General features: G+C 36.9%; 1 protein-coding gene and 1 long non-coding RNA gene across 2 annotated transcripts; both read left to right on the top strand.

The window, feature by feature from the left end:
• Positions 1-1,113: 1,113 nt before the first annotated feature.
• Positions 1,114-5,144, top strand: LOC136205811 (uncharacterized). The gene is made up of 3 exons (XR_010676090.1): positions 1,114-1,358; positions 2,490-3,986; positions 4,109-5,144. It is a non-coding gene; the product is annotated as an uncharacterized lncRNA (long non-coding RNA).
• Positions 5,145-41,266: 36,122 nt separating this feature from the next.
• Positions 41,267-45,254, top strand: LOC136205808 (protein TRM32). Its single transcript, XM_065996601.1, has 5 exons — positions 41,267-41,500; positions 42,122-42,341; positions 42,753-42,841; positions 42,990-44,418; positions 44,507-45,254. The coding sequence occupies exons 2-5, from the start codon at positions 42,194-42,196 to the stop codon at positions 45,196-45,198; spliced, it is 2,358 nt and encodes a 785-aa protein (XP_065852673.1). The 5' UTR covers positions 41,267-41,500; positions 42,122-42,193; the 3' UTR covers positions 45,199-45,254.
• Positions 45,255-72,089: the final 26,835 nt, after the last annotated feature.

Genomic DNA, 72,089 nt, shown 5'->3' on the forward strand with positions numbered 1-72,089 from the left:
TGTATATTAACCTGCTAAACTTAATATTATTGTTCTTCTAAGTGCACTTAAAGGCTAATGAAATATTTTAAACAAATTCAAAAGTTATTACAACATCTTGAAAGTTGAGTGAACTAATAGAATAATTTGAACAATTACAATGACTTTTGATGTTAAGCCCAATAAATTATTTATCAAGTTTCAATTCACTCTAATACTTGTCTAGAGTTAGGTTATACTTACTTTGTCTATAAAATATAATCCATCTTATTTTATTGTATTTTATTTTATTTCAATACTTTAAAGTAAAATTATGAAATTGATTTGAATTAAAAACTAAGATAAGGAAAAGGTAAATAATTTTTGTTCAATATGCTTTAATAAATTATGCTAGTTAATTCGTGCATATTTTAAAGTTTTTAAGTTTTATCTTAATTTACGGTTCAACCACTCCATTTGTTTTTGCATGCGAAAGTACAAAATTACAATTAGTTATATAACTAAAAAATTTATATTCTGTAGTTTTCAAATTTAACCAACACAATATTTCTATACTTGTATATATATCAATATACAAAAAAAAAAAAAAAAATCCATCATTTAATCTCTTAAATTTTTATTCTCATTTCTTTTTTGGGTAATATAAGATTGGGCCTGAAGTTTCGGTAGTGGACTTATTGTAAACAGATTGGTAACAATATTGTTTTGGCTAATGGTTTTATTTGTATAAATAATATAATATTTTTAAATTAATATTAAATATTATTTTAAATTTTCACAATTTTACAAAAAAAAATACTCTTTTCATTTTATCCATAAAGCTTATTAGAGATAAAAAAAAACAAAATTCACATTTACAATTTTATATACTTTACTTCTAAATTTTTAATTTAAAAATATTTTTCATTTATTCTTTTAATAAAATAATTCTACATCACTAAATTAAGGTTTTATAATTATATACAAATAAATCAATTACTATATATTAGAGGGATTAGAATTAAATAGAAGAAAAGCATAAAATAAAAAATAAAGATTGTATTATTATCATTTACCTTATAATTATGGCGACTCTTTTAATAAAGTAATTCTACATCACTAAATTATGTATTATTATTATTTTTCTCACCCATCCACACACACTCTCTCTCTCAAAAGAAATCTAGAGATGGAGAAGAAAATAACAGTAAAAAGGAAGAGATGGAGGCCAAAGAAGTATGATCATTTTATCGAACAAACAACTCTGTTGGCTTCTCCGCCATCAGGTTTTTCGTGTCCCTTATCGGTCACTTGCGAGAAGCTCCCTAGAGGGCGTCCCTGTGGTTCCAGCGGGCTGCATCTCCTGGCTTCCCTTGGCAAGTTATGATAAATTACTAATGGTATTATTCTTATTTGTGGTATTGTATATATTTTTCACATGCACATATTTAAATTATTTCGAGTTTTTTCCCATTACAGTTTAGAAAATCTTAATCCCTTGTTCTCAACCATTTATTTTGAAATGAAGAACGAACATCATATACCATTGACCCGTGCTTTAAAGTGTATGGATCTTGTGTCATCATAGACTCAATGTGTTTATTATATAGATTTTATGCTTACTTTAAGAAATTGAACTACTAAGAGTTGGAAATTGATTAATTGTATGAAATTCTTGTAAATAAATAATGAATTAGTAGAATTTAAATTAAATCAAATCCTTAAGCAAAATTAAAATATTGAAATAAAAGGTGAAAATTTATCTAAGATGGCTTGCCATGAAGCCAAAGCTTAATTTAATATGTTTATGGCTTAAGGGGAAATCAAAGCCAAAGCCAAAGATTCTCATTATCATTGTTTGGTTGCATATATTTTATAGTGAAATAGGAATTTCATTCCCATTAACAGTGGAATCACCCATTCCCCTCTAATCCGACTTCAATCATTTTTCATTTCCCTATAATCAAGCAAAACAACATTGTTTTCTTTTTCTTTTTAATTCAACATTAAAAAATCAATTTTCATTAAGTATTTTTTATGATTTTTATATAAAATTACTTGATTTTACTGTTGTGATATAGTTATTATTTATTATTATTAACAATAAATTCTCCATTATATTTCTATCAAATAGATATTAAAATATATAATACATAAATTAATAAATGAAAAGTAAGTAAATAAATAAATATAATGAATTAGTATTTAAAAATGGTATTATTAATATTATATTTTATATTGATTTTTACTTCGATTATTAGAGAACTAAACAACTTCAAAAAAATTCTGATTCCAGATTGAACCAAACAAAATAAATAAATAGTCATTCCAATTATGATTCCATCACCTTTCGATTCCGAAATTTGAACCAAACACCCCTTTAATTTTTATATTACCTAATAATGAACCTCAATTTATCTTAAAAAGAAATAACTTCAATTTATCTTTTAATTATGTGTTTATTCTTGATAGGAATGAGGCAAGAATTAATCTTGTTTTAATTCTCATTAATTTTCACAATGAAATTACAGACTTATATAGACTAAGAAGATGACGTTCATACAAAAACAATACTGCTAAGGAAAAGAAAGAAAACGGAAAGGACAATTCTGTTGTAACCGAAAGTGTGCTGCTTGCCTTCGTGGAGGTGTGATCATCGTTGATTGAGTACGGTGCAAATGGATGTTGTATGATGAGTAAGGGGATGATTAGGTGAAACACAGGGCACGTGGACGGTTTCTAGAAGGAAAGTTACCGTTTGGATTTAAAAAGGAAAGACAATAGGTAAATGGGGGCAAAAGAAGAATCGGAGATTTTGACTGGAAATTTGCATCGCTGATCAGGAGAGAGTTGGGCTGAATTCAACACCCTTCCTCAAACTTGACTTGGTAAAGGTTAATCAAGCCAAGTTTGGATAAGAGGAAACGCAGTTGTGGAGAATGTTGGGCTTTAGTGAAGAGGTCTGCAAGTTGCAAGGCAGATGAGATCAGCATCAAACGGATCAAACCGGATTGTACTCTTTCCCTAATGATATGGCAGTCGATGTGCTTGGTTCTTTCATGGAAGACGAGGTTCTGAGCTATATGCATGGCTGAGGTATTGTCGTAGAAAAGCAGCGAGGAGACATCAGTTGGTATAGTGAGATCATGTAGAAGGTTTGTAAGCCAGTGCAATTCACATGATGTGGAAGCCATAGCTCGATATTCCACTTTGGACGAGGATCGTGAGACAGTATTTTGCTTTTTGGACTGCCAAGAGATCACTGCTGACCCCGGAAAGACTACATATCCAGTTAGTGACTTTCTTGTATTTGGGCATGTTCCCCAATCTGAGTCTGAAAAGGCCTAGAGCTGAAGGTTGTTGTGTGCATGAAAGAATAAACTGAGACCAATTGTGCCTTTGAGATACCTAAGTACTCGATGGGTGCGTTGTTGATCATCTGAAGTGGGCTTGTTTAGGTGTTGGGAGAGTTGGTTTACAATATAAGACAAGTCTGGTTTTGTATGTGTGAGGTAAAACAACTTTCATATCAATTGTCGATAGGAGGTGATATCCACCAAAGTATCAGCTTGGGGGTCTAGCTTGTGATTTGGTAAAGCTGGTGATGAAACTGGTTTGCAAGCAATGAATTGGGTTTCCTGTAGCAGCTCTAGAATGTATTTCCTCTGTGACATGTGAAGACCTTTTTCATTGCGAGTGAACTCAAAACCTAGAAAGTAGTGGAGTGCCCCCAGGTCCTTTATGCTGAACTGGACATCTAGTTGTTTCTTGGCTGCTTTGATTGCCTCTTCATCATTCCCAGCCAAGATTACATCGTCTACGTAGACCAGCATTGTAGTGATGGATTTTTCCCTTTTCTTAATGAAGAGAGAAGGATCATCAGTGGTTTGGATATATCCCATGCCTTTTATTGCTAGTGTGAGCTTTACGTTCCACTGTCTGCCTACTTGTCTAAGCCCGTATAGTGACTTCCTCAATCTACACACCTATTTTGATGATGTTGCCTGTATCCCTGGTGGCAATGTCATGTATACCTCTTCTTCAAGTTCACCATAGAGATACGCATTATTAATATCAAGCTGTTGAATGTTCCAATTCTTAGCTGTTGATATTGTGAGTAATGTTCTGATTGTGGTGAATTTTGCTATAGGGGCAAAGGTTGCAGTGAAGTCCACTCCTTCTTGCTGGGTATATCCTTTGGCGACCAGTCTTGCTTTGAATCTGGCTATGCTTCCATCTACCTTGTGTTTGAGCTTGAAGATCCATCCGCATCCGATTGGCCTCTTCTCTTCAGGTAGCGTTGTTAACTCCCATGTATTGTTTGATTCAAGTGCCAATAGTTCTTCGTTCATTGCCTACTGCCAATTAGGATCTAGTTGAGCTTGTCTGTATGATGTTGGTTCGGAGTGGCATGTAACATTGATTGCAAAGGCTTGTTTCTTGTGAGACAATTGCTTGTATGATAGGTATTTTGCCAATGAGTGTGGTGAATTTGGTGTTGTAGGTATTGTGGTGCCATGTATTAATGCCATATGGTAATCCTTTAGATATGTGGGTGCATTCCTTGTTCTAGCTGATCTTCCTGGCATTTGTGTTGATTGTTCAATGGTTGTGTCACGTTCTTCTTCTTCTTCATTCATCTCTGCATGTGTTAGATCAATATCTGTATTTTGCATAACAGTTGGCGATGATGAGTCCAGTTCAGTAGAGTCTTGTGTCTCATTCTCATTATCTTTTATTGCATCATGGAATGTGTCCAATTCATCTTCGCTGTAAGGATTAATGTCTATTGATGAACTAGCATTGGAGAATGGAAATTGTTCTTCATAGAATTTCACGTTCCTGGAAAAGAAAAACATGTTAGTGTTCAAATTTAGTAATAATGTAAGTAATAATCTATTTTTTTAATTAATATGATATTTTGAGTAAGATATTGGCTTTCACGCAAAAAGATTATAAAGCAGTTTGCATTCTTTCTGCTACTGGTGTTGTCTCAAGTGTTACTATTTGTCAACCTGGTTCTTCTGGTTACATTTTATGATATGAGGTACATATTTTACATCATTAGGATAAATATAGAATTCGACTAATAGTGTTAGTATTTTATTAATGTGTCGTAATAATGTATTAACTTATTGACTTATCATGTTGACTTTACTAATTTGACACATTTTGAATTGTTGATTTGTCCATTGTCACATCAACAACGTCAAATAATATTAGTTGTTTTTTTTTTGCTAGTGGTGTGAAACACATAATTTCTTTTGCAATAAAAAAATAAACTTAATATGCTAAGAGCTCCATGAGCTTACACAGTATCTTATTGACCCATTAAACTTTCTTAAATTGAGAAAGCCTGCAAAATCTTCGATAGATGCTTATTGTTAAATGGTATTAATTATTATGAAAATGTGAGAATTTCTAGTCAAATTGGATCCGAAGAAAACTGCACCACACCAACTTTTTTTTTTTGCAGTAAATCAAGATCTAAAATTTGATGTTCAGAACAACACAACTTTGGGATTTCTGATGAAATCAATATCATCTCTATCTTCTAGATTAGACGATTTTTAAAATCTTGACCAACCAACTCTTATTGAAGGGATCTACTTTTTAAGTGATTAAACAAAATATAAATTTCCTTTCTAAAAACAAAATATAAATTAACTCCATCATTAATTGTTTAAATCTAATCAATAATATTAATAAAATATTTAATAATATATAAAATCAATCTAATCTTTCCATAAATACTTATTTTATGAATTTCTTGTATAATTTACTTATTAGTTAACAATTTTAATTTTATACAAGTCCATTGTCTAATTAAAAAAAATAAAATCACCTACATATAATTAATATAATATTTGGTGAGAGTCTTGTTAGTATAAATAAAATTCATTAAAGAAAAAAACAAAAGAAGCAAAAAAAAAAAAATGGTTGTGTGACATGTATGGTAACTTAATTTTAATGTTGCCATATGTCATAATTAAGACATATTATATTTACCATAAGTGGAGGAGCTAAGAACTTATTTAGACTTGAGCAATTGGGGGTAATTTTGCAAAGTCCAAGCCATTAGGACTACACAAACTTTTTTTAGCCTTCAAAACATTAAAACATCATCGTTTTGGTGTGTTCATTAAAATATTAAAAGTGTCCAATTTAAAAAATGTAAGTTATTTAAGTCTCAAAAAAAAGAAATTGATTTTTTCTAATGGAAAAACAATATTATGGAGAAGGCAATCGTGCAGCTGACGGATTGGCGAACTTTGCAAGTCTAGAGTATCCTCTTCGATGATGAAAGAGGCTTAGTTTTAAGCTGAGTTATTTATTCTTAGGTCTCTCTTTGTTGTCTTTTTTTCTCAGTTTTGCTTTTTCTTTTTCTCGGGCCTTCAGCCTTGTTAAAAAAACGAGGAGGATAAATTTACGAACAAAATTGAAACTTAATTCAAACAAAAGAAAAAGACACGAATTTCTTTTTTTTAGGATGGAAAGATAGGAATTTCTAGTTTGGTATATATTAACGAGTTGTATGCATGGTGGAGATTGAGTATAAAATAGGAAAAATTACAAAATTGGATCAAATGGAAGGTCCATTTATATATTTAGACCAATTACCCAATCCATTACATATCTAGACTATTTATTTATATTTTCCAAAATACCCTTCATATATATATAACACTTAGATATTTCTTACTCTTTCTTCTTTCTCTCTTCCGTTTGACTTTGCATTTTTCGCAATTTGCGAAGCCTACGAAGATAATACTACTTAAGAACATGAAATTTACTTCACATTTTAAATCTAATCACTAATATTAATAAAACATTTTATAATATATAAAATCAATATAATATTTTCATGCGTACTTATTTTATGAATTTCTTGTATAATTTACTTATTAGTTAACAATTTTAATTTTATACAAGTCCATTGTCTAGTTTAAAAAAAAAATCACCTACATATTATTGGGATCTCCTGCGTACACTGGTAGGGGAATCTACGCTTCCATGGGTCATTTTAGGAGATTTCAATTGTGTTCTTCGGGGGGAGGAAAATGAGGGGGGGAGCAGCGGTACTAGACTATTTAATGCAGGATTTTCAGAGAGCAGTTGGAGATTGTGGGTTACATGAACTGAGCCAGAGGGGTTCCAATATGTTTACTAATTTCACCCTGTCTTCTCTTTTGTCTGGATACTCTGATCATTTACCGCTTTTATTAACACTGGGTGACCTAGTGCATAGTAAAAGGAGGAGGAGGTTCTACTTTGAGGGAAGCTGGTTAAAGGAGGAGGAATTCCCTATTTTGGTGAGGAATTGGTGGGGCCAACATGGCCCAGGCCCACTTGAGGCTAGGTTGAGAAGTTGTGTACAAGCTATAGAAGACTGGGGCAGACACTACAATACCCAGTTTAAGAGCAAAATTGTGAAATGGAGGGGTCAGATGGACATATTACAGGATAAAAAAGACAGAGCATCCATTACTCAATTGTTTCTTGCTAAACGAAAATTGAATAATGTACTGAAGGCTGAGGAGAGTTTCTGGAGACAAAGAGCAAACGCACACTGGTTAAAGGAGGGTTACAGAAACACTTAATTCTTTCATGCTAGTGTTAAGGCAATGAGACAACAAAATCTGATTAGGCCCCTAACTGATGAGGCGAGGTTGGAAGTCAACACTCAAGATGGATTACTCAACCTAGCACATAAATATTTCAGCTCAGTTTTCTCTGCAGCTGGCACCAGAGCGACAGATACAATGTCAGTGATTTTTCTTTTGATCGATGATAATACTAATTCACTCCTCATACCTCCAATTGACGGCACTGAGGTTAAGGATGCAGTATTTTCTATGGGTGCGGATAATTCGCCTAGACCGGACGGATTGAACCCGAGTTTCTATCAAGCTTTCTAGGAAACAATTGGCGTGGATGTAGGGTCGGCTTGTCAGGATTGGCTGGATCAGGGATTATTCCCGCAGGAACTGAATGACACCACTGTGGTACTTATCCTAAAATGTGAAAACCCGAGATCATTAAAGGATTTGCACCCTATTTCATTATGTAATGTCCTGTATAAAATTTTTGCAAAGGTTTTGGCTAATCGTTTCAAAAAGGCCCTTCCAATTATAATTGGAGAGACCCAATTTGATTTTTTCCCTAGGAGATCTATAATTGATAGTGTGCAAGTAGCATTTGAAACCATACGTCATATGAAAAGGCAGACCAAAGGCAGTTCAGGGCAGGTGGCCCTGTAAAGTGACATTAGCAAGGCCTATGATAGGGTGGATTGGACTTTCTTGAGACATGTCATGACAAATATGGGTTTCAATGAGAAATGGGTACAATGGATTATGTTATACGTCACTTCTGTGAGGTATCGGGTGGCAGTAAATGGAGACAGGATGGATCAGATTGTACCTGGCCGAGGACTCAAACAATGTGAGCCACTATCACCTTATATTTTTATCATGTGTGCCGAGGAGCTATCTAAGCTAATCATGACAGCAGAAAACTAGAATCGTATATCAGGTTGCAGAGTTTCTAAGCAGGCACCTTCAGTAACGCATCTGTTCTTTGCTGATGACAGTTTTCTCTTCTTTGTGGCCAAGGTCACTGAGGCACGGGAGATCATTAAGATTCTGACTGAATATGAAATTGCATCGGGACAAGCGGTCAACTTAAATAAATCCTGAGTGTTCTTCAGCTCCAATGTTGGTTTAGAGACGAAAGATGAGATTAAAAGGATCCTAAATGTGTATTCACCACTTGATATGGGCCGGTACCTTGGGTTGCGTCATTGATTGGCTGGTCTAAAAGACGCATATTCCTCTTCTTAGTGGACAAGTTGCGTAGGAAGTTCAGCTGGAGTCTGCATTTTCTATCTCAAGCCGGGAAGGAAATCTTGCTGAATTCAGTGGCTCAGGTGTTTCCTACTTTTTACATGAGTATGTTTCTTATCCCAAGGTTTGCTTGTGATGAGTTGCAAAAACTAATGAATTTATTTTGGTGGGGTTCGAAACTTGAGGGGAAAAAAGGGATACACTGGTTTGATTGGGCTAAATTATGTAGAGATAAAGATGTAGGTGGGATGGGGTTTAAAGACTTGCATGTATTTAACTTAGCCTTATTAGGGAAGCCGAGATGGAAATTGATTCATAACCCAAATACTTTAGTAGGTATAATGTTCAAAGCTAAATATTACCCAAAGGCAGACCTATTGGTCTCCAAATTAGGCAATAATCCTAGTATGATTTGGAGAAGTATTTGGGAGGGAGTGAATGTCCTGAAGTTGGGAGTTAGATGGAAAGTGGGTGATGGTCAGCCAATTAGAGTGTGGGAAGACCATTGGGTGCCCAATCTAAATAATTTTTGTATAAATTCATATCAAGTTCCTGGACTGGAAGACCTAAGGGTAGCTGATTTATTGATTGAGAATGGGAGGAGATGCGATATGGACAAGTTGCAGGGTTATTTTAGCGAGTCTAAAGTTGGGGCCATTTGTGATATTATTTTACCTTTTAGGACTGGTGAGGATGTTTGTGTGTGGCACTATACAAAGGATGGGATATATAGCGTTAAATCAGGTTACTATAAAGGGATGGAGAGTGGAGAAGGCGAGTCGCTTTATGGGGGTTGGAAGCGATTGTGGAAATTAGATGTGCCACCAAAATTGAAATTATTTGTTTGGCGTGTGGTTGCGGGTTGTTTACCTACTAGATAAACACTCATCCAAAAAAGGGTACCAGTGACCCTTGAATGTCCAGTGTGCGTGGAAGAGGATGAAACAAATTTACACCTATTTACTAGCTGTTGTTTTGCAGGTGAATTATGGCGGGAGGTGGATGTAGCGGGTCTCTGATACTGGCAGACTGCAGTTGGCGGAGTGGCTGATCTGAAAACTGGAATGAGTTAGTCAGGACACCTCTGTGAGGGTCTGTTACGGGTTGCAAGCCATTTGGGAACATAGAAATCGGGTTCTATAGTAGAGCGAATGATGGCCGGTAACACAAACTTGGCGTAAGGTATTCGACGGCTTTAAAGAATGGCGGGCGTTCAGATTTACTCTGCCAAATCTTCCACGCATGACAGCAGTAGCACCACCTGGATGGATCCCACCGACGGCTGGATTTCTTAAATGCAACACAGATATTGCGATATTTACGAACGATGGCAACAGTGGGCTCGGGGCAGTGGTAAGGGATGCCACAGGGTCAAGGTTTTTTATAGCAGCAGCCTGTTGCACGGGATCAAGGAACCAACGGTACTGGAGCATTATCTCTTCGTACTTGCATGCTTTGTCTTGCACACCACAACTACAGGTCTGTGCAGTTCGAATCCGACGCCAAACTGGTAATTGACGCCATCCACTCCTCTCGGAGTGACCTTTCTGAATTTGGGTCAATTGTTCAATACTGTAAGCATATTTTGTCAGTTTATTCTAATTTTAAAGTCTCATTTATTCCTCGCCTAGCGAATGGTGCTGTCCATTCGGTAGCAAGGTAAGCCCGTTCCAATGCTAGCGACTTTGTCTCGACTGTAACGTCACATTGGCTGGCGAACATTATTTTTGAGGATATACATCCTACTGTTTAATAATACTTTCGATTGGAAGTCAAAAAAAATAAAACCACCTACATATAATTAATATAATATATGGTGAGAGTCTTGTTAGTATAAATGATATTCATAAAATTCATTAAAGAAAAAACAAAAGAAGCAAAAAAAAAAAAAAAGGATAGTTGTGTGACATATATGGTAACTTAATTTTAATGTTGCCCTATGTTATAGATAAGACATATTATATTTACCATAAGTGGCGGAGCTAAGAATTTATTTAGACTTGAGCAATTGGGGGGTAATTTTGCAAAGTCCAAGCCGTTAAGGCTGCACAAATTTTTTTTAGCCTTCAGAACGTTAAAACATCATCGTTTTGGTTTGTTCGTTAAAATATTAAAGTTTCCAATGTAAAAAATGTAAGTTATTTAAGTTTCAAAAATAAGAAATTGATTTTTTTAATGGAAAAAACAATATGTATAGAGAAGTGATACAGATCGGTTTCGGGACACGTTAGTTTTAATCGTAAACTAACAAAGATATTTTTTCTCAAGCTAAACTTGAAGGAGTTAATCCCGGTTTTATGGACTAAATCCATAGGAATAGTGAAATCCCCATTGTTGAAGGTGAACAATCTTAACAAAGCTTCTTGACGAAGATGATAAATTTGATTGATAAAAAGTTAAGCAACAATTACAAGAAAGAGATGTATTTATACCATCTCAAAATCCTAAAACAAAATTACATAAAGGCTAGCTTACATAATTAACTAAAGAGTAAGGTGATGCGGATTCCGTGAAGAACCCGATCTGAGGGATAAGTGTACCCTGTCGTTATCAAGTAATAAATTTCTGGGTTTAAGTCCAGGTTATCGTCCACAGGATTTATTTCTGCAAGTACCGAATTACTAAGTCTCGGATGTTATCTAGGCTTAAGGGGTTTGAGTTGGTTTTGTTTAATTAATCTACTCCTAGGTTGGTTTGCACTAATCCTAACTAGATTATCTAATTCTGACTAAGTTATTCTAACCCTAACTAAATTACTCTACCCCTAATTAAGTTAAACTACTCCTAAGTGATCTTTTGTCAATGCAATCATCTAAAGGATCATGGAGGGATACGATGATAATGGAAATAGATTGTTTAAACAATTGAATTAAAATCTAAGTCACTTGTGTTCGAGGCGATTAACCCGACCTATCCTCCTAAAGTTCCTAGTTCGTGATTCCCTTGTAAGGCCGAAACTAGCTCTAAGGCTCAGTAATTTGGGCTTAATCTTCTATAGGGTCGTCAATCCTATAGGCACTAACTAGGTCAGATTCAGCTCGCAATATGTGCCAACTTGATTTTGGGATTATCGAATGAGTTAAACCAATCAAACAAAGCGTAAGACAAAGATTCAAAGCATTAAAACAATTGAAGAAACAAAACTATTATATTAATCAAAGATGGAGAACATTGTCACGAAGTTACAATAAGCCTAAGATTCATAGCATGTATCATAGGATAAACAAGATATAAAAGAAGAAAAATCCCTTTCAGGGAACTTGTCAACCAATGCATGCGTCTTCCTAGGACTTAAGGATGGAGCTCGAGCAATCCTCGGTGAATGGAGCTTTGGAGGCGTCTTCAATGGAGGTTTGAAGGTTTTTGGAGGAGGTGGAGAGGATTTCTCGAGGTGGAAGATAAGAAAATTACAAAAACAAAAGATATTTAATTTACAATTGGAAATTCCTATTTATAGCCGCGTCTCGGGCCTCGTTTTGACCTAATTTCGTGTCCTTGTTGGTGTAGGAAGACGTGGGGCCGAACGTGGCTTTGTGGGGGCGGAATTGGTCTTTTTGACCAATTCCCGCAGGTCTGCTCGCCGAGCAGGAAAGGCTGCTCGCCGAGCAGGATTGCGACGAGCAGCCCCTGCTCGCCGAGCAGGCGCCTGGTGGCCTGCTCGGCGAGCAGGCACTTCCTGCTCAGCGAGCAGGCACACTGCCGGGGCAGTGCCTGGGCGCTGCCTGGGCTGCTGCCCGGGCTGCGTGCCGATGCTCAATTCGCCGAGCGGCTGCCGGGGGGTCCTGCTCGCCGAGCGTTTTCGCCCGAAATGCGCTCGATCCGTGCCGAATGACTTCTATACCCTTTTTCGTCCGAACTTACACCTGCACACGCATAAAAACTCCAGGAAACATTAGTCTAAAAGCCAAATTGATCCGTCAATCGCTTATTTTGAGCAAACGCTTCGTTTGGTGCGACTTTTAACGGACCAATTAGCTTCAAAAGATAACGGAATTCTAATATGCATGTTATTTCGGCCGTATTTGCCTAAATTGATCACAAAACGAGCCTAAACAACGAAAAGTAAATAGAACGTTTCCAATTTCTAACTAACTCACACAAAAGCATTTAAATGCGAGAATTGCTCGCTTATTAACCAAATTACTCTAAAAACCGTCCTAAAACCGTACCCAAAGATAGGGGTTTTTGACCCCTATCATAAGGTTATGGGCAAAATAGGGTAATACTAAGGAGGTGGCATAGGTGTAAATATAGGAGTGGTAGAGTTATAATTAGGGAGTGGCAAAGGAGTAATTAAGGGGTGGTCTCCCCCTTATCCATAGTATGAAGAACTTGGGGAGGAAGTATTCTTCGGATTGGGCACGCTCGGCGTATCTTCTTTCACGCTCCGCGTGAGTGCATCTCTGGACTTGAAGACTCTCGTTGGTGGCCTTCATGCTCTGCGCCCTTGAGAGTACGCCCCGCGTATATGACCTTCTGGAACTGGTTCTCTCTGAAGGCTCGATCCATGCTCCGCGCCTTGGACAACACGCTCCACGTGGAATGCTCTAGTGACCTCCCTTCCATGTGGTTTTCTTCCTTCCTTCTTAGCTTCGGATTTACACTTCGCGTGTTCTATCTCACGCTCCGCGTACGAGCGCAAGATGCCCTCATCATACTCCTCTTCTTCAAAAGAGTTGGTCCCCAACTCAGTTATAGAACAAGGATGGTGCTTGGCAGGTGTTATCCACTCCATATATTGCCGGCTTTTCCTTCTCTTCATGAACTCTACCCACATATCAACTTGTGTCTCGCTCTTGGTGCTTATCCCCATGATACTCGCTTTAATCTCCGACCGACATCAACCGGAATATCTCATCAAAGTTGGTCAAACCAATCCTCCACAATGTCTTGGAGGCTCCTCCACACTCCCACGACATGTTGAACCGACCAACCTCAAACCCCCTTGATCTCCACTTCACAAACATGGACATTGGTCACAACTTCCTTTCGTTCATTGTCAATATCAGTGGAAAATCCCGGCGACACTTGTCAACCCACTCCATAGTGATCCCAAGGACACTTGTATCAACTCCTTCTTTGCCTTGGGTTAACAATCTCCCGACTTCTAGAGTTTCCACTTCACTAACTTGGCCCCACTCAACACTCTCCGATTCATCATCATCTTGGAGCCAACCTTCTTTACTATCATAAGTTTCTTCATTTCGGCTCCACTCAATATTCCCAAACTCACCTTCATGACGGAACCTACTCCCATCATACTCATATTTATCCTCATTATGGTCTCGTTCAATGTCCTCCAATTCATCATCACAATGGAATCTACCTTCCTCATCTTCATAAGGAGCCTCATGTTGATCCCACTCAACGTGTCGAAGCTCACCCTCATCATAGTAAACTCCACCTTCCTCTTCTTCATAAGCGGCCCCATACCGGTTCCACTCAATTTTCGACGGTCATCCTCCTCAATTCCCTTCTCTATCTCATCTTCTTTAGGATCATATGCAATTTCACTCTCCTCTTCGTCCTCAATCTGTTCTCTCCCATGACCTATCGTGTAACCCCCTTACTAGGATCATATGATATCTCACACATCATTAGTTATAGACATGCTTTCAAGTCTCAATCATATAAACTTCAATCTCATATAAACTTTACATATTATACATAAGAGAAAGCATTTACAATTTACAATACACGTTTAAGTCATTATCCTACATAGAGGATTTACAAAACAAAAGTACATCACAATACTCCAAAATGCCTAGATGAGAATGGACTGACATTACCGGTGTGACCTTAAACAAGAAGAACTCCACCTAACCTGTAAAAACTGTTGGCAAGGAGTGAGCTGCCTACTCAATAAACATATTACACATATATGTATATACAAAAGTAATGTAAAGAACACAGTTCAAAATATATCCTCAGTACCAAGTTAGAATTTTCAATAGAAAGATATTCACTTGTTTCACTTAGTATAGTAATACTTATTTTAGAAAGGCCTTGCTGTACTTAGACAATATATATAAAATGGTCCTTGGGCCCAATCTGTATCCCGGCTCACTAAATTCGGAATACAATCATCTGTGCTATGGAGGAGTTAAACTCAACTCACGTACTCATATATCTCAACACATGTGCTTCCGGCTCACAATATTCGGATAGCACTCTCAACTTGGACCATTTCACGTATCCATCTAAGCAAGCTCATATTCATTTATAATCCAACCATTATCCAGTTCTAGTATGTGCACAAGGCTCAACATGCCGTATTTACTCATAACATTGCAACATACTCAATCATATCACTTTCGTATCAATCATAATGTATCACAAACACTCAAACATTATTCACATCATTCACATCAGATTCAACCACATCTCACACTCAACAAGTTACAAGGCACAATACATTCATACATATATAAGCAATATGCTTACCGTCGCACTCAGTTCGATCTATTCTACACGATCGGGTGTGCGTTCAATTACACCTTGTCCTCCTAATGTCACATAACATTTATACAATTAGTCATAACATAAACTTAATGAAAATATAAACTAATGAATGTTATATGATTTACAAGACACTAACTCCACAAAGTTCATGCAATCTAATCATTTTGTCTTAGATTATCACATGACCTACTTGTTGAAACACCTTTCCACAAGATTTTGATTTGACAAAATCATCCATGATTAAGAGGCAATTAAATTTAGATGCTTTGATTTAATTGTACTAATATGTTTGTTAAATATTGAGTGCAAATATATATAAAGTAAAGACAGGACAAAAGTTAGCACGAACGAAGCTGAGTAGAACGCAACTCAGCATAACAGAATAGAAGCTGAGTGGAGTTAAAATTCAGAAGCAAAACGAAGCTGACTAAAGTTGAAGAATTCTTCAGGAGCGGTTAAACAGAACGGAGCTGACCTTGAAGGAACTCAGCATGAACGTTGAACATTCGAAAAGAACAAACGGAGCTGAGTAACAGTCAGGACAGCATGAAGGATTCGTTCACTAAAAGACAAAGTCTGCCAATCTTCAGCACCAATAATTTGAACCTCGAAGACACCTAAAAGACTAATTCCAAGAGTCATGGGACGATGGATTATTGGAAACAGACAACTGGCACAAACAGACAAACCAGACGCTAGAAGACAAACCTGACGCCTGAAGAAAACAGAGAAAAGGAATGGCGGTGCAGTCTTAAGCTATCCAGAAATTGTTCCCCAAAAGAGTCGTTTTGACATTAACGGTCAAGACATTTCAAACGATCAAATCTACAGACTTCCTTCTATAAAAGGACAATCGAAAAACTGGAAATATATGCAAGCATCAAAAGAAAAATACAAAGAGAGAAAGTTTAAAAGCACTCAAATACAAAAAGGATCTTACACCAACTTTTCTATTCTTTGTGTAAATGCTAGATTGAGTTGTAATCATCTAAAGTGTTCTTTAGTTCAAAAAGAACAAGTCTGTGATCAATAGGAATATTGAGAGTGTAAAGCTGAGTGCTTGGTTGTAAGCATTTCAGTGGTAGAGAAATCTAGGTGCTGGGTTGTAGCACTTAGTAGGAGTTGAGTAGACGAATAGAGGAAGGTACTCTTGCATATTCAACTGCCTTGTAATTGGTTTGTGCTCTACCTTTAAAGAGCTCAGTATTGGATTCAAAAAGCCCGGAGGACTCTGGGGACTGGACGTGGGCAGAGAGGCCGAACCAGGATAAGTGATACTGAGTAATCTCTAAACTCTCTCTTATAATTGCATGTGTTGTTTGCTTTATTTACTCAGCATATAAATTGCCTAAGCTGATCCTGAGTAAGTAAGTTCTGCTGAGTTAGAAGCTGACCTCCAAGAGTGTCAATTCCTAACTCTCAAGGAAACAACTTTGGTCAACATCTGACTAAAGCTGTCCAGTGATATATCTCACCAAGCTGACCAAAGGCTGAGTTAATAAACTCTCAAAATAACATCCAGTCAGCTCAATTAAAACACGAAAAAGTTATATTAGTTCCTAACCCCCCCCCCCCCCCTTGGAACTAATTACCAGGGACCAACAAGTGGTATCAGAGCCTAAGCTCACTACTCAAAGATTTAACAATCTTAAGCTGATCCCTAAAAATGGGTGAGAATAGCACTCGTTTCCTTCCTGGAAACCAAACAACGCAGATACTCCCTTAGGGATTATCAATCACTAGACCTCCCCTATTCTTTGGATCTAACTATACTTTCTGGAAGAATAGGATGAAGAACTTTATACAAGCCACAAACATGAGTGCATGGCTTGCAATTGTTCAAGGTCCACATGTGCCATACAAAACTGTTAACAATGAGAAAATTGTTAAAAGTGAGGCTGAGTGGACAGAGGATGACCTCAGAAAATTACAAAATAATGCTTCGGCTATAAATATGCTTCACTGTGCGTTAGATGCTGCAGAATACAATAAGATTTCAGGTTGTGAGTCAGCACAGGAGATTTGGAAGAAGCTTGAAGTGACATATGAAGGCACAAGCAAAGTTAAGGAGTCTAAAGTCAATCAACATATGAGACTCTACGAGCTGTTTGAAATGAAGGAGAATGAAGACATCTCAGAAATGAACGCAAGGTTCACAAACATTATAAATGAGCTAAAAAGGCTTGGAAAGAACTTCACTGAAGAAGAATAAGTGAAGAAAATTCTGAGAAGTCTGCCCAAGAGCTGGCAAGCAAAGAAAACAGCCGTAGAAGAAGCCCAAGACTTGACTACCTACAAATATGATGAGCTGATCGGATCCCTGCTGACCCATGAAATCTCTATGAAAAACTTTGAAGCCAAAGAGAAAGAAAAATCAGAAGATAAGAAACAAAAATCCCTTGTCATGAAAGCTGACTCAACTGAAGCGGAGTCAACTGATGATGAGGAACTGGCCATGTTCACCAGAAAGATGAAAAAACTGTTCAGGAGAAATGATAGAAACGGCAAAAGATCATTTAGAAGAAATGATAAGTACAAAGCTGAGTCAAGTGACAAGTACAAGAAGGACAGCTCGAAATCTGTCACATGCTTTGAGTGTCATCAAACCGGGCACATCAAGTCAAGCTGTCCCAACCTCAAGAAAGAGAAGAAGGGAAGCAAAAAGGCTATGGTAGCCACATGGAGTGACAGTGATGAGTCAACATCATCTGAAGCTGAGCAAAATGAAACAGCCAACATATGTTTTATGGCAGATGATGGAGCTGACCAATCCCAATCTGAGCATGCTAACCTCTCTGATGAAACCGACCAGGAGAATCACAACAATGAGGTAACATCCTTACTTTTGCTTAGAAACGAAATGGTAAATGCCCTGAGTGACTTATATACACTAACTAAAAAGTGTAACAAAAAGATTAAGGCACTCAGCAGGCGCTGTGATGAGATTGAAGAGGTCAAGCTGAGTGACCTCCGATATCTTCTCCAGGACAACTCTGACTTGCATACCAACATGCAAATCTTACATAAGTTTGTCACGGAGGTTCAATCTGAGTCAAAGAAACTTAGAAAGGATATCACAACGTTACAGAGTAAAGGGAAGGGCTCAAAAAGAAATAAAGCCCATGCTGAGTACGCAAATACTAGTCAGCATAAGCAAGTTACTCAATGTGAGTGTTGTGGAAAAAGGGGACACACAAAGGATGTATGTTGGCATAACAAGCGGACTGTCCAATGTGACTTCTGCGGAAGAAAAGGACATACCACAAAAGTATGTTGGCATGCCCAACACAATAATGCTGACTATACTCAGTTCAACCCACAAAGGGTACCTTTTTGTGATTTCTGTGGTAAGCCAGGCCACACGATAAAAGTATGTCGTCACAAGCTAAAATATGATTTTGCACCTGTTTATACTAACAAGAAAGGACCCAAAAGAAATTGGGTACCTAAAAATGAATAGTTTGAACTGCAGGTCAGCTTGACATGCGTGGAGAAGTCAAAACTATGGTATATAGACAGCACATGCTCAAGGCATATGACAGGTGATGAAACTCAGTTCATCACACTAGAGCTTAAACAAGGTGGAAGTGTAAGCTTTGGAGACAACAAGAAGGGTAAGATAGTCGGATCAGGTACTATCGCAGGTAACCCAACTATTGAGTCTGTCTCCTTAGTTAAAGGTCTCAAATACAATCTGCTGAGTGTAGCTCAGCTTTGCAAGAGCGGCAGAAAGGTTGTATTTGATGATACTAAGTGTCAAATACTCGAGGGAAATACAAATGAACTGATTTTAACTGCCCCTCGTGTAGAAAATGTATATATGTTAAACTTAGAAAAACAATTTTCTAAAAACATATGCCTAGTGTCTAAAGAGGACAACTCCTGGCTATGGCATAGAAGACTTGGGCATGTCAGCATGGACCTTCTTGCCAAATTAGCTAGAAAGCAATTAGTTGAGGGATTACCCAAATTAAAGTTTGAAAAAGATCAACTATGTAAAGCGTGTCAGCAAGGCAAACAAACTAAAAAGTCATTTCATAGCAAAAATATTGTCTCAACCAAAAGACCATTGGAATTACTACACTTGGATCTTTTCGGACCTATCCAGCCACTCAGCTTGGGAGGTAAGAAATTATCCTTGGTTATTGTAGATGATTTCTCTCGGTACACTTGGATCATCTTGCTGAGTAGCAAGGATGAAACTTTTGAGATGTTTACCACAATGATAAAAAAAGCTTGAAAATGACAAAGACCTAAGAGTAGCTCACATTAGAAGCGACAATGGTGGTGAATTCAAAAACCAACAGTTTGATGAATTCTGTGAAACCAATGGTATTGACCACAACTTCTCTGCTCCTAGAACACCTCAACAGAATGGGGTCGTTGAAAGGAAAAATAGAACCATTGTCGAAATAGCTAGGACAATGCTGAGTGAAAATAGGCTTCCAAAGTACTTCTGGGGTGAAGCTGTTCACACGGCATGTTACATACTGAATAGGGCTCTCGTTAGACCTATACTTAAGAAAACCCCATATGAGCTTTGGAAAGGACGAAAGCCCAACATTGGATACTTTCGTGCCTTTGGGTGTAAATGCTTTATACTTAACACAAAAGACAACCTTGCTAAATTTGATGCTAAAGCTGATGAGGCGATCTTTTTAGGGTACTCAACAAACAGTAAAGCATATATAGTGTTTAATAAAAGAACTCAGGTTGTAGAAGAGTCTGTACATGTTGAGTTCGATGAAACTGACCCTACAGGTAAGTCAGCTCAGCCTGAAGAAGATGAACCAGGCTTAGCTTCCGCTGATCAACCAGAAGCCTCTGTGTCATCTATACAGGAGCTGACTCAAGGTAAGCAAGAAATTGAAATATCATTTGCTGACCAATCTATTCTTGTAGAGATTGTAGAAACACCTCTTCCAAACGACTCAACACTGCCCAAGGAAATAAAGATCCCAAGAGGACATACAGAACAAGCTATTCTTGATGCCGCCAACAACAAATTAATGACCAGAGATCAACTTAGAAAATACCTCAGCAATGTTGCATTCGTCTCAATACATGAGCCAAAGAACTTTGCTGATGCTGAGCAAGATGAATATTGGATCAATGCTATGCAAGAAGAGCTTGACCAATTCACCAGAAATGAGGTATGGGATTTAGTACCTAAACCTAGGAATCAAAAGCCCATAGGAACCAAATGGGTCTTTAGAAATAAGCTAGATGAGCATGGAAATGTGATTAGAAACAAAGCTCGACTTGTAGCCCAAGGCTATAGTCAGCAAGAGGGTATAGACTATGGAAAAACATTTGCTCCTGTTGCTAGATTAGAAGCTATACGTATATTGTGTGCCTATGCTAGTTACATGAATTTTAAACTATACCAAATGGATGTAAAAAGTGCGTTTCTTAATGGCTTTATAAACGAAGGGGTATATGTTAATCAACCTCCTGGATTTGAAGATCCAAAATTTCCAAATCACGTTTATAAACTCAAAAAGGCCCTGTACGGCCTAAAGCAAGCTCCAAGAGCTTGGTATGAGAGGTTGACCAACTTCCTACTGACCAAGAACTATGTCAGGGGAAAAGCTGACACAACCTTGTTCATTAAGATAAAGGGCAAACATACCCTACTTGCACAGATATATGTTGATGATATAATTTTTGGTGCTACTGACGAATCCTTGTGCAAAGAATTTAGCCAACAGATGCAAACTGAGTTCGAAATGTCCATGATGGGTGAACTCAACTTCTTCCTTGGACTTCAAATCAAGCAAGGAACGAATGGCATCTTTATAAGTCAGTCTAAATACACCAAAGAAATGTTAAAGAAATTCAGCATGGTAGATTGCAAACCAATATCAACTCCCATGGGTACTGATACTGTCCTATGCAAGGATGAAAAGAGTAAGTCAGTTGATAGTAAACTCTATCGAGGTATGATAGGTTCATTACTCTATCTCACTGCTAGTAGACCAGATATTCAATACTCAGTATGCTATTATGCTAGATATTAAGCTGACCCCAGGGAATCTCATCTAACTGCTGTAAAAAGAATTTTTAGATACTTGCAGAGCTCAGTTGATGCAGGTCTATGGTATCCAACCTCAAATGATTTCACACTCATTGGATATACTGATGCTGACTACGGACGAGATAAGCTAGAACGAAAAAGTACTTCAGGAGGATGTCATTTCCTCGGAAGCTGTCTAGTATCTTGGTTCAGCAAGAAGCAATCATCCGTAGCTCTGTCTACAACTGAAGCTGAGTACGTGGCTGCTGGAAGCTGTGTTGCACAAGTCCTATGGATAAAGCAACAGCTTGAGGATTACGGAGTCAAAACAAAGACAATAGAGATCAAATGCGACAACAAAAGTGCCATTGATCTATCTAAAAATCCAGTCCAACACAGCAGGATGAAGCATGTTAGCATAAGGCATCACTTCATCAGAGACCATGTACTAAAAGATGAGATCAAGCTGACCTACGTGCCTACAAACGATCAGTTTGCAGATATCTTCACAAAGCCCTTGGCACGAGAACAATTCAACACACTAAGGGAAGCAATTGGTATGTCAAATCCACTCTAACTAAATCTGTATTGAATAAATTGTCACATGAGTTGAACTTTGAATAATTGTGCAAATGCCATGTTGAGTATATATTGAGTGATGATACTGAGTAGGCATAAAAGCTGAGTAAACATTATATAGGCATAAAAATGAAAAAGCCACCCTATGCTGAATTGACATATATATTGAGTGATGATACTGAGTAGGCATAAAAGCTGAGTAAACATCCGATACTGAGTAGATAAACATATTGAGTAATCACTCCATGCTGAGTGAGTGACGTATGTTGAAATAGAGAAATAATCTTCACAAAAGTTAGGCACTCAATATCTAGGATGTTTCGAATTCTAGTAAAACCTAGTAAAAAACCCACTCGTATAAAGTGAACCTACACGTGTAAACCTCTGACACCTTGGGAAGACGCACATTAATGGCAAATCCCATGCGCCGAAGATGTCATAATTGACAGAATTTGTGTCGGTTGAACCTCCCTAGGTAGAAACGGCTAGTTAATGATTAAGGGTCGTCGCAGATTTGTATAAAGTGGAAGAATCCCCAATCTTCATCCCTTACACCTGTAATCTCCTAAAATCAAACTTTCTTCTCTCTAAAAACTTCAAAACCTTCAAAAATGGCTTCCGGCAAAAACAAATCACCTAAAACTCAAACCACAGACAAATCCACTGACCACGCTGGTCCTTCAACGGAAATCGAAGGAAAATGATCAAAGTACACTCAAAGGTCAATAATCTGGAGGTTTTAAAGTGCCGATGGTTTTCTCCAAGTTTCGTCTCATCTGAGAAACCATTCTGTGAATGGATCAAGAAGAACAAATGGAAAGGTCTCTTCTCTCTTTCAGGAACAGCTTACCCCAGGTTAGTACGGGAATTCTACTCGAATTTACGTGTTGATGCAGACGACTCTGATTATTTGGAGACCACTGTGAAAGGTCAGAAAATCGTCATGACCCCTGCTTATCTAGCCACACTGCTAGAATTACCAGACGAAGGAATTCAATTTAGAACGACAAAGGAAAAAATACCAAAAGCCACATCTGATAAGCTAAAGGGGTTCTGTAAACCCAAAGATCATAAGGGGGAAATACCCAACACCTGCATGGGTAAAGAACAAAAGATGGTCCACTTCATGCTGACCAACTTTATCTTCCCCAAACTCAGCTCAGCTTCATCCGCATCGAATTTCGAACAGTGCTTCATCTGGCACATGTTGACCTACACTCCATTCAATCTTCTTGTGTTTCTAGTTGGTGCGTTTCAACGAAGTGGTAAGAAACTCCGCTTGGGATCTCTAATCACAAAGATTCTTGAAGACAAGCAGATTGAGATGAAAAGTGAAACAAGTAGCTTGGGAAGTGAAATTACTGCAGTTCTGCTGGATGGACTGTTGTACAATCAACCCTTGAAGGGATATGAAGGAGCTGGAGATGCTGAAGAAGATGAAGAAGATGAGCAACAAGAAATTAAGCCTGAAGCTGAGCCTGCGGAAGAGGTTGAAGCTCGTGCTGAGTCACCAGAAATTGCTCAGCCTGAGAAGAGAAAGAAGAGGAAGGCCGTAGAAACCTGCTCCAAGGACATTCATGCTGTCCCAAAGAAAGTAAGGCTTTCATCAAGACAGAAAGCTAAAGCCGACAAGGCTAAGGAGCATGATGAGAAAAGAAAGAGGCAAGAAGAGCCTGAGGATGAGAATGAAGAAACTCCAGAAACCCCTTTAAAGAAAAAGAAAAAGGGTAACTCTTTAAAGATAGTAGAAGCTGCCCCACTAGTCTCTACTCAACCTGAAGGTCATGGAATTGACCAAGAAGATGAGCAATACGTTGAGCACCAACAAGTTAATACTGAAGTGGAAGAATGTCCCAATGTTGAAGAACCTCAGGATGATACTGAGCAGAGAAAGAAAGAAAGTAATGCTGTTGAGGGTCATGTTGAGCAACTTGTAGAAGAGGAGACAGTTGCTACTGAGTCCAGTGAAGGTATTCGAACTGACCATTCACTGCCAAGAACTGAGACATGGCGAAGACTCAAAAAGAAAGCACAAAAGCAAATTGATCTCATGGACGACTTTCCCATTGATGAGCCTGAAACTGACCTCTCCACAATCCAGTTCCAGTACTTCTCAAATGAAACTGAGTCTCCACCAGAAGATCTAGTGGAAAAGCAAGCCTCTGTTACTCAGGATGAGGAACATGCCAAAACCCCTGCAGATCCAATTCAAACGGCTCCAATTAAGCCAACTCATGTCTCAACTCCACCTCGAACACAAAATGATGATAACTCAGCTAATCCAATCAATCAAAGTCCAGGTACCAATCAAGGTACTCAATCTGGCAGAGAACCAACTCCTCCACCACCATCAAATTCTGAACCAGCCTCTGAGTCCAATGCTGCTAAGTTTGCATACTTGAATGCTACTGAGTCTGGCCGATGGGTCATTGCTTCTGCTCAGTCCTTGCTTCAAGATTTTCATCCTACTCAAGCTGATGGTCACCACTCCACTCAAGCTGAGCCCTCTCACCTGACAGGTATTACTCAGCTTCTGAATGAACTTCGAGGCCTAAAAGATCTGGTTAACATTATCACCGCAGTCCAGACTCAGCAACCAAACCAAGAGCAAATGGCGAAACTGACTGAATCAGTACTTACAATGGCCACCCATCTGAACTCTCTTGAAGGGAAAATTCAACAACTGTCAGAAGCCAATCCAGGGTACGTCACTTCCACTGAGCTTCAAAACTGTTTTGTTAAGCTAGCAGCGGAACTGACCCCCTCTAGACCAACTACCCATACTGAATCTGCCACATCTGTTGAGTTGCAAGATTGCTTCACCAAGCTGTATGCTGAGCTAACCAAATCCAGTCCACCCAGCGATACTGAGTTTGTCACCTCTACCGAACTTCAACAATGCTTCACTAAGCTTCATGCTGAGCTAACTAGTACACGTGACTTAGTATCTTCTTCTTCTCAGTGTACTATTGACCAATTAAGTGAGGCAGTCAGACTCCTGAACATTGATAGAGCCTAGATGGATGTTGATCCAGTATCCAACACAGAACTCATGAGCTTTTCACAAGCTATCATGAAGGCCATGCGGATCAACAATGCCCAGCGCATGTTTTATGATTCTGCTCTGCTAAAACTATTCCATCAATCTTATGGTCAGGTCACCAGCTCAATCTCCTGCCTGAGTAAAGCCCATGAATGTCTCCTCAGTATGATCAGCAGCTCCCTTCGGGTTCCTAGGCACATCCAGGACGATAGCATTCCCGTCATTGACAGTTTGGGTGAAAGCACAAAAAGGCTTCATCGCTACTCTAGCTATCTCTCCTCTGCCGCCAGAAATAAGACCTTCCTTTACCTACCCGATGATGGCAAAACGGGGGAGACAAGTAGAGGAGGAACTCAGCCTGCAGGAAATACCTCTGGAAGCAAAGAGAAAGGCAAAGGAATTGCCCTAGCTGAACCCTCAGCTCAGAAAAAGAAGAAGTAGAACTTGTTTAATCATGTCCATAAATTATCCTGTCTTTAAATGTTGTTTGGGTAGATTTTTCTTTTTGGTTGTTTGTTTCTGTTGTTTAAACTCAATATTACAAATAGTTGTTTTCTTTCTGATCTGACTAATCCAGTTTGAACAGAACAAATCAAAAAGGTCAAAAACAATAAACACCAAAAATAAACTAAGAGACAACATCCTTCCAAAACTGAGTCAGTACACTCAAATGTCTTAAGTCTAAATTAGATCTTGGAAGACTTAGAATAAAGTTAAAACAAAATATATGCAACCCTTACGGGGGAGTAGTTTCAGCATAAAAAATAATTCAATCATGGGGTAACTTATAACTGAGTTCCGTAATTATGTATTTTGCCAACATCAAAATGGGGGAGTTTGTTGAAACACCTTTCCACAAGATTTTGATTTGACAAAATCATACATGATTAAGAGGCAATTAAATTTAGATGCTTTGATTTAATTGTACTAATATGTTTGTTAAATATTGAGTGCAAAAATATATAAAGTAAAGACAGGACAAAAGTCAGCACGAACGAAGCTGAGTAGAACGCAACTCAGCATGACAGAATAGAAGCTGAGTGGAGTTAAAATTCAGAAGCAAAACGAAGCTGACTAAAGTTGAAGAATTCTTCAGGAGCGGTTAAACAGAACGGAGCTGACCTTGAAGGAACTCAGCATGAACGTTGAACATTCGAAAAGAACAAACGGAGCTGAGTAACAGTCAGGACAGCATGAAGGATTCGTTCACTAAAAGACAAAGTCTGCCAATCTTCTGCACCAATAATTTGAACCTCGAAGACACCTAAAAGACTAATTCCAAGAGTCATGGGACGATGGATTATTGGAAACAGACAACTGGCACAAACAGACAAACCAGACGCTAGAAGACAAACCTGACGCCTGAAGAAAACAGAGAAAAGGAATGGCGGTGCAGTCTGAAGCTATCCAGAAATTGTTCCCCAAAAGAGCCGTTTTGACATTAACGGTCAAGACATTTCAAACGATCAAATCTACAGATTTCCTTCTATAAAAGGACAATCGAAAAACTGGAAATATATGCAAGCATCAAAAGAAAAATACAAAGAGAGAAAGTTTAAAAGCACTCAAATACAAAAAGGATCTTACACCAACTTTTCTATTCTTTGTGTAAATGCTAGATTGAGTTGTAATCATCTAAAGTGTTCTTTAGTTCAAAAAGAACAAGTCTGTGATCAATAGGAATATTGAGAGTGTAAAGCTGAGTGCTTGGTTGTAAGCATTTCAGTGGTAGAGAAATCTAGGTGCTGGGTTGTAGCACTTAGTAGGAGTTGAGTAGACGAATAGAGGAAGGTACTCTTGCATATTCAACTGCCTTGTAATTGGTTTGTGCTCTACCTTTAAAGAGCTCAGTATTGGATTCAAAAAGCCCGGAGGACTCTGGGGACTGGACGTAGGCAGAGAGGCCGAACCAGGATAAGTGATACTGAGTAATCTCTAAACTCTCTCTTATAATTGCATGTGTTGTTTGCTTTATTTACTCAGCATATAAATTGCCTAAGCTGATCCTGAGTAAGTAAGTTCTGCTGAGTTAGAAGCTGACCTCCAAGAGTGTCAATTCCTAACTCTCAAGGAAACAACTTTGGTTAACATCTGACTAAAGCTGTCCAGTGATATATCTCACCAAGCTGACCAAAGGCTGAGTTAATAAACTCTCAAAATAACATCCAGTCAGCTCAATTAAAACACAAAAAAGTTATATTAGTTCCTAACCCCCCCCCCCCCTTGGAACTAATTACCAGGGACCAACACTACTTGCACACATTCTTCCATAACTTTCTCTATATGAATCCAAATGCCCTGTTTCTTGAACCTACTGAAACTAGACATATATGGGTATAACATATCCAAAATTCACATTAATATCATTTTTACACAATATATGGCATGAAAAATAATTCTGTCATGTTTCCAGCCAAGAAACATACTACCCAGATTTGCATCTACCATAATTCACTCAACATAGCTCATAATAAACACAATGGATTTCCAAATCCTTTTACAGACATATACCTCAAGTAGTTAGGAACACTTTTGTATAGAGAAACTTTCTCAAATTCGGAATCTAAGGTCCTCAAAATGCTACGTCAACATGGCTGCCTCACATGACATTCAATTTCGAGGCAGTCATGATCCATCTAGGTTTTTTTCCTCTATATATGGAATTAAAGTCCCATATTTTACAGAGGGTCTCATACATATATAGGAACATAGTTTATTCTTTATGTATCTTCAAATTCGAAAATATCAAGATGAAAAACATGCTCCAAGATGACTGAAAGCAGTACCCTATATTTCTGTTTAGGGCACTTGATACATATCTTTCATTTGGACAGGCTATAACCACTTTAAACAACACCAAAACTCAAAAAACTCAATCACAACTCATCCACAACAAATCCTATGATCATACCTGTTGAAACACATTTCCACATGATTTTGATTTGACAAAATTATTCCCATGATTAAAACAATTAAATTTAAGTGCTTTGATTTGATTGTACTAATGTGTTTGTTCAATGTTGAGTAAGTTAACTAACGAGAACAGGAACTGAAAGTCCATAAAAGAAAGACAGAACAAAGTCAGCATAAGAAGTCACACAACAGAAGCTGAGTGGAATGCAACTCAGCGTTACGAAAGAAATGTCTTCCTCAGAAAAGCTTGAAGGCGAAGCCGCTGAGTCAAGCTGAGTAATAACCAAGTCAGCGTCAATGATCCGTCAACTTGATAGACAAGGTCTGACACAAATCAGAAGTCTTGGAAATCCGTTGCAAGGACCTTTTCGAAATGCATGGACCATCTGACTTTTGGCAAGAAGACAAAACCTGGCGCAAGAAGACAAACCTAGTGCAAGAAGATGAATCTGGCAAACCTGGCGTCTGCTAAAAACAAAAGACAGGATTGGCCTGCAGATCTGGAAGCTGACCACGTGATGACGAAGAAGACTGTTTATCACACAACGGCTATATCATGATTCAAATGATTGAAGCCACCAAGATTGCTATAAATAGGCCAAATCATCTCTTGGATCATTACGACACACACATACAACAAGATACAGACAGAAAAGAAAATCTTCACAAAGTGAAAATCCAAAATAGAACTGTCTGAAAAGAAACAAAGCAAGCTCTTACACCAAACTCCAATCATTATGTAAAAGTCTAGAGTGAATTTTATTCATCTAAAGTGTTCTTCATTCAGTGAGAACAATTCTTGTATCATTTGTAAAGGTTAGAAGAGTGAAGCTGAGTACTCGGTTATAGTACTCACTGGTAGAGAAAATCTGAATACTCGGTTATAGTATTCAGTGGTAGATAGGATTGAGTAGACGAATAGAGGAAGGTACCCTTGCATACTCAGTTGCTATTGTAAAAGGTTTGTGCTCTACCTTTAAAGAGCTCAGTAGAGGATTGAAAAAGCTCGGAAGGATTTCGGGGACTAGACGTAGGCGGTGAGGCCGAACCAGGATAAGTCTGCTGAGTAATCTCTAACTCTTTCTCTTGGTATATATATATATATATGTATGTGTTGCTTGCTTAAAATTGCTCAGTAAATAATTTGTATAAGCCGACGCTGAGTAATCAGAGTGCTGAGTTGGAAGCCAACTTAAAGTGTTATTTCCCAACTCACAATTGAAACAGCTCTAGTCGGTATCTGATTAAAGCTGTCTCACACCTCACTCAGCCTTGCTGACCTAAAGCTGAGTTAAATTGTCAAACATTTAATTAAGTCAGCATTATTAAGCATTTAAAGTTACATTAGTTCCTAACCCCCCCCCCCTTGGAACTAATCCTACTACGTTACACGGGACCACCAAGTGGTATCAGAGCTCAGTAGCTCACTATTCAGGATAAAACTATCTTGAGCTGATCCCTGTAATGGCTGAGAACAGCACTCGTTTCCTTCCAGGAAATCAAACAACACAGATACTCCCTGAGGGATTATCTATTAGTCGGCCTCCACTGTTCTTCGGGTCAAACTATACATTCTGGAAGAACATGATGAAAAACTTCATTCAGGCAACAAACATGAGTGCATGGCTAGCTATAGTCCAAGGCCCATTTGTTCCCTATGAAACCATTGATGGTGTAAAAACTGTCAAGAGTGAGGCTAAGTGGTCAGAAGATGACCTTAAGAAATTACAAAATAATGCTTCGGCTATCAATATGCTTCACTGTGCGTTAGATGCTACAGAGTACAATAAGATTTCAGGTTGTGAGTCAGCACAAGAAATCTGGAAGAAGCTAGAAGTGATTAGTTGAGGGATTACCCAAACTCAAGTTTGAGAAGGATCAACTGTGTAATGCTTGTCAGCAAGGTAAACAAACCAAAAAGTCTTTTCAAAGTAAAAATGTAGTCTCAACCAAGCGCCCATTAGAGTTACTACACTTGGATCTTTTCGGACCAGTCCAGCCGCTGAGCTTGGGTGGTAAGAGATTTTCCTTGGTCATTGTAGATGACTTTTCTCGGTATACTTGGGTCATCCTGCTGAGTAGCAAGGATGAAGCTTTTGAGGTGTTCTAAACACTGATTAGAAAACTTGAAAATGACAAAGACCTAAAATTAGCTCACATCAGAAGTGATAATGGCGAAGACTTCAAAAATCAACAATTTGATGAATTCTGTGAAGTCAGCAGCATTGACAACAATTTTTCTGCTCCTAGAACTCCTCAACAAAATGGGGTAGTTGAAACGAAGAATAGAACCTTAGTTGAAATAGCTAGGACAATGCTGAGTGAGAATAGGCTTCCAAAGTATTTCTGGGGTGAAGTTGTCAACACAGCTTGCTACATACTCAATAGGGCTCTAGTTAAACCCATACTTAAGAAAACCCCCTATGAACTTTGGAAAGGACGAAAACCCAATATTGGATATTTTCGTGCCTTTGGTTGCAAATGCTATATTTTAAATACTAAAGACAACCTTGCTAAGTTTGATTCTAAAGCTGATGAAGCTATCTTCTTAGGGTACTCAACAAACAGCAAAGCATATAGGGTGTTTAATAAACGAACTCAGGTCCTAGAAGAGTCTGTACATGTCGAGTTCGATGAAACAAACTCTGCAGGGAAAACAAGTCAGCCTATCGAAGATGACCCATGCTCAGCTTTCGCTGACCAAAATGGAGCCACTGAGTCACTGCCTCAAGGGTTGACCAAAGGTAAGAATGAACCGGAAATTATCTTTACTGACCAAAATAATCCTGTAGAGATTTCTGAAACACCTATCCCTGAAGACACTACACTACCAAAGGAGATCAAGGTTCCAAAAGGACACTTTGAGAAAAGCATCCTTGATGCCGATGAGAACATCCTGATGATCAGAAATCAACTCAGGAGATATCTCAACAACGTAGCCTTCGTGTCAGTCCTCGAACCGAGAAACTTCTCAGAAGCTGAGAACGATGAATTCTGGATTAATGCGATGTAAGAAGAGCTCGATCAATTCAAGAGAAATGAAGTATGGGATTTAGTGCCTAAACCAAAGAATCAAAAGACCATAGGAATAAAATGGGTATTCCATAATAAGCTAGATGAATAGGGAAACGTAGTCAGGAACAAAGCCAGACTTGTAGCTCAAGGTTACAGTCAGCAGGAAGGTATTGACTATGGTGAGACCTTTGCACCCGTAGCTAGATTAGAAGCAATAAGAATATTGTGTGCATATGCAAGCTTTATGAATTTTAAATTGTTCCAAATGGATGTTAAAAGTGCTTTTCTTAATGGAGTTATAAACGAAGAGGTTTATGTTAGTCAGCCTCCAGGGTTTGAGGATCCAAAATTCCCAAACCATGTTGATAAACTCAAAAAGGCTCTGTACGGCCTGAAGCAAGCACCACGTGCTTGGTACGAAAGTCTGACCAGCTTTCTGCTGACCAGAAACTATGTCAGAGGAAAAGCTGACACCACCTTATTCATTAAGAAAAAGGGTAAAGATACCCTGTTGGCACAAATATATGTAGATGATATTATTTTTGGTGCTACTAATGAGTCTATGTGCAAGGAATTTAGCAAACAGATGCAAACTGAGTTTGAAATGTCAATGATGGGAGAACTCAACTTCTTCCTTGGACTTCAAATCAAACAAGGCAAGAATGACATCTTCATTAGTCAGACTAAGTATGCTAAGGAGATATTGAAGAAATTTAATATGGAAAATTGTAAGCCAATATCTACCCCAATATGTACTGACACGGTGCTCTGTGCTGATGAAAAAGGTAAGTCAGTAGATAGCAAATTATATCGAGGTATGATTGGCTCTCTACTCTATCTAACGGCAAGTAGGCCAGATATTCAGTACTCAGTATGTTACTGTGCAAGATATCAAGCTGACCCTAAGGAATCTCATTACATAGTTGTAAAAAGAATCTTTAGATATTTGCAAAGCTCGGTGAATGCAGGTTTATGGTATCCCAACACGAACGATTTCACACTCGTTGGATACACTGACGCTGACTATGGACGAGACAAGCCTGAGAGGAAAAGCACTTCAGGAGGATGTCATTTCCTTGGAAGCTGTCTAGTGTCCTGGTTCAGTAAGAAGCAGTCGTCAGTTGCCCTGTCAACAACTGAAGCTGAGTACATTGCTGCTGGAAGCTGTGTTGCACAAGTCCTATGGATCAAGCAACAGCTGGATGATTATGGAGTTCAAACGAAAAAAATAGAAGTCAAATGTGACAACAAAAGTGCCATTGACTTATCAAAAAATCCAATCCAACACAACAGGATGAAGCATGTCAGCATAAGGCATCACTTCATCAGAGATCATGTACTCAAGGGTGAGATCAAGCTGACCTATGTTCCAACAGGTGAACAACTTGCAGATATCTTCACTAAGCCATTGGCTCGTGAGCAGTTCAGCATACTAAGGGAAGCTATCAGTATGTCTAATCCTCTTCAATAAAATTCTGAGTATATTGAGTGATTATATCATGCCAAGTGATTATTACATGTTGAGTAACTATCATATGCTGAGTAGATATGAATGCTATAAAATCACTACTTGCTGAATTGCTATATATATATTGAGTAATTGCTAAAAGCTGAGTTACTACACATGCTAAGAACCCTTCCTACGCTAAACTAAGCACTCAGAACACCAAACGTTTAGTATCCTAGATGCTGAGTAGAATACTTGCACATGAATTTACGTAGCCACCTAGGATGACGTAAGCGTAATGATTAGAAACCCATGCGCCGAATGTGTCATTAATGTCAGAATTAAATGTCGTTGATTGATTCAAAATCGAACCGCCATTCTGACCTATCAGATCAACAGGCTCCGGCTATAAATAGTGGACGAATTCCCACTAACTTCTCTTTACGCTTGAAACATTTCGCACTCGATCTCTCTCTCTCTTAATTCCCTAATCTTCTAACTCTCTCAAAAATCCTCAATAACACCATGTCGAACGATTCCCAGAATATCTCCGGCGAGCAATATGATGACAACTGCTCCGACATTAATCCTCCCTCTCATGCTGAGCAGGAATACCATGAGACTTCCTTTGAGTCTCAGGAACAAACACATGGTCGGCTTGACCAACCAATGCCCGAGGTCAGCATCCTCGGTGAAAATCCTCGCACTGACCAGACAACTCCTTCAAAGAAAAAGAAGGAGAAAAAGAACCAGAAACCCAGGGAAAGAAAGTTCTTCCCAGTTTTCAGCAGCGTTAAAAACCTCAAAGTTTATCACTCCCGATGGTTCTCTAAAAGCTTCGTCGAAGCTGAGAAACCGTTCTGCGACTGGATTTCGAAAAATGGATGGACCACCCTCTTCTCTCTCCCCGGAACTACCTACCCACAATTGGTGAAGGAATTCTACGTGAGCTTAAAGGTAGCCGATGATAACGACGACCATATGATTACTAAGGTCAAGAACAAAGAGATCACCATCACCCCTTCCTATCTCGCCATACTACTTGATCTAAAGGAAGAAGGTGCAGAGCTAAGATGTACCCATCACCAAAATTCTACAGGATCACGAAGTCAGCTTAAAAGAGGAAATCAACATGATAGGTACTGAAATCACTATGGGAATCCTACTCGGCTTGGCTCACAGTCAGCCTATCAAACCTAAGAAAGGAAAAGGGGCTGTAGTTGAAGAAGTTGCTGCTGAGGAAGATATGGTTGAAGAAACACCTGCTGAGGTGTCTCAGAAAGGAAAGAGAGTTGTGGTTGAAGCAGCACCTGCTGAGCGAACCAGAAAGGAAAGGAAGAGGAAAGCTGACCCATCCTCAACCCCATTAGCTAAAGATATTAACAAGACTGTAAAGAAGCTCAGGGTAGTGGTTGGTGAGAAGAAAGTTGCACATGCTGAGCTGGTGCAAAAGAAACCAGAGTCAGCTGAGAAGAAAAAGAAGAGAGCTGACCCTGAGGAAGAAAGTGAGGAAACTCCTGAGCAACCCCTAAAGAGGAAGAAGACCTCTGGGATGACACCGTTGGACGCTGCCCCTCTTAAATTTGTCATCATCGAAGATTCTTACTTCCTGCGAGCTCAGGAAATTTACCTGGAAAAGACTCCTAAGGAGGAAAAGGAAGGCTGCACTGATGAACAGCCTCAAGCTGATAAGATGGGTTCTGTTGAGCTAAGTAACACAGCTGCTGTTGGGCAAGCTGATAAGGAAGGAGCTGAGTCTCCAGCGAAAGACAAGGTTGTGGAGCATCTTTATGCTAATCTTGGACTTGATTCCTCCTCTGAGTCATCAGAGTCTGCTGCTGCTGACCCTTCTCCTCAAACAAAAACCAAAAAGGGCAGTACGGAAAAGCGGTTTAAAAGAAAAGCTCAAAAGCCCAACGTCATAGACTTGTTGGATGAATCTCCGCTGAGGGACCCTATCACAGACTTAACTGGGCTTCAATTTCAATTCTTCACCGACATCACTGAACCCACTTCGGACCAAGTAAAGGAAAAATAAGCATCTGTTTCTCACATTGAGGAACAAGCTGACCCGAAAATCTCTAAGGGCAAAGCTTCTACCGACACCTCTGCTCCTTCCACTGAGCAAGTGCTTGAAGTTCCTGCTGCTCAACAAAAAGAGTTAACAAAGGAAACTCCACCTGCTAAAGACAACCCTGAGTTGCCTCAACCTTAAATTCCAACTCAACTTCAGACTGAACCTGAGCAGGTTAATAATACTGCTGAGCCAACACTTCCATCCTCTACTGAGCAGTTCATCAACCAGTCAGCTCCTGATGCTGCCCTTACCAATAAAAGTGCAGCTACTGACCAAGCTGGCACTTCAACTTCTGGGCAGCACCAAAACACTCCACCATTTGCTGCTAACTAGAAAACGACCGCTGAGACTATGCAGAACCAAACTAATGATGATTCTTACAACTTCCTTAATGCCTCTGAGTCAGGCCGGAGAATCATCAACTCAGATCATTTGCTTCTTCAAGTCATAGATCAGTCTCAAGCTGATGCTGCTAGGGCCGCTCCTGCTGAGTCTACTCAATTTTCATCCCTCACGCAACTTTTGACCGAACTCAAAGGTCTTAAGGAGCTGATGAGTGTCATGACCTCCTTGGTCTCTCAGCAGCCCAAACAAGAATTCATGGTCAGGCTGGCGGAACTTCAGCTGATGATGGTAAATCACATGGACCCCATTGAAGGGAAAATCAATGCCCTATCTGCTGCGAACTCATCATCTGCAACTTCTGCTGAAGTTACTCAGCATTTCAACCAGCTGACCGCTGAGCTAACCGGAGCTCGTGAACTTATCTCCTCCACCTCTCAATGCTCCATTGAACAGATTGGTGAAGCAATTCACCTACTCAACCTAAGCAAAGAGGAAATGGACACTAACCAAGTAAAGACCAATGATATACTTCACTGCACCCGGTCAACACTTGCGCATGTTAGGCATATAAATGCTCAGTGTCATTCGTATGATTCTTCACTGCTCAGGATGTACTATCAATCCTATGCATGAATGATGGACTCCATTACTTGGATAGGGAAATCTCTTGAGTACCTACTCAGTATGCTCAGCGCGCACATCAAAATCCCCTCTTCAAGTATGGCCGATGGCATGGAGGTCTTTAAGGGTCTTAAAGAAAGTACGAGTCACATGCAACAGTATTCCACCATACTGATAAATGAACCCAACTCTGATACTTGAACTTAAGTAAGTATCAAAACTGAGTAAATGACTAAATGTTCCAAGTATTTGACCTACTTCTGAAGGCTGGCCTTAGGCTCACTTCGATTAAATCTTAGAAGGTTTAGAATTGAACTAAGTCAGTAGATGCAACCCTTACGGGGGAGTAATTTCAGAAGAATGGAAAAGGTCAACTATCATGGGGAAGCTCAACACTGAGTTCCTTAACTGAATACTTTTGCCAACATCAAAATGGGGGAGTTTGTTGAAACACCTTTCCACATGATTTTGATTTGACAAAATTATTCCCATGATTAAAACAATTAAATTTAAGTTCTTTGATTTAATTATACTAATGTGTTTGTTCAATGTTGAGTAATTTAACTAATGAGAACAGGAACTGAAAGTCCATAAAAGAAAGACAAAACAAAGTCAGCATAAGAAGTCACACAGCAGAAGCTGAGTGGAATGCAACTCAGCTTTACGAAAGAAATGTCTTCCTCAGAAAATCTTGAAGGCGAAGCCGCTGAGTCAAGCTGAGTAATAACCAAGTCAGCGTCAATGATCCGTCAACTTGACAGACAAGGTCTGACACAAATCAGAAGTCTTGAAAATCCGTTGCAAGGACCTTTTCGAGACGCATGGACCATCTGACTTTTGGCAAGAAGACAAAACCTGGCGCAAGAAGACAAACCTGGCGTTCGAAGACGAATCTGGAAAACCTGACGTCTGCTAAAAATAGAAGATAGGATTGGCCTGCAGATCTGGAAGCTGACCACGTGATGACGAAGAAGACCGTTTATCACACAATTGCTATATCAGGATTCAAATGATTGAAGCCACAAAGATTGATATAAATAGGCCAAATCATCTCTTGGATCATTACGACACACACATACAATAAGATACAGACAGAAAAGAAAATCTTCACAAAGTGAAAATCCAAAATAGAAGCTGTCTAAAAAGAAACAAAGCAAGCTCTTACACCAAACTCCAATCATTGTGTAAAAGTCTAGAGTGAATTTTATTCATCTAAAGTGTTCTTCATTCAGTGAGAACAATTCTTGTATCATTTGTAAAGGTTAGAAGAGTGAAGCTGAGTACTCGGTTATAGTACTCACTAGTAGAGAAAATCTGAATACTCGGTTATAGTATTCAGTGGTAGATAGGATTGAGCAGACGAATAGAGGATGGTACTCTTGCATACTCAGTTGCTATTGTAAAAGGTTTGTGCTCTACCTTTAAAGAGCTCAGTAGAGGATTGAAAAAGCTCGGAAGGATTCCGGGGACTGGACGTAAGCGGTGAGGCCGAACCAGGATAAGTCTGCTGAGTAATCTCTAACTCTTTCTCTTGGTATATATATATGTATGTGTTGCTTGCTTAAAATTGCTCAGTAAATAATTTGTATAAGCCGACGCTAAGTAATCAGAGTGCTGAGTTGGAAGCTAACTTAAAGTGTTATTTCCCAACTCACAATTGAAACAGCTCTAGTCAGTATCTGATTAAAGCTGTCTCACACCTCACTCAGCCTTGCTGACCTAAAGCTGAGTTAAATTGTCAAACATTTAATTAAGTCAGCATTATTAAGCATAAAAAGTTACATTAGTTCCTAACCCCCCCCCCCCTTGGAACTAATCCTACTACGTTACACGGGACCAACAATACCTAGGTATTTCATAATCTCAAACTCATAGAAAACAAGCTAAAACAGCATACTAACCTTCAAGTTGTGTCTATCAACTACTATGCTTCCTAACTTGACTTGTTTGGCTTGAAAATGGAAGAAATTGGAAGAGTTTTCTTTGGAGGGTGTTAGAGTATGAAAAAGGAAGGTTTGCTGAAGCTTTGGTCGAAATTGTGGCTGAATATCATAAGGATTGAGTTGTGCACATCCTTTTTAAAATGAAGAGGTGTATTTTGTCTTAATATTGGGGTGACACCTCGTGCTTGCTCACAAACCTCAAATTCAGTCATCCTAAAGTGTAAGTTAATAAATTTAGGACATATGAATTCATTCATTCATTTAAGTCCTAACTCAATTAACCAATCGTTACATCTTAACGACACATTAATCGTCTACTAATCGCACGGTAATCGCATTATGCATATGAAACTTCTACTGATAATGAGATGAATCTAAAATGTATGTATTCAATTATGAAAACATATATGAATGTGGGAAGACTCATATGTTAGGGTTTTAGGGATGTTACATATCGTTTCCATTTGCTTCTCTCTATAGCTCAAGCCGACTAATTCACGTGCTAAGTCGCTTGACTCAAAAGACATGCAACCACCCAACATGATTGAACCACCAACATCTCTCCCATCACCATAGCCATCAATCTCTACACATAATGTGATTTCCTCATTCTCCTCAAAGAGATTAACAAGTCCAAACTCACTCTCCTCTCCCTCAAAATCAATGCCCTCACTTCCCTCAAGCATACTAATGAAGTTATGTTCAAGGGGAATTTTATCAAACACATAGGGAGCATCCCTTGCTACATGGGTTTTCTCAATATTAGCACACACAAATTCAACCTCCCCCATGTTCTAACATACAAACTTCCCTTCCTCCCCATCCACAAATGAATCTAAATCCTCCTCCACAATTTCATTATCAACAAATTCACAAGAAGAATCTAAATCCACTCCAACATCACAAACAACATCACAAACAACATCACAAACATCCAATTTCTTCCTAGCAATAGGACTACACACAACTTCAATATGAGAAATTGGAAGTTTAGGATTTACCTCTTCAATATGTAAAGGAGAAAAGATTGGTGATGGATCTTTAGGCGGAACTTCTATGGTTGGTTGGGAACCATTTCGATATCCTTGCTTGAGACTCTCCAAAGATGCCGTAAGCTTCCTCATTTGCTCGTTTAGCACCCAAAAATCCTCCCTAGAAGTCGCTTCATACCTTCTCACGATGGCTTCGAGATTTTCCAATCCCTTGTTGGCGGTTTGTTCGGATGGTAGAGATGAACTTGGTTGATCCATAGTCGAAAGAAGTCTCTGTTAGGAAAACGATCGGCTCTGATACCAACTGATACACATCGGTTTCGGGACGTGTTAGTTTTAATCGTAAACTAACAAAGATGTTTCTTCTCAAGCTAAACTTGAAGGAGTTAATCCCGGTTTTATGGACTAAATCCATAGGAATAATGAAATCCCTATTGTTGAAGGTGAACAACCTTAACAAAGCTTCTTGACGAAGATGATAAATTTGATTGATAAAAAGTTAAGCAACAATTACAAGAAAGAGATGTATTTATACCATCTCAAAACCCTAAAACAAAATTACATAAAGGCTAGCTTACATAATTAACTAAAGAGTAAGGTTAGGGGTAAAATGGGGTAATAATAAGGAGGTGGTATAGGTGTAAATATAGGAGTGGTAGAGTTGTAATTAGGGAGTGGCAAAGGTGTAATTAAGGGGTGGTCTCCCCCTTATCCATAGTATGAAGAACTTGGGGAGGAAGTATTCTTCGGATTGGGCACGCTCCGCGTATCTTCTTTCACGCTCTGCGTGAGTGCATCTCTGGACTTGAAGACTCTCGCTGGTGGCCTTCACGCTCTGCGCCCCTGAGAGTACGCCCCGCTTATATGACCTCCTGGAACTGGTTCTCTCCGAAGGCTCGATCCACGCTCTGCACCCTGGACAACACGCTCCGCGTGGAATGCTCTAGTGACCTCCCTTCCGCGTGGTTTCTTCCTTCCTTCTTAGCTCCGGACTCACACTCCGCGTGTTCTATCTCACGCTCCGCGTACGAGCGCAAGATGCCCTCATTAAGAAGGTAATCGTACAGCTGACGGGTTGGCGAACTTTGCAAGTCTAGAGTTCTGATGATGGTAGAGGCTTAGTTTTAAGCATAGTTGTTTATTCTTAGGCCTCCCTTCATTGTCTTTTTTTCTCAGTTTTGCTTTTTCTTTTTCTCGAGCCTTCGGCCTTGTTAAAAAACGAGGATAAATTTACGAACGAAATTGAAACTGAATTCAAACAAAAGAAAAAGACAGGAATTTCTTTTTTTTTAGGATGGAAAGATAGGAATTTCTAGTTTGGTATTTATTAACGAGTTGAATGCATGGTGGAGATTGAGTATAAAATAGGAAAATTTACAAAATTGGATCAAATGGAAGGCTCATTTATATATTTAGACCAATTACCCAATCCATTACATACCTAGACTATTTATTTATAATTTTTCCAAAATACCCTTCATATATATATAATACTTAGATATTTCTTACTCTTTCTTCTTTCTCTCTTCCATTTGACTACGCGTTTTTCGCAATTTGCGAAGCCTACAACGATAATACTACTTAAGAACATGAAATTTACTTCGCATTTTGCACAATCTACGAAGCCTGCGAATGTAATAGTAATTCGCAGAATGATTTTTTCTTCGCAGTTTTCGCAAAATGCGAAGTAAAAGTCATGTTCTTAAATAGTATTATTTTCGCAGGCTTCACAAATTGCGAAAAATACGAAGTGGTATATAATATTCAAATCATAACAACAAGAGTGCAACAATAATTCTAACATTAAAATCATAACATTATCAAAATTTACAACAATAATTCAACAACAAGATTGCAACAATAATTACAACATTAAAATCATAACATTATCAAAATTTACAAGAAGATTGCAACAATAATTCAAACCCTAAACCTTAAACCCCAGGCATTTGCTAAGAAGTTCAGGAGGAAAAAGAAGTTCAGAAGCAAAAGGAACTAGAACATTGGAGTGCTTTCAAATTTTATAGAAGCAAAAAAAGTCGGCGGCGTCATACAGAATCAATGGCGGATGATAATGGTGATTTTTCATTTCTTTTCAAGAAAGAATCCAAGAAAAATCGGCAGGTTCACATCTTCATCACATTCCAATCACCTCTGATTGTGATTGATGCCTTTGTATTTAAGATAAACGGATCACTCTGATTGATGCTTTTGTATTCAAGAAATAATGAAAGAAACGCTAGAGAGAGAATCTGCGAAGCAAACGGCACTTGAAAATGATGATTTTTACTTCGCAAAATATGTTTGCGTTATATTTTGCGAAGTCTGCGATGCAAACTTCACCTGGAAAATGAATGATTTTGCTTCCCATAAAGAGATTTTGCGAAGGCTGCGAAGAGAAAAACAAACTGGAAAATGATGATTTTGCTTCGCCGAATCGCTTTCTGCGAAGCAAAATCATCATTTCCAAGTAATTTTCTATTCACAGACTTCGTGAAATGTGATGAAAACTCATTTTGCGAAGTACTTTCTAGAAAAAGATGAAGATGAAACGGTAGATACCTATCTTATTTCCGCCTTTTGCCATTGAAATCGATAATAAACATATGATAAATGTAGAAAAACGTCGAATAACTAGCCATTCGATTCGCACAAGAAGAAAGAAACCAAGAGACGAGCATAAAACAGGAAGATGAAGAACCATTCTTCATAAAAACAGGGAGACAAAAAGAGGAAGAAGAGACATGATGATGAAGAAAATGGAGGTGATTTTGAGAAACCGATAGAATAGAAGGGAGAAGATGAAAGGTTTAGGGTATTTTGAGAAAGTTATAAATAAAAGTAATGGATTGATACGTAAATTGGATACCCAATTTATATTTTGCCCCGGTATAAAATAAAAGCATGAAGGCAACCCTCGTGGGAGTACAGTTAAGTTAGTTAGAAAAGTTGCGCTCTATAAAATGCCAGAAGATGAACATTCCGTTCCTAATTCACAAATCACAACAACTGAGAACATTTTGGAAAAACTATAATTAAAATAAACAAAAATACAAAATCAACATTAAATCCCAATCAATCCAGATTGCTTTTGGGTCTGTATTCTTATCCTTGTTTTCTATTTTAATCTGATTCCATCAATTCTTATAGGTGTTCATCTATGCATGCTTTTTCTCTCTTTCACCAATGGCAAATGCGAATTCTAGGATTTTGTTTTCACATTCGATGATCATCTTTCTCCAGGTAAACATAATTGATTTCTTTGTTGTTTCATCTCCTTAATTTCCTTCCGGAATATAGAATCTGCTTCATATGAAATTGTTTCTGTCAAGAGTGACTGGATTGGATTTAATTTAAGGGAATAATGAGAAAACCCCTTTCATCGTTTCGAAAGGAAATGTTCACGCAAGTGGATTTTTCCTATGATTTCTTTTTTTGTTTCAGATTAATCGAAAATGATAACATTTTCTCGCAATTATTTGCTACTAAATTTGTCGTGGCATTGGAATTTTAGTATCAAAGTATGATTAGGTTATGGGGGTTTCTTAAATTTAACAAGAATGAACTGAATAACGCATGTAACGTGTTTCAATTCATTCCTCCTTCATAGCCATCTCCACTGCTACCCTCATAACCGGGTTGTTACATTAATTATCTGCGCTTCATTTCCTGATGATTTTGAGCATTACCCTTACATTGTAAAATCTTCAGTTTGGTGCATTTCATATTAAATTTAAGGCAATCCATGATCATTTGGTGTTAGTTATGATTAGTTTCAAGTAAAATTCAAGCCCTGAGGTTGTATAATAAATCTATTATTGGAACCTCACCTGGTAAATGCTTCTTTTAAATGGTTTGAAGCAGGTTTTGACATGCTTGTTGCTGAAATAATTTATGATAAAAGAAAAGGTTTGAAGGAAGACATATTTATAAATTATGGGGAAGAACTTGCAGAGACTCGACTCTATGGTTCCTATGCAGAATAGGAACCCAGGATGCATGTGGGGTGTACTTCAAATAGTCAAGTATCATCGTTGGCGGCTCATCAAGAAAAGAAATTCCCAGAAAGGTGTGAATCCTACGGGTAAGCCACATTTAACATCTGCCTTTCGTCTAATGTTGTTCTTACAAGGACTTTAATGCATATTTTTTGAGTTATTATAGGGTAGTGCCTGTTTGCTTCTCCTTTCTGTATCTCATTTTTGCTTTTTCACTCTAAAGTAGAGTAGAAGTGTTTGGTTAGAATTTAAAAACAAGTCGCTATTTCGGAAGGAAAATGTTGATGTCTACAAGCAATAACAAACAGTATATATAAACTGCTGAACCAAACAGACTGTTAATATTTTATAGTTGTAGCTAGGCATATACAATTCTTTCCAATTCCTTTTCCGGGTTTAAAATTTTCTGGATGAAATGGACTGTTAAATGTTTTAACATCAGGACATCATAGGTTATAACTAGAACAATACATTCATCTCTTCCTCTTTATTTGCAGGAACTGGAAATGAAAGACCTGACTTCAATACACCGCAGCAGTCCGAAAGAATTCCCCTACTTGACAGTAATGAAGATGACTTCTATAAGGTCAGATTTCTTATTTCTATCTGTTTTGATTTTTTGAATTTAAGATGCAAATAGTTAGATTTAGCAATGTTTGGTTTCCATAGCATATACTGATATACATATGCAAGTGTTAGTGTACAAAAGGTAGCTGAGTTGAGAATAGTTTCAGAAGGAAAAGATGAAGGACTCTACCCCAGCAAGCAAAGGGTCTGTTAGGTCCCGGATAAAAGCCCTTATTTCAGATGATCTGCACAAAAAGAAGGCTCAACTTCGGAGAAGCACATCTTACCCTGCACTGTCTCAGCGCTCGGAACCTGCAGATGAGAATCCCGTTTCAGCTGTAACCGTAAAAAAAAGTATTCCCCTTGATGATCTACACTTAAAAAACAAAGCTCCTACAACAACAAAGAATTTGAACTCCTCTGAAGATCCTGATGGAATGCTGACTGATAATAAATTGAGGCATAAACATCCGGACGAGACTACCAAGGAATCCAATGAGAACCGGAATCTTGTTCCGCGAAATTCAGGAAGAAAGCAAAGTTTAGTCCATACTAGAGAGATGCTTGATGCTTTAGATTTGATCAATACGAATAAAGAATTGCTGTTGAAACTTTTACAAGACCCTAGTTCACCCTTGGTTCATCAATTCCACAGTGAGCAGGCACTAAGCAGCAGAAGGAAATTTTTGAAGTCTACATCGTTCTGTTCATCGAGCGTATCCAGCATGAGAGGTTCTAGCCCGATTAAACTCAATCCAGATCAAAAAGGAATTGCATCTGATGCAGTTGAACCCAAATTTGTTCGTCAATGCTCGATGCCATCAATAGCTCCTGAGTACAAACGGAGGAATCATGTTGTAATGAACCGTTTCAAGGATCTCAAACATAAGCTAAAATACATGATTAAACAGAACAACAACGAGAACCATCGGGTTGCAATGGATGGAATCCTTCACAAGATTCCTCATGGTAAGGAGGTTCCGAAGGACGTGAAAAAAGACATTGTTGATAATGCAAAGAAACAGGCTATAAGTAAAGATGTGAAAGAGAGTGATAGTCCTCTTCCTTCTCCTTTCAAAAGCGGAAAGCGTTTCAACAGAACATCATCTCTGAAAGAATCACTAGATAGATATAGTCAATTGTATGAAACTTCTTTCAACAGAGAATCCAAACAGACATCAAAATTAAGAAGTGAAGATGCTACTTCACCTCAAGTAAACATTTCAAAGACCATCAGACGGATACTTTCCTCGCCTGACCTTAACTACTTATCCTATCATAGTGATGACTCTCCTAATGTATATACAAGTCCAGTTAGAAAATCTCTAGATACAGATAAAAACACTGAACATTCGGATACAGAAAGTCAACCAAAGGATACAGTTGATGAAGTTATGATTGAGCCAGAAACTAACTCCGGCCTAGTTAGTGATGATCCATGCAACTCAGTGACAACAGAAAGTGCATTTCCTGAGAAACAGGATGAAATATTCTCAAGTGAAACTATCACCGAAACAGAAGAGCCAGATATCTCCGTAAATGATTCCAAATTTCCAGAGGATATTGGTAGTCCTGTAACCTTATCCGCTGCAGAAGGTATTACTTGTTACTTTACGACTAAATTTTATGTCATTCCATGGTCGTGTTGTCCTCACTAACTCTTACATTCTGTTTTTCGAAACAGATTTAAAACCGAGTATAGGCACTGATCTTCCTGATACCGTTGATTCTTCGAAGGACGAGTTAGCAGAATCTGTTAAGGAAACAACTATAGAACCAGAAACAATAGATGGAAAGATGGAAACTCCAAGAAAGGATCTTGAATTTGAAGCAGGAGGTAAAGACAAAGCTGAATTCGATTACGTAAGGGACATACTACACTTATCCGGTTTCAGTGGAAGCGAGTCGCTAGGAACATGGCATGCAGATGATCAACCATTGGATCCTTCTATGCTAGAAGAAATGGATTCTATAATGTTCAATTCAGAGTTTTTCGGAGATGAAGAAGGTTACCCTTGTTATAACCTGCTGTTATTTGATCTGATTAATCATGTCTTAATGGAGATATATGCTAAATCATACACCTATTATCCATCACCGTTGTCGTCGCTTTCACGTATACATCCAATGCCGGTAGGAGGGCGGGTGTTCGATGAAGTGTGGACGAATATAAGCTGGTATTTGAGCTTTAGTCCAGAGTCTTCTTATCAATTATTGGACTATATTGCGAGAAGAGATTATTCAAAGAGTGATGAATGGATGAACTTGCAATTTGACAGTGAATGTGTTGCAATGGAGGTTGATGACATGATTTTTGATGATCTTTTGGATGACATGATTTCTGATCATCTTTTAGAGGATGTTATTTTGATTTGAATCAATCTTCTCCAATCATCATCTGCTATTCTAACTTATGCACAGAAGAATATTGTTTCTTTGACTAATTATATAAAACAAAAGTTGTAAAGAATTTTGTATAGTTGAAGTTTTTTTTAACATATACTATTCAAATGTCGATTAATGTCAATATATGTCTAAGCTGAGCCTCACTACTTGACACCTATGTAGATCCGGGCCTGAGTACTCGAGTTTGTACAAGAAAAATGACTTTAAACATGAGCATGGCCTGGCCCAAGACCATTAAAGCCCGGCTAAATATAAGACAGACTTGGGTTTTATTAAAATGGAACAGGCATAGGCTGGTCCACCCAGCGTATTAATTATTAAGTTTATATATTTATATATTAAATATTAAATTCCTACCAAAAAAAATATATATTAAATATTAAATATTTATTTTTATTCTTTTCAAAAAAAAATTATTTTTATTAAGATGAATTTCTGTGTAATTTTCTCTATATAGAGTAGGTAGGTTTATTTGGATTGGGTTCGGATCCAGCCCATCTAAAATAATAGTGGGGTTGATTAGGCCTGGGCTAATTATTATTTTTCTGTAAAAACCCATTGAACTGGCTCGACTCCAGCCCAATCCGCCAGAGTGGTATAAAATTTAGAGAAAAATTTAAATATATAAAAGGTTCTTAATGATATTTAAATATTACGATTGTCAAAATCAGTAACCCAATCTTATGATTTATGGATGTTAAATTGATATTTTTGGTGTTTTACATAAAAAGATAAAAATCCATACACAATTTTCATAGAATTTTTAGCGTTTTTTTTTTCAATCAATAGGTATTCAAGCCCCTCTCTGGATCCATCTTGACTACTTGTGAATATTAATGAAGTAAGATCTGTTAAGTCCCTGTAAAAGTTTAAAAGGGATGGTGGGTCGTGTCAATACAACTCATTTAACTTGTAAACTTTTTGTAGATAACATATAGTTATATAAGGGTAGGAATGTGCATTGGTTCAAAACCGAGTCGAACCGAAAAAAACAAATATCGAAATTAAAAAAATAATGAGACCGACATCAAACAAAAAAATATGTAGAAATGAAATACAACCGATTCAGTTTGGTTTTAAATCAACAAACAGAATTTACTCAAAAAATTACTATATTGCCACCTTAAATTTACCTTAACAAAAAAAAAAAAAATTACTTTCAAAATATATCTACATATTGGATTATTATCTCAACAACAATAAATGAAAAAATTAAACTTGTAAAATCAAATATGTATATATATTTATATATAAATGTAGAATATAAATAATTCAATGCGGTTTGGGTTTTTTATATTTTTTTCAAACCGAACCGAATAACGAAATACACCTAAACCTATATGATAAACCGAAGTGTCAAAAAAATTGAACCGAAAAATCGAATTGAGTCGGTTCGAGCGTTTTTCTACTGAATAATGCACAACCCTATATGAGTATGATATTTATTTTTGGGAAAAAAATCCACTTAAAGGATACTTTCAATTTGGATAAATTATATATATATATATATATATATATATATATATATATATATATATATATAATAAAAACCTTAATAGAGAATTTCAGTTAGATTTCAATGAATTGAAGGCTAATCAAAATGTTAATTTTGTTGTATTTAATTTTTTTTAGTATATAATTATTTTATTGGGCAAAGTAATAAAAAATTTTTGTAGTTTATCATACCTAGATTTATGATTTAAAAGTTTATAGAGGTATGTGGTATATTTTTTTATAAAACAAAATATTTGAAATTACACTAGGTAATTTTGATAACAATCAACAACATTTTTTTTGTTTGTTAAAACTAATTTACATATTAATAAAAGATCAGACCTTAAAATCTAATTTGCATTACACACAAATGAATTTAAATATCAATTTAGTTTATAAAACTGTTAAATTAGTAAAAGACGTAAAATGTTCACCATATGATTTATGATTTCGATTTAGGGATTGTGTTTTGGACGAACCGTAAGATAAAAATGTCATTGATTGTTCAATACTTAATAATGTAATTTGTAATACTTTATTTTGTAAAACATACCACACACTTTTTTTTTTTTGCAAACTTTTAAACCACCTGCCTCCGTTTACAAATTGAGCAAACGAAAAAGGGGTTAAAAAAAAAGGAAAGGATTATTTCGTTCCGAATAGTCAGTTCTTTAATTGTTGGGTATCACAAGCATGTTTTTCATTATTTCCCTTACTTTATTAAAGATAAAAAAAATACAACAATATGAAAAAGAATAAAACCACATACAAATTAAGGTTAAAATCAAAACTATAAAACGAAAACCTAAAACGAAACACATATTGAAAGAAATACAAATACTTCCCACAAATCGAAAGCTACACAAAGACAATTGCAATCCAAATTTTATCATTCAAACCTTTCCCGATAAACGAATTTGCATTAATTCTACTGAAATCATGTAGATCTAATAATCTACTTTGCAATAACCATGAGTTGTCTATGAACTAATTATGTAAGAAACAAATGAAACAAATTGAGGATGACATATGCAAATCAAACGGAAAAAAATCCGATAAGATATTTAGATTTTTAAACAAAATACAAACACCTGATAATATAAAAATATACACACACAAAATATAGAGATAAAATGGAATAAAAAAGAATAAAGATAAACTTATTTCTTCCTCCTAAAAACTAAAAGCGACTGAGTTTTTTTATAGAGATAAAATTTTAGAGGGAGAGATTAACCAGGAGAGAAATTCTTGTTATACTTAATTGAAACACTGAATGAAATTTAGATGGAAAATTGGTCAAATGATGCTTATCAATTGGATCGTGTTTAAATTAACTTTTAATAGGTTGATGTTTATTTATAACTTGCAAATTTTGTCACGTCCGTGTCTAAATTTCTAGAATTTACAAGATTATATATTTTTATGTTTTTGGTTTAATATCTTGACTATATTATGAACTTAAGTTTTGAGTATATTTTATAAGGTTTGATTAAATCCTTTATAAATGTATATATGTAGCTATTTCAAGTAAAGTTGGTTTTTATAGCTGATAGTTTCTTATTGAGATTTTTGTCTCACATTTTTCCAAATGTTTTTAATGTTTTGTTTTAGGCGAAGAAGTGCAAGGTATCGAGAGGGGTACTCGATCCTAGGGCGAGGTTCGGTTACAGCTACGAGGTTCAAGTCGTCTCTAGGGTATTGCATCCATTTTGTTCACGTACATATTTGTGGATAGTATATGTTTGAGGACACTTGTATAACTTGTTTTTGGTAGTGTCCTTTTGTTTGGTATGTGTTGTTTACATGTATATATATAATTAGTTGAAGTTGAGAACTTGTTTGAGTAGTGTGATATTGGTTATGAATAAGTCATCACTTGTCTATATAGGTGATGCTGGAAAACCAGATTCGTACATGAATCTTGTGATGCATTTTTCGACCAGATATAGACCGAATCTGTCATGGAGTCCTAAATGAAAGTTCTTTATTATTATCTTATGTTTCCAGGGGTTTTTGAATCGTCTTAATCGGACTCCGTATGAAAAAGTTATGCTGGAAACGACATATGTTGGTCATTTTAGCTTTAAACCAGAATTTGGTTTTTGCTTTGATTTTTCTCCTTATTTGAGAGATACTGCTACTGGTTTATATAATAAGTCAGTGGTAATGTCTCACCGTCTTATCTGATGTTCTTTTAGGTCGGGTTTGACAAATCTGTTTTAACACCCTTAAAAATATCACTTTCGGAGAGAGATAATACATCATAGCTAATAAATAAGTTAGAGTAATTTATCTATATACGCAATGGTTAATGAAATTAGGGTGTCTTCTATGCTTACTTTGTTTTTAACAAAGTAAGCTTTACTTTGTCAAAAACAAAATAAGCATAACCTAACCCATGAAATTAGTATGTATTCTTTATTAAATTATGTCATAGATTTCTTTTATCCAAAAATGTCATATATAACCAAAAATTTATTAATAATTGACCCTTGTAGGAATAATATAAAGTTGAAAACGATTAAGTTTATAGAACTCTCTAATACCAGGGTTGGTCCTGGCATTTGTGGCCTTTGATGAAACAATTAATAAAAGTTTTTTTAATAAAAAAAATTATATTTAAAAATTTAAAATAGAAATTTGAACTCATTTTAGACTTGAACTCATTTTAGACTTGGACTCCTTTAAGGCTTGAATTGGTATTATAATATTTGTAATAGGAATTTATAAATTTGGACTCCTATTAGAGTATTAGTCTTGCATACAAGTTAGGGTCAATTACATGAATATCATAATTAACTATAAAATTACAACTAAGTCATATCATCAAACTTAATTCTTAATATGTCATTATTCTCTATATATTATGACTTTATATATAATTTAAAAGTTCTAGACTCCAATTCATAAATCATAAACCCTAGAAAATATATTCTAGACTTGTAATTTATAAATTCTAATCCTCAAAATATATTAAATATACTGATTTTACTAGTTTGACATAATCCAAAATTATGACTTGACATAGTTGTAAATAGTTTCTGAAAGATGAATTTCTGTGTAATTTTCCCTACAAGGTTATAGCCACTTTTAGGCCCAACTTCTAAAGACTAGGCTAGGCCATTATCTTAAGTTTGAGGTCTCTTTTGTTCTTATATATTTAAGGCAAAAGTAACAAATGGATTTTGGTTATAGTTAGAATAATCATTCCAAATGGACAAGACTTCCCCTTCAGCATACAACTCAAAATGCTAACACTTTCTAACTCCATTTTTAGGGATCAATTAAAACAAAATGTGATTGATTTTGAAAGTTGTGATTTTTTAATATATGTAGTTTTTTTTTTTTTTGTTAACAAAAACAAATTGGTAATAGTGTTAAAATAGGAAAACATCTTTGTCCAATCACTTTTTTTTTTGTTTAGATATTCGTTTAGACCACTTCAATTAATTATTTTCACTAGAAAGTTTTTCGATTAAGAGCAAAATAATGAATTTTATCTTCCTTATTATTTTAAAAGCAAATAATAAATTTTATCTTCGTTGTTATTTTGAAATTTTGCAACTTGTATGTCATTTTTTTCTAAATAAATTACACGAGAGAAAATTGATTAGATAAAAATTTCTTCTATCACGTTATCAATTTCAATAATGATACAAAAATATCCTCCAACGTTAATATAAACAATCTTTTTTTTTTGTTAAAACATTAAAATTACAAATATCATTTTATCTATTTTCAAGTTTACAAAAATTTTTTTTTTTTTATAAAGTGTACATTTTTTAGTACTATCATATTGTAAAATTTGTTGAATTATTGCAAGTAGATTATTGTCTTTTCTTTCGTGTCACTTGCGAGATAAGGAATCAATATCAAATCAAGAAAGGATGGGCTTAGGCCCACTATGAAATCTATGAACTTTCTCTATCTTCTTCTGTATGATTATCGAAGCTCATTTCAATGCCATTATCAAGGATAGAGACAATGGGTCAAATATCACATTATTTCATCAAATTACCAACTAAATTCAAAAAAAAAAAAAAAAAAAGTCCAATTGATTTCAATTATGTCTTTTCAAATTTCATGTTTAAGACCATAAGGAAAAAAAAATTGTCCTCTCGTATTTAAACGTAGCTTAATATGATTTTATGAAATTGACTTTACTTAGAAACGTTATAGTTAAATTTATAATTTCAAATTGTAAAAACTCTAATTCAAACTGTAATGTGACTGTAAAGAAATATATAATTTCAAACACATTTAAAAGAATAAAACATTTTTAACTCAATTAGACATTCACTATTAACTAATTTAACAAGAAATGACTTAATTAAATGTGTCTAAATAAAAAAGTAAGGTTTAATAAACTAAAAATAAAAAATCTCAAAATACTTTTTACCTTTTAAATAAATAAGTCCTTTTTAAATTAAATGAAAGATCTATTAATTGAAGTTAAATTAAAAAAAATAAAAGTATATAGACTAGTTTTGAGTGTGTTGTTTCAAAACTTTCAAACACATATAGAAAATCCCTGTTCTAATGCCCGTTTTCGAGGACCTTTGTAACGTAGCACACCTTAGATTTTCTTAGCTTTCCTTTGTTTTGCTTTCTCCTCTTCTTTGTATTCTTTTCATTTATTTATTCTATTTGGGTTTTGAAGGCAAGGGTTGCGGGAGTGCCGACCTAGTCGGGATGTCTAGCGCCTGAACCTTCATCGTCCCTACCTTATTAAAAAAAAACACATATAGAAAATCCACCATCGTTTTCATACTTTTTAAGATAACATAATTGAAACCGTTAGACTAGCTACCGATTTCAATTAAAATTGAAAAAAATATATATTTTTTATTATGAAACTGGTAGCTAATCTACTAGAAACTAGCTGATTAATAATACTTCACATTGGACATAATGCTTAACCATGATCCTTATGAGATTATGGAGCAAATAAATTCTCATAATTATGAGGCAAAATCCCAATATTATCCGATCATATATGCAATGACTAAAAGAAGTTTGTGTATCTCCTTATCTATTGATGGCTTATTTCGTTATGTTTCTTTCGATAGAAACATTGCCAGTAAACTTAAAAACACAAATAGTAAACTTAAAAATTTGGGATCTTTCAACTTGGAGTTCACCAATAAACTTAAAAAGAATCCATGACCGATGAAATCTAGTTTGAAATTGTTGCAAGTATTTAGAAATTAGAATTATTGACTCATTTCATTAATTCTTGTGTACATTTAGTGTAGAATATTTTGAACCTCCTTATGGTGAACTTTTTGGACAAAAATACAAACAGTTTATGGCATCTGCTTGTCATTATTTGCGGAACTTGACACCGATCTTGTGAAATTGAGTAATAAGGTATGGAGATCTGAATCTATATGAAGCTTTCACTAAACACATGAATAGTGCAAAAGGGAGATGGTGATTGAAGGAACTACTAACTGGAAAATAAAAATCTCTTATTAAATATAGTGTCAATCGTTTATTAACGTTCATTTGGACTCTGAATAATCAAATGAATTTGATCATTTACTGTTAGAGATCTAGACTTATTAAATTTAAAATTTGGAATGTTTTGAATCTTCATCTTAAAATTCTCAAAATCATTCTTTTAAGAAATCTGACATACTGTAAGGATCAAAATCATAAATAAACTGTTTAAATGACAAATTATTATTTTATTTATTTTTATAAAATAATTGGCCTGTAATATTCCTATTCAAAAAGATATATTGATATTTATGAGGTGTTTATTTCAATCAGAAATGAACACTATTTCAATCATAAACTAATTAGAAAACTATTTTTAATGCTTTTTTCAATCATAACAGCAATAAACGGGTAAATCAAACGGCTCTTTAGTTTTTATTTTAAATAGGATGAATGTATGAGGAGAAAATGAAAGGAAAAAAAAGAATCCTTCCTTCTCTAACAACAATGGAGTTTAGAGAATATTTTGATTATAAGATATTAGAAAGTTATGGTGTGATCTTTAGACATAACGAATATTGTTTATGAAATAAGCTAATGAACGGATGGAGGAGAGAACTCTTCACTTTTTTTTATTCATTCTTAGCTTTTTCCTCTCTTCCATTCAAAATACATAATAATATTAAAGTTTTTATTATGATAATGCTAAATGAAAGATCCAAAATGCTTTTTTTTTTATGTATATATATATAATCCAAAATGCTCTTTAGTGATATATTGGCATGCAGTTGATATGTTTTAGGTGTTTCTGCGGGAGAAAAAAAACGAAGCTAAAAGCCTTGTATATGTTTTAGGTGTTTCTTCCCTCGTTGTGATGGAATTTGCTAAGCAAATAGAGTCTTGGTAAGATTGACCACGGATTCGGCCTTTGAATCAAGGAAATTGACGAAACCGGGGACTTGTTCTTCCGGTTATTCTCAATAAAAAAACACACCTGATATAAATAAATGCTTAAACTATTAAATTAAGTAATTTAGATGGTTATCAATAAAGTCTAAATAAAATTAAAAGGAGTTCAAAATGTCATACGAATTGAAAAATATTAAAACGTATTTAAGATAGAGAGGAAGTTATGTCAAGGCGTGTTGGGAGGTGGTGGATTTGCAAACTCCTAGATCCGAATGGGATTGGGTGAAGGACTGAGTCTTGTATATGCTGCCGACAGTGGGTAGAGAGGAAGAGAGCATGTCTGTTGTTATTTTGTGGGAAACCTGGCAGCTGCGTGATACCAAGATGTGGATGAGGAAGTGTAGGTCTTCCATGACTGTTGTTACAAGTGCAAGTCATTTTATGTTAGAATGGAAAGATGCGCATAAGGAGGGTGTTGGTCGAGTTAGGGAGGTTCGGTGTGAACTGGGACAGATGGCGATCCATTGGCAGAAGCTAGATGTTGGTTATGTTAAGTGTAATGTTGATTCGGCTATGTTTCAATCAGAGAATAGTTTTGGTATGTGTGCAGTTCTTCGGGGTTATACCATCAATTTTATTGCATGTTGTAGCTCTTTTGCGACAGCTAGTATTTAGGTTTCGCTAGCTGAGGCGTTGACTTTCCATGACACGATACTCTAAGTAATTTCACTCCACTTTCAGAATGTTCAGTTTAAAATGGACGATAAGGGGGGTGGTGGATCACATTTCAACAAAGGTCTATGATATTACTGAGTTCTGGGTTATTATAGAAGAAATTCGAGATTTGTTACTTATCTGCCCAAATTGTGATACAGATCTAAATCGGACTTGAAGATTTTGATCGTAAACCTACAAAGATGTTTCTTCTCAAGTCTAATTTGAAGGAGTTAATCCCAAAGAACAAGATGATAGAGCTCCAATGGAGGCTAAAATTGATTAATATGATAAAAGTTGTGTTTTATTACAAATAAAATTGATTAATATGATAGATCTCCAATGGAGACTAAAATTGATTAATATGCTAAAATTGACTCAGCGTGTCGCTGTCCTTTTGAACTTTGACTTATGTTGGCTTGGCCTCACTCAGCGTGTGAGGCAGTTTTGCTGCTTTAGGTGTTTTGGCTCCTCCCATTGGGTCCGTGTTGGAGATGTCCGCATCATTCGGCCCTTCTTAAAAGGAGTTGCACCCCAACTCGTTCATTGTAGTCTCAAGATGTCCATCCGGTTTCCATGGGCTTAAATCCCGCACATTTTCCTGAGCCAATTGGGGAGGGCTATGTGATATGCATTGGTTTTCACCTTCTTGGTCACCTTATAAGTGCCATACCTCCTTAGCTTGAGCTTACTACTCGGAGCACTTGCAAGTCTCTCCTTACTTAGATATACCATCACCTCGTCCCTAACTTCAAATTGAAGATCTCTCTGATGTTCATCCACTTTAGCCTTACTTTATTATTCCGTTATTCATTGATTTGCTTCACCTCTTGATGCATTTAGTGACATTCATTGGCTAGGTGTTGTGTTGCTATGCTTTTCTTTTCTCCCTTCGGGGTGTCCCCTGAAGGGAAAATAGGCTAACGTATAGCAGCGGAAATATAAAAAATTTAACCTATTTCCATTAACCCCAAGATCCGTTAATCGTTATTTCATATAAAGAGGGATAAAAAAAATACCTTTCAGAAGTTCTATCTACCGTTGCAAACGAAGTGCCCACAACTCTTACTTCGAGTTCCCGAGCACAAAACAAAACAATGGAAGATCAAGTTAGAATCAACCGTTTAAAACAACCAAAGTAGATTGTCTCTAATTAATCAACACAAGATCAAGGATAAAGAGAAAGAGATGAAAATCAATTGAATGGAAGGAAGCGGTGGAAAATCTCGTCCTCGAGCTAGGGGTCGAAATTCTCTCTCTTGATTGCTAGGGTTAGATTTCGAAAATCCCTATAGGGGGTATTTATAATCTCTTGTATCTAATCCTAAGTTAGATAGAATTAGGTTATTGAAATAAGAATCTAATTCGGAATAGAATTCTTAATTATTATCCATTAATATATCTAAATATAAAGATAATAATAATAACCTTATTGGATAATAATAGGAGTAATATAATCTAATTAAAACTCCTAATTTATTTATCCTTTAATTAATTTAATTCATAATCCTAATCTAATTAGGATTGATAAAATCAAACTAATTATTTATGTATTAATATACATAAATCGCCCCCCTTAGTAATTGGGCCTTATTGGGCCCAATTGGGCTTCCGTCAATTAATTAACATCTGTCTCTCTTTTGGGTTCCAAGTCTTATGTGTGACCCACTAGGTTCTTATTGCTTCTAGCCGTATGCAACTATTAAATTAATTTTCAAAGAATCATATTTAATCGTTTGCATAACGGAATGATGTACAAAGTATGTGATTAGCAAGTCCGTAATCATTCCCCCAGAGCTATAAGAAGACAGGTTGATTCTGTCGTTGACCTTTCCGTATTAGTTACGGTATAATTCGATCCTTTATCAACTACGTCCTTGAACTGAATCTTATGACTGTGGATAATGTCAAGTCACATATAGCGAGACGTTCGTTTTACTTGTTCTGGCCGAGTCAACTCCAATTAGATAGGTTAAGAGAAATCTGTATTTCAATCTTAAGCTATCACCTTGCAAGGATTTAGAGTCAAGTCTTCCACAAGCGATCCATGTACATATCTTCCATTTATCGGGAGTGATAAATGCTCAATCCAATGTATAACGATCCCGCAATTACTTCCTGTGATACCCAACGTCTGCTGTTCACACCCCAGAGTCATCTCTGTTAAGGATCGTGTTACAAGAGGATCAAAGCGTCACATTCCGTAATCCAGAATGACCAATTAACATTCCTTTGAGTCTAAGGATTATTTATACCTATTAATACCAATGAGATGAACAGGTGACAAGAATGAATCTACCCATCCTGTTATCTCAAGTCGGGTCCCCAATCCTAATGAACTTCTTTTTATCGGATCCATGTAACTGCCCAGATATCTGTATATATGAAGCTTGTGAGATCAGATTTCTGTCGGGACAGAAGACATTGTTACATGCAAATCTCAACAGTGATATGTCAATCCTGAACATATTACTTGACTTGGGGTGGTTTTAAGTTTATCAGTTTATTAAAAAGTTTCGTCTCACTTCATGCTTGTATGAACACTTTATAATCACTTTAAACAAACTTACGGATTTCCTTTTATTAGACTTTATTTAGTTCTTAAAAGGGATTGCCTTTATATAGTTATAAAACATATATCTCATTAAAACAAATGATATAAAGAACACTTCATTTACATTAAGTTTGTATCCTAGAACAATTGTCTTATAGGACACCAAACCCCAACATACTCTCACTTGGACTAAAGCCAATTGTTTTTATAACTTATCCCAGTAGAAGTTAGATGACGATCATGTACTCTCTGGGTTAAGGGCTTTGTCAACGGATCTGCAACGTTGTCCTCTGTAGGTACTCTTTCTATTCTCACATCTCCTCTTGCCACAATTTCTCTTACAATGTGGTATCGCTTTAGGTAATGCTTGGATGCATTATGAGACCGTGGTTCCTTTGCTTGCGCAATGGCTCCATTGTTATCACAGTACAGTGTAATGGGATTTACAATGTCAGGCACCACACCAAGTTCAGTAATGAACTTCCTAATCCAAACCGCTTCTTTTGCTGCTTCCGCAGCAGCGATATACTCTAACTCGGTCCTAGAGAAAGCTACGCTTTCTTGCTTGGAACTCTTCCAGCTGACCACGCCCCCATTCAAGATAAACAGGTATCCTGATTGGGATTTAAAATCGTTCTCATCTGTGAGATGACTTGCATCTGAAAATCCTTCTATTTTCAGATCCCCTTCCCCGTACACTAGGAACATATCTTTAGTTCTTCTCAAGTACTTAAGAATGTTTTTGATGGCAATCCAGTGCTCGTCTCCCGGATTTCCTTGGTAACGACTCGTTATACTTAACGCGAACGTTATGTCAGGTCTAGTGCATAGCATAGCATACATAATCGAACCGATTGCGCTGGCATACGGGACTACAGCCATGCGCTTCTTATCATCATCGGTTTTAGGACATTGATGATTGTTTAACTTTACTCCATGTATCATGGGTAAGTTACCTCGTTTCGATTCAAGCATGCTAAACCGCTTTAACACCTTTTCACCGAGCAGTCTTCTTGATCTATCTCTGTAGATCTTTATACCAAGTATATAAGCTGCTTCACCAAGGTCTTTCATTGAGAAGTTACCAGATAACCATACTTTTACCGACTGTAGTAGAGCTACGTCATTTCCCATTAATAATATATCGTCCACATATAATATCAGAAATGCTACAGAGCTCCCACTTGCTTTCTTGTAAATGCAAGCTTCTTCGCAATTTTGTTCGAAACCAAATTGTTTTATGGTTTCGTCAAAACGCTTGTTCCAGCTTCTAGATGCTTTCTTGAGTCCATAAATGGATCTCTGAAGTTTGCAAACCTTGTTTGCATCCTTTGATATGAAACCTTCAGGTTGCATCATATATACATCCTCAAGCAGGTTTCCGTTTAGGAAAGCTGTTTTCACATCCATTTGCCAAATCTCGTAATCGTAGTGAGCGGAAATAGCAAGCATTATTCTGATTGATTTGGACATAGCCACAGGAGAGAAAGTTTCGTCATAATCAATTCCTTGCTTCTGACGATATTCTTTCGCTACTAACCTATCTTTGTTGGTGCTAACCTTTCCATCCATGTCAGTCTTCTTTTTGAAGATCCACCTGCACCCAATGGGTTTTATCCCTTCGGGTGGATCAACCAAAGTCCACACTTGGTTGGTGTACATGGAATCCATCTCAGAATCCATGGCTTCGAGCCATGCTTTAGAATCTGGACTGTTAAGAGCCTCTTCGTAGTTTTCGGGTTCGTCATCTAACACGGGAACCTCATCATCATCTCCCACTAGAAAACCATATCTAATAGGGAGTTCACGAACTCTTTGTGATCTACGAAGGGGTGGAACTTGAGTCTCATCTGATAGGACTGCATCGGGTTCCTCAACCGCTTCTGTTGTTTCAGTCGGTGTTTCTTGTTCTTGAACTTCATCAAGTTCAATTATGCTTCCCTTTTCATTTTCTTCGAGAAACTCTTTCTCTAAGAAGGTTGTGTGCTTGGATACTATTACTTTCTGATCATCTGGATGATAGAAGTAATATCCCATAGTTTCCTTAGGGTATCCAATGAAGAAACATTTATCAGATTTAGAATCTAGTTTGTCGGACGCAATGCGTTTGACAAATGCTGAACAACCCCATACTCTCATGAATGAGAACACGGGTTTCCTACCAACGAACAATTCATATGGTGTGGAATTAGCGGATTTAGTTGGTACTCGATTTAGGGTGAAGAGGGCGGTTTCTAAGGCATAGCCCTAGAATGTCTTTGGAAGTAATGCTATGCTCATCATGGATCGTACCATATCTAGTAAGGTACGGTTCCTCCTCTCGGATACACCATTGTGTTGTGGTGTATAGGGAGGTGTCCATTGTGAGCATATCCCACATTCAGTTAGATAATTCAGAAAATCATCTGAAAGATATCCGCCACCTCGATCAGATCGAAGTGTCTTTATTTTTTTTCCTAATTGATTTTCTACTTCATTCTTGAAGCATTTGAATTTCTCAAAAGCTTCGGACTTGTGCTTCATCAAGTAGATATAACCATATCGGGTATGGTCGTCTATGAAGCTTATGAAGTATCTGAATCCTCCTCTTGCTTGGACTGACATAGGACCGCATACATCTGAATGAATGAGTCCTAGAGTGTCTGATACACGTTCACCTTTATTGCTAAAGGGTGTCTTTGTCATTTTACCTTTTAAACATGCTTCGCATGTTTCCAATGATTCAGGATCAATTGACTTTATAAGCCCATCTTGATGTAGCTTAAGCATGCGTCTTTTGTTTATATGGCCTAAACGACAATGCCACAAGTAAGTTGAATTATCTAGCTTATGTCTTTTGGTATCAATTGCGAAAACAGAAATTTTGTCATCTAACACATAAATCCCATTTTGTGATATTCCTGAAAAATAGAAAATCGAATCTCTATAAAAATCGCAATGTTTGTCTTTTATTCAAATATGAAAATCGTCGTCAACAAGACGGCTAATAGAAATAATGTTACGAGACATTTGAGGAACGTACAAACAGTTCCTTAATTCTATTACAAGCCCAGAGGGCAAATTTAAAACATAATCTCCAATTGCGAGGGCGGCCACTCTTGCTCCATTTCCTACTCGCAAGTTTATGCTTCCTTTCTTCAATTCTCTAGTCTGATTTAGTTCCTGCATATTTGTACAAATATGAGATCCGCATCCGGTATCAAGTACCCACGATTCATACTGTGAAATTGTATTTATTTCAATATAAAACATACCAGATGTTGAGGTCCCGGCTTCTCACTTCTTGAGGGTAGCTAGGTACAGCAAACAATTTCTCCTCCAATGCCCCACTTCACCACAATAGTGGCACTTGCCTTTGGGCTTCTTTACTTCCTTTCCCTTTGTTTCGGTGAGCATGACCTCCTTGCCTTTCTTAGGATGGTTTGGATCGGGAGAGATCCATTTCCTCTTCTTTGATCCTTCAATAGCAAGGCCTGGTATCTCCTTGTTTTCTTTTATATTGGGCTCGATTGTCTCGAGCATATTTGCAAGCTCTTCAAGAGAGGTTTGCAAGCCACTCGCTTGGTAGTTCATGATGAACTGCGAGTAACTCTCGGGGAGGGACTGAAGAAGTAAGTTCTCACTTAGTTCATGGTCCATCGCATCTCCAATACTAGAAAACTTGGTGATAAGGCTAATCATCTTGGCACAATGCGCCATTACAGATGTGCCCACCTACATCTTGGCACAATGCGCCATTACAGATGTGCCCACCTACATCTTGCATCTATATAACGGCTTTGTTATTTCGAAGCGTTCGCACCGAGTTTGATTCAGAAATAACTCCTTTAGGTGCTTGACCATGGAATAGGCATCCATATCTGCATATTGCCTTTGTAATTCCGGTGTCATAGATGCAAGTATGATGTCTCCCGCTTGATCGTCATCAGCCTTATGCTTCAAGTAAGCATAAAATTCTTGGTAAGGAGCACCATCCATTGGGTAAGGGGGTATCGGTGTATCAAGTACATACCCTTTCTTCTCGAACTTCAAAACAATTTTGAGGTTGCGATACCAGTCGATGAAATTTGAACTGTTCAACTTGTTATTGGTAAGTATGTTTTGCAGATTGGTGTTAATCATAATTTTAAGAGTGTTTAATTAAACCTGAGAGTGAGAAAGAGTAAACGTATGTTATTCATTTGCTTTAAAGTATATCAATCTAAAATTATAGGCCTTTTAGTTTATTTTAGATCGCTCTCACTATTTTGCCAAATTAATAGCCCTCCATATTAATTCGAAGAATTTCACAAATCCTTTAGTGAGCTAGGATCCTAACTCCTGAGATTTCGCCTTGAGTTTACTCAACAAGCTAGTCTCATTCGTTAGGTAGATTCATGTAATCAATCACATCTTTAATGTGATGCCTAGGTTGTTGGGTTACTAACCACATTAGTAACTAATATGCTATTCATATTAATCCCAACCGTATTGCTCATTAGTTTATGAAAACATGAGTTTACTCATCCAATTATCATAATCTAATTTAAGTATTACCTCATATTCATGAAAAATGATTTTCGATAATTCAGGTGTTACCATAAGACCCCGAGCTTGAGTTTACTCAACAACCCAAAGGCCCTCAGTACTGTCGGCTGAATTATAATATTAGGGAGGGACAACCGATTTTAATAACTTGCTTATTTACTTAACTTTTAATGAGGGATTTTATTTTAGGTCTCATAATCTAACTTAGTCTTGATTTGCTTTAGCATACATCAGACACATACATTGGCGTTATGGACATATCATCTAAATTATTCCGTCAAGCCAGAGACGGAATAAAAAGGCCAAACCTAAGGAAATACTAACTATTACATATTTCTTTTTGGGTCCTCCGTCTTCTCCATGGCGCCTTGAAATTACATATTAATTTCTATACTACTAAAGAAAACTTCAATTAAATTGAAGGGAATTAGATGAGAGGAGAAATTACAATAGATAGTAGAAAGGCAGGACTCGCAGGCCCTATTTCAAAAATACCAAAAGATTAAAAGAGGGTCCAAATATGTCCATAACTCCAAACATGCATAGACTCAATTAAATAAATTTAATTGGTTGGTTACATAAGTATTTTATGTAATATTTAGGTTAATCACATTAACTCATCAAATTAACTTTCATCAAATTTTACTTCTAACAGTTTCATATCTTCTATACAAAACTTTAATTATGCACGTCCCAATTATTTTGATTTCAATTCATTTAATATTTTGATTTACAAATAGGTAAAACAAACTTTTAAATAAATTTTCATTCGATAATCAAAACAGAATACTATTAATTTCTGAAACATATATATATATATATATATATATATATATATATTTAAAACTAATTTTAAACGATTTAAAATCAAGTGGGTCTCGGGTCGGGCCTGAGGTTGGGCTGCTGCCGTTTGGAAGCAGCCCTAGGCGTCTGATCCGCCGCTGCTTTGCGGCAGCGGCGGCCAGGCGCCGCGCGCGGTTGCAACCGCGCGACAGCAGTCGGGTCGCGCCGTAAGGCGCGACCCGAGCTGCTGTAATTTTTTTTAATTACGAATATATATATATATATATATATATATATATATATATATATATATATGAGTTCACTCTTAATGGTGATTACACTTTATCACCATCCATAATTACTACAATATAAGCCATTACATTAAAATCCAATGAACTACAATTTTTTTTTTTTACTTTGCATTTTCCAAAATCCAATTAATGATATGCGGAAATAAATCCCATGCTTCCCAATGCATGACTTTTGGCTTTTGGTAATAATTGCAATTTTGATTGTATTAAAAAAAATTCATGTAATATCGAATATTTTTTATTTTGCATATACTAATAGATATCATTTTCATATTTTTTTCTAGCTCTTAAGTTTGTCGAAAATTGTGTTATATATTAGTCAATCAATAGTACATTTTCATAAGAAATTAGTTACAATTAATGTATATATGTTTATTGGACGCTATATGTCATTTACATGTATTATTTTAGGTAGATTAAATTAAATAAATTTCTTCAAAAAAATATAAATAAATAAAATATTTTTTATAATGTATAAAAAAAATAAGAATAAAAGTTGGGAGAATTTTTTTTTTCTAAGAGTCGTACCTTCCAAGTAAGGGTTTAGGGTCTTGTTCTTTGAGACTTTGCTTCCTACGCCGGCTAGGGTTGGCTACCAGCACCGCTGCTATGACTGGCGGACTAGATTAGTTACGGATTATAGACGATGGATTCGAATTTCCTAAGGAGGGAATACATCAGGGATCTGATAACTACGACTTATGTGTGGTAGGATCGCTCGTCACCGACAAAGCCTTTAATTTTAATATATTCAAAAGTCGGATGGTTAGCTTATGGAGACCAGGGAGGGGCTTAACAATTACGGGCCTGGGAGGTAAGTTAATCCTATTCCGATTTTATCACAAACACGACCTCCATTGGGTGGTGGAGGGATGTCCATGGACGTTTGATAGCAACTTACTTGCTCTGTAAGAAATCGGCCCAAGAGTGGATCCTTGTAGTGTTCCATTGCATTTGGTGAATTTTTGGGTTCACGTGTATGGATTGACGACTAACTTCTTTTCGGAGGCAATAGGGCAAGTTCTGGGAAATCACATTGGTTCCTTTGCGGCCTCTCATTGGAGCCTCCCATGCGGGAGGAGAAGGAGAATCAGTCTGGATACTATAGTGATACAGGGAGAACCAAGCGGGATGAAGCTCATCTGCCTTATTGTTCCGAGAATTGGACCATGCGAATCCAAGACCCATGATCGAGCTAAGTCGAGCTTTGGCCTACTCATGCTCGGCTCGACAGAATATGTACAAGCTCGAGCTCGAGCTCATTTTGAGTTGAACATCCTATTCGAGCTTGACCATTAAGAAAGTTATCTAGCCGTGAGCTGTTCACGGGCATCTTGTTTATTTATTCACGAGTTTTGCTCGCAAGCACCTCGTTAATTATGTCCATGGACTTTGCTCCTGAATAATTCATTAATTATGTTCACAAGCTACATAGTACAAAACTAAAGTTTCATACAAAACTACGTAATTTATATTTCCTCTTTTATAAAAAATACTATTATTAAAAAATAGTCAAACCAAGCTTGTTCATGAGCCTATTCATGGACATTATAATCGAGTTTGTTCATCAACTTGTTCAAAAACCTATAACCGAGCATATTCATGAGCTTTCGATCCGAGTTTCATCATGCTCAAGGTCGGCTCCTTTACGAATCGAACCTCAAAAAATCGTACTCAAGCTCGACTTGTTTATAAATTGAACTGAACACGATCGAACTTTTATCGAACTGAACACCAAACCCCTCATCTAGTCCTTATAGTTTATGTAATATTAAATTAGGCTTAGAATATCAATTTCCCTCTGAACTTGTTCAAAAAGCTTTATTAGTCCCGAACTTTCAAAGTGTACTGATAGCCGCTCAACTTGCTTAAAATGTAATCAATTAATCACTTGATTGCAAAGAAGTAAGCTACATGCGAAAGATGTGTTTCACGCGCCTTCACATGATAGATTAAAACATATTAAAAATGAAGTTTTTATTTCCTCAATTGTAAAACTTATCATCTCTTATATTAGAACCTCATATCACGATCTTAGTCGTTTTACTTTTTCAAGGCACGAGCAACACAGATTTCGGGAGCTTAGCTTCTTTTTTGCAACCGAATGAATAATTGATTATATTTTAAATAAATTGATGGAGCTAATGAGACATTTAAGCAAGTTGGTGAAGCTATCAGAACGTTTTAAAAGTTCATGAAACTAAAATTAGACAAGTTCAAAAAGAAAATGTTGTATAAGCCATTAAATTATCTATACATTGAATTGTATTAAAATTGAAATCAAAGCAATTTTTACCATAAAGAAAACAAGTTATTATTTTTCAAATAAAATTGAAAACAATTATAGTGCAATGAATACTTTAATTAGTAAAGGCAAATAAAAAGTAATTGTATTAATTGTATTAAAACTTAGAATAACTAAGCTTACTTTTCCAAGGTATTGAATTGAAAAAACAATGCCTAAATTTTAATCAAGACCAGCACCTGATCAATCCACCGCCATTGGAGATCAGCCACTGCTCAAAGCCTTCCGTGATTAAGTTTTAGAGTAATTAATTTTTAGTGTTGGAAATTATATACAATCCCAATGTTGTATTTATAGTAATATGCTTTGTAATTGGATATTGGCCCTGTTTGGAAATTAGCTGTTAGTTGTTAGCTGTTAGCTGGTTACATTAGCTATTACCTGTTAGCTGATTATATTAGCTGATTTAACTAGCTGATTTGATTAGCTGTTTGTGTAGACCTGTTTGGTAAAAATTAGCTGATTGATAATAGCGGTTTGTGCAAAAAGACGAATAAGGGCATTAATTTTGGCGCATGAGAAGAGAGAGTCTATCTATTAGGGTTAAAGAAGTCCATTAATTTTAATATTGCAAAACGCTAATTGAAAAAGCTCCTTTTAATAGCTTTTTCTAAATTAGCGTTTTCATCCCAAAACTCTCTCCCAAACCTCTCTCCACCAAACACTCCAATTAGCGATTTCAGTGGTCAAACCTTTAAAGTTGGTCAAAACCGCTCTTTTTATCCCAAAACGCTTTTTACCAAACAGGGCCATTACAATCCACTCTAATAAATTACACATTTCTCAAGAGTACCCATGGATGGATAATACCCATTGAGAAATAACCCATATATATATATATATATATATATATATATATATATATATATATATATATATATCAGTTTTAAAACGATTTTCAGAAACTAGGAAAAACTATTATAGATTTTCCGTTTTATCTTTTAGAATAAATAAAACTGATTTTATCAATCTAACCATAAAACTAATAGATTTTGTTATAATGATTATTAACCAAAAATTATTAAGAACATGTGCATAATTTATTTTAATTAACAATTAATTAAAACTTATTTATCTTTTAGAACTAATTAATCAAAACAGTTTTGTTAATTAACCTAACTATAAATATTTATTCAACCTGATTGAAAAACTTCTAAATTTTCATATATGAAATAACGGATTTAATGCAGGCTCTGATACCACTGAAGGGAAAATAGGCTAACGTATAGCAGCGGAAATATAAAAATTTTAACCTATTTCCATTAACCCCAAGATCCGTTAATCGTTATTTCATATAAAGAGGGATAAAAAAAATACCTTTCAGAAGTTCTATCTACCGTTGCAAACGAAGTGCCCACAACTCTTACTTCGAGTTCCCGAGCACAAAACAAAACAATGGAAGATCAAGTTAGAATCAACCGTTTAAAACAACCAAAGTAGATTGTCTCTAATTAATCAACACAAGATCAAGGATAAAGAGAAAGAGATGAAAATCAATTGAACGGAAGGAAGCGGTGGAAAATCTCGTCCTCGAGCTAGGGGTCGAAATTCTCTCTCTTGATTGCTAGGGTTAGATTTCGAAAATCCCTATAGGGGGTATTTATAATCTCTTGTATCTAATCCTAAGTTAGATAGAATTAGGTTATTGAAATAAGAATTTAATTCGGAATAGAATTCTTAATTATTATCCATTAATATATCTAAATATAAAGATAATAATAATAACCTTATTGGATAATAATAATAATAGGAGTAATATAATCTAATTAAAACTCCTAATTTATTTATCCTTTAATTAATTTAATTCATAATCCTAATCTAATTAGGATTGATAAAATCAAACTAATTATTTATGTATTAATATACACAAATCGCCCCCTTTAGTAATTGGGCCTTATTGGGCCCAATTGGGCTTCCGTCAATTAATTAACATCTGTCTCTCTTTTGGGTTCCAAGTCTTATGTGTGACCCATTAGGTTCTTATTGCTTCTAGCCGTATGCAACTATTAAATTAATTTTCAAAGAATCATATTTAATCTTTTGCATAACGGAATGATGTACAAAGTATGTGATTAGCAAGTCCGTAATCATTCCCCCAGAGCTATAAGAAGACAGGTTGATTCTGTCGTTGACCTTTCCGTATTAGTTACGGTATAATTCGATCCTTTATCAACTACGTCCTTGAACTGAATCTTATGACTATGGATAATGTCAAGTCACATATAGCGAGACGTTCGTTTTACTTGTTCTGGCCGAGTCAACTCCAATTAGATAGGTTAAGAGAAATCCGTATTTCAATCTTAAGCTATCACCTTGCAAGGATTTAGAGTCAAGTCTTCCACAAGCGATCCATGGACATATCTCCCATTTATCGGGAGTAATAAATGCTCAATCCAATGTATAACGATCCCGCAATTACTTCCTGTGATACCCAACGTCTGCTGTTCACACCCCAGAGTCATCTCTGTTAAGGATCGTGTTACAGCAAGATCAAAGCGTCACATTCCGTAATCCAGAATGACCAATTAACATTCCTTTGAGTCTGAGGATTATTTATACCTATTAATACCAATGAGATGAACATGTGACAAGGATGAATCTACCCATCCTGTTATCTTAAGTCGGGTCCCCAATCCTAATGAACTTCTTTTCATCGGATCCATATAACTGCCCAGATATCTGTATATATGAAGCTTGTGAGATCAGCTTTCTATCGGGACAGAAGACATTGTTACATGCAAGTCTCAACAGTGATATGTCAATCCTGAACATATTACTTGACTTGGGGTGGTTTTAAGTTTATCAGTTTATTATAAAGTTTCGTCTCACTTCATGCTTGTATGAACACTTTATAATCACTTTAAACAAACTTACGGATTTCCTTTTATTAGACTTTATTTAGTTCTTAAAAGGGATTGCCTTTATATAGTTATAAAACATATATCTCATTAAAACAAATGATATAAAGAACACTTCATTTACATTAAGTTTGTATCCTAGAACAATTGTCTTATAGGACACTAAACCCCAACATCCCCAAGATCAAGCGGGTGGTTCGGAGTCTTAGTGTGCATAGCCTCAAAATGCGTTTTCCCCGTGGTGGAGCTTACGGTGGCATTGTGTGCAAATTTAGCTTGTGCTAACACACAGTCCCACATCTTCGGTTTGTCCCAAAATTTACTCCTCAATAGATTACCCAAGGTCCAATTGGCCACTTCCGTTTGGGGATGCGCGATAGTGCTACACTTTAAAGTGGTCCCGAGAATAGCTCATAGGGTACGCCAAAAGTGACTAACAAACTTGGTGTCCCTATCGGACACCCTCATTGTTGAAATACCTTTCCACATAATTTTGATTTGACAAAATTGTTTAAGTATAATTGAAAAACATATTCTAAACACACTAAGTTTAAATGCTTTGATTTGTTCTACTAATGTGTTTTGTTCAATGTTGAGTTAAATTGATTATAAGACATAAGGATTAAAAGGCCCAAGCCCAATACGAAAGTCAAAGCCCAAGTCAAACAACTCAAGATAACTCGGCCCGCGTTTATCAAAACGATGTCGATGTGTGCAAAACGCAACTCAGCATGAGAAGGATCTAGAAGACCTTCAGGGAACAACTTCGGAACGAAGCTGCTGAGTTGATTCGACAAAGCGTACAAGACAGCAGCAGGGTAAGGAAAACTTCCAGACAAAGTATTTCCACTTTGGATAAAGTTCAGACGACACAGTATGCTGTCTAGTTGACTTTACCATAAAAGGAGAGACATTCTACCGAGCTGACCAAAAGCTGACCGAGGACAGAAGATACACAAATCTGATTGGCCGAGAGCTCTGAGCAAGTCAGGATGACAACGACAGGAAACCGTTTCCCTCCAACGGTTATTTCAAAATTCGAAATGACCGATGCCTCAAGACGTCTCTATAAATAGTGCCATCAGAAGCTTCATTCAACACAGAACTTGATCAAGCCATTACGCTGACCAAATTTCTACACAAGTTCTACAAGCAAGAAGCAAAGCAATCTTACACTACATTTCATATATTTGTGTAAAAGTCTAGAGTGATTATTTAATCATCTAAGGTGTCTTAGCATTCATTGTTTAGGACAAACACTTATCATTTCTAGAGATTAGAAAGGAGAGGCTGAGTACTCGGTCATAGTACTCAGCAAGAGATTAGGATTGAGTAGAGGTATAGAGGAAGGTACTCTTGTTATACTCAGTTGCTAAGATTGTAAAAGGTTTGAGGCTCTACCTTTAAAGAGCTCAGTAGAGGATTCGAAATCTCGGAACGTGTTCCGGGGACAGGACGTAGGCTTAGAAGAAGCCGAACCTGGATAAATCTGCTGAGTAACGTATTTCTTACCTTAAACTCCTTATATATATTGCTTGCTTAAATAACCAAAAACTGACCAAGTAAAGAGGTCAAGCTGAGTTGTGCGCATCGAACATCTGAGCTCAGGAATAGACTTTAAGTGCTATCTCCTGACTCAAGTCAAGAAACTGACCTAGTCACCAGTTGACTAAGCCAGTATCTTACTGATCACTCAGCGCCGCTGTTAAAACCTTTTCTCTTAAGAAAAGAAGTTTGCCCAAACTTAAGAAAAAGTTTAAATAGTTCCTAACCCCCCCTTGGAACTATACTTGCAACGTTATAAGGGACCAACAAGTGGTATTAGAGCTCTAAAAGCTCACTGTAAAAGGTCTAATAACCTTGAGCTGATCCCTACCATGGGCGAAAACAGTACTCGGTTTCTCCCAGGAAACCAAACAACTCAGATACTGCCTGAGGGGCTGTCCATCACTCGGCCTCCCCTATTCTTCGGGTCTAACTATACCTTCTGGAAGAATAGGATGAAAAATTTCATTCAGGCTACAAATATGAGTGCCTGGCTATCTATAGTTCAAGGCCCATTTGTACCTGTCGAAGTTGTGGCTGGCCAAACAGTTGTAAAAGCTGAGGCCAAATGGACAGAGGATGATCTTAAGAAGCTTCAAAATCACGCTTCGGCTATCAATATGCTTCACTGTGCGCTCGATGCTGCAGAATATAATAAAATCTCAGGTTGTGAGTCGACGCAAGAGATCTGGAAAAAGCTGGAAGTCACCTACGAGGGAACCAATAAAGTAAAGGAGTCTAAGGTGAATCAGCAGATGAGACTGTACGAGCTGTTCGAGATGAACAATGATGAGGGCATTTCAGACATGAATGCAAGGTTTACCAACATCATTAATGAGCTCAAGAGACTTGGGAAAATCTTCACTGAGGAAGAACAAGTCAAAAAGATACTCAGGAGTCTTCCTAAAGACTGGCAAGCAAAGAAGACCGCTGTTGAGGAAGCTCAGGATTTAACCACCTACAAATATGACGAACTCATCGGCTCGTTGCTGACCCATGAGATATCTATGAAAAACTTCGAGGTGAAGGAAAAATCTGAAGACAAGAAGCAGAAGTCTCTTGTCATGAAAGCTGACTCCACTGATGGGAGCTCAACTGATGACGAGGAGATGGCTATGTTCACAAGGAAGATGAAAAGGCTATTCAGGAAGAATGACAAATATTCTAAGAAGCCTTACAGAAAGTTTGATAAGTATAAAGCTGACTCAAGCGACAGCAAATACAAAAAGGACAGCTCAAAGCCCATTACATGCTTTGAGTGCCATCAAACTGGCCATATTAAGTCAAGCTGCCCCACACTGAGGAAAGACAAGAAGAGCGGCAAGAAGGCAATGGTGGTTACATGGAGCGACAGTGATGAGTCTTCATCTACAGAAGCTGAGGCCACCGAGTCAGCAAAGATATGCTTCATGGCTGACGAACTTGCTGAGCCGTGCGTCTCTGAGCATGCTGACCCATCCGTCGCATCAGATGACGAGGAGCAATCAAATGAGGTAATTACTCTTCCCCAGCTTAGAAACGATATGGTTAATGCCCTGAGTGATCTCTACACCCCGAGGAGCAATCAAGCTGAGTGACCTCAGATTCCTTCTTCAGGACAATTCAACTCTGCATGATAACATGAAGATCATACACGAGTCTGTCTCTGAAGTCCAATCAGTTTCAAAGAAACTGAGAAAGGACATCACAACTATCCAGAACCAATTAAAGGTTCCAAATAAAAGAAACATTCCTCTGAGAACTCAGTACCATGGTACTCAGCAGAGATGGAATCCCCATCGAAAAGTCCAGTGTGACTTTTGTGGGAAGAAAGGACACACCACTAAGGTGTGCTGGCACGCTCAGCACTGGGGTGCTGACAAGTCAGTGAAACATCCTAAACAGAAGGTCAGCTGTGACTTCTGTGGAAAGAATGGCCATACTGTCCAAGTATGTCGCCATAAAATAAAATATGATGCTTTACCTGTTGCACCTAACAAGCAAGGACCCAAAAAGAATTGGGTACCTAAAAGTAACTAGTTACAATGCAGGTAAGCCTGAGATGTGCCGAGAAGTCAAAGATGTGGTATATTGACAGCGCATGCTCGAGGCATATGACTGGTGATGAAACTCAGTTCATCACGTTTGAGCGTAAACGAGGAGGAAGTGTAAGTTTTGGAGACAACAAGAAGGGTAAGATAGTAGGGTCAGGAACCATTGGAGGTAATCCTACCATTGAATCTGTCTCCCTAGTCAGCGGACTCAAATATAACTTACTCAGCGTAGCTCAGCTATGTGACAATGGGAGAAAAGTTATATTTGATGCTACTGGATGTAAAATATACGAGGGTGAATCAAATGAGTTAATTTTAACTGCCCCTCGCATAGATAATGTCTTTATGCTAGACTTAGAGAAAAAGTTTTCAAAAACTGTATGCTTAGTATCAAAGGAAGAAAATTCCTGGCTATGGCACAGGAGACTTGGTCATGTAAGCATGGACCTCCTGGCCAAATTAGCAAGAAAGCAATTGGTTGAGGGACTGCCTGAACTTAAGTTTGAAAAAGATCAATTATGCCACGCTTGCCAAGCTGGAAAACAAACCAAACAATCTTTTCACAGCAAAAATATTGTCTCAACTAAGCGTCCGTTAGAGTTACTACACTTGGATCTCTTCGGTCCAGTCCAGCCGCTGAGTCTGGGTGGAAGAAGATTTTCCTTGGTCATTGTAGATGACTTCTCTCGGTACACGTGGGTCATCTTGCTGAGTAGCAAGGATGAGACCTTTGAGACATTTTCAAATTTGGTTAGAAAAATTGAAAATGATAAAGACCTAAAATTAGCTCACATCCGTAGCGATAATGGTGGAGAATTCAAAAACCAAAAGTTTGTTGAATTCTGTGAAGCCAGCGGCATTGACCATAACTTTTCTGCTCCTAGAACACCTCAACAAAATGGGGTTGTTGAAAGGAAGAACAGAACTCTGGTTGAAATAGCCAGGACAATGCTGGATGAGCATAGGCTTCCAAAGTATTTTTGGGGAGAGGCTGTCAACACAGCGTGCTATATTCTTAATAGGGCTCTAGTTAGACCTATATTAAAGAAAACCCCCTATGAACTTTGGAGAGGACGAAAGCCCAATATTGGATACTTTCGTGCCTTTGGCTGTAAATGTTTTATTTTAAATACCAAAGATAGCTTAGCAAAGTTTGATTCAAAAGCTGACGAGGCTATCTTTCTAGGTTACTCAAAAAACAGCAAAGCATACAGAGTTTTTAATAAACGAACTCAAGTTTTAGAAGAGTCAGTACATGTTGAGTTCGACGAAACTAACCCTGCAGGTAGATACCAGCCGCTGACCGAGGATGATCCACACTCAGTAACCACTGACCAAGAACCAGCTACTGAGTCATTCACTAAAAGGCTGACCAAGAGTAAGAGT

The sequence above is a fragment of the Euphorbia lathyris genome, chromosome 9, assembly GCF_963576675.1.
Source record: "Euphorbia lathyris chromosome 9, ddEupLath1.1, whole genome shotgun sequence".
Lineage (NCBI taxonomy): Eukaryota > Viridiplantae > Streptophyta > Magnoliopsida > Malpighiales > Euphorbiaceae > Euphorbia > Euphorbia lathyris.

What these genes read in the sequence shown, in the direction of transcription:
- LOC136205808 (XM_065996601.1), top strand. Translation starts at nt 42,194, where the DNA reads ATGGGGAAGAACTTGCAGAGACTCGACTCTATGGTTCCTATGCAGAAT. An exon ending in GAAAGGTGTGAATCCTACGG is followed by an intron (nt 42,342 to 42,752) that starts GTAAGCCACATT and finishes CTTTATTTGCAG; the next exon opens with GAACTGGAAATGAAAGACCT. An exon ending in ATGAAGATGACTTCTATAAG is followed by an intron (nt 42,842 to 42,989) that starts GTCAGATTTCTT and finishes GAATAGTTTCAG; the next exon opens with AAGGAAAAGATGAAGGACTC.